Genomic DNA, 72089 nt, shown 5'->3' on the forward strand with positions numbered 1-72089 from the left:
TATTTTATTGAGGTCAGTGAAGGCTGTATCCAACCCCTTCCCATGTTAGTTTTAGATATTTTATTGAGGTCAGTGAAGGCTGTATCCAGCCCCTTCCCATGTTAGTTTTTGTTGCTGCATTCCTTTCAGAGGCGCTTCCCTGTTCTTTCCTTAGTTTACGATTGCTTGCTTTTATGGTAATTTCCTCCTCTTAGCGATTTCCCATACCTTGTTTTATTGTATCTTTTCTAACTTTGGTGCCATGTGGTCTTTGCTGCCAGGCACTAGATTTTAAGTATTCCTATTCCATATTGTAATAGGCTGGATTATAGTTGTGATAAATGTCCTGATGAAGTGAATGCCCTGTTTAGAATATAAAAATCCTGACTGTATCATGTGGTCTGGTTAATGATGCCACCTAACCCTACCATTTGCAGTGTTTGAATAAAAGCTTCGTAGTAACAGTAGTACGTAAAATGACTTGTGGGTTTAGCACTTGTCACATGTATGCAAACCCATTCCAGTGTATTGTGAGATGTGGCCACAGTAGGAGTAAAGGTTAAGATTTTGAGTAGGTATGGAAGGCCACTCCCTTACCGGATGCAGCATCAGGAAGTTATTGGTGTAGAAGAGGGATGGAATGAACTGATGGTAACCCCTTGAGTACAGGAATAGTATCTCTAATTAATGCTATTACCTGATTCCCCACCCCCACCCCCCACCACCACCAAAAAAAAAAAAAAAATGGGTTAGATGCAGCCTTCATTAATACCAACACAGTGTAAGGTAATGACAGGAATATAAGGATACTGGTGTCAGTGGTTGTAAGTGTATTGGAACATTGACAGGTGATTGAAACATGGCCAGCATAATTAGCCTGTATGCTACAAAGCCCAGTGTATGCTTAATAAAATCCTGTGATGTTATTAGGAATAAAACAGTTGTGGTTTCTTTGCTTGTCATTTACCAGAGATTTTCCAACCCTTGAATGATGGGAGGCCACTCCCTAAGTAGATAAAATTGTATAAGTAGCAGACCCCTGGGGAGGGGGGGAAAGAATACTTCCCCAGTATCCCTGCTTGTCGTAAGAGGCGACTAAAAGGGGCCTTTTTGTCTCTAGTCTCTCCTTACTGTCCTCTTCTGCTCTTCTGTCCCACTTCTTTTCCTTTTATTTCCATGTTTCTTGGGGTCCTTATTATTCCTTTACTTCTGCATTGCCGTATAGCCAGTGGCTTGGTGCTAATTCATTATTCCTCCTTTGTATAGTAGTAAGGATAAAACCATCAGTTTGTTAACCCTTCATGGACAGAACAGCTTTGTATTTTAGTCCATTGCAGCTGAGAATATTTAGTGTAGTCATAATCTTGGTAGATAACATCTAGACCTATAAAGTAATTTGGCAGGGTTCTGTTCCTGATGTGGGCAGCTGGTGCCTCTTGACTTGGGTGTCCTTACACCCTGTTGGGGTTGTAGGGTACCCAGGGTAACACCAAGGGGGAGGTGATGGGTTAACTGGATGTTTAGTGTGGCCCCATATCCTAGGGTGGTGGCTGAACAACTTGGTACAGGCTTGGTGATAAGGTATTGATAGGAGTACTGCAGATAAAGACATCTCATGGTGGCCACCCCTCATTCCCTCTGTGTCATAAATTTACTCTGCTCGAAAGGGAAACCAGTCTGTGTGAGAGGCTGGAAACTGTGTCCAGGTGATAGCACTGATTAGAAATGCTGTATTATTGTTCTTAAGGATTTACCATCAGTTGAGTATATCCCTTACTATTATATTTCCTGATGCTGCATGATGTGAGGGATGGCCTTCCATGAAATGTATTGCCACCACCATATGATATTATTCAGTTTAGGAGAAGCCTTTCATGGTTAGGTCCAACAGCATAATGAGTGGCAGGTGAGCTGCCAGTTATGTTTTTGGTTAGTCAGTTACAATGTTAGAAAATGCCTCCATGACGCTTTTCAGTGGGATGTGTGGTGGTGTCATGATAGTGCCCCAATTGCAGTGACAGCTTTGCATTGGTGCACAAGAGGTGGCCGGATTTTTTCTGTAATGTAGTGCCCCAAGCAGAAGTAGGCTAGTCATCTGCTTATAATGCCCTGTCCACTTGAACGGCACTGAACGTGGTGTTGAGATATTTGCCCCACAACAGTGGTGGGGCGCGGGCAAACACGAGAGCCCGTCAGTGTGCAGAAAAATGCTCTCCAAATAGAGCAGAGGGGCAGGCAAAACAGCAGATGAAAGGCAGCAAGGGCAGGAGACGACTTGATAGCGGAAGAGAGAGGCCGGCTGCAGATGCCCGACGAGGGCAGGGCAGGATGGGTAGAGCAGGGTGGAAGTTGCAGTGCCGATGGAAGGGACGCCAACGACGAGCTGCAGGTCGAAACCGCCCCATCGCTGCCCTCAACCCCCTTGCCCTCGATGGAGTCAGGCTATGAAGGCTCACTCAGCTCCCCAGCAGCAGATGGAAGCCAAGGAGGGAAGGCCCGGTGGTGGCAGAGGGAGGGTCGTCGGCCGTGGTGGAAGGCGGAGGAGCCTCAACCTACAAGTCGAGAGGACCAGAGTCCTCAACCTCCAGGTGGAAGGGACAGACCAGACCCCTTGGCCGCTGTGGACTGGGGTAATGTCGACATGGCGAGAGGTGGGCTGTGAGTGCAATGCCCGCTGAACGTATATCCCATTCTTCTACAGCAGTGTTACCAGATTGAGCAGTTCGAGGTGGGCTTTGGCCACCACAGGGCACACCTGCTTTGTCATCCACACGGCAGACCAGGCAGTGGAAGTCAGGCAGCGGCCAGAGCAGGTGCCTGGCAGAACTGAGTGCAGTACGGCAATATGGGTTACAGTAAGAACCGTCGCAGGACACTGAAAGATAAAAGTACAGCATTGTGTGGAACGTGATTCGATAATGTTTGCCCATCGGACGCTGCCCGCTCGTATGGACGGGACTTAAATGTACTGCACCATAATAGCCCAGCCTCTGTGCTGTATACCTTGAAGGGGTTGTATGGCATTTTTTTTTTTTATGGATTGTCTTGCTACTGCCAAATTTTCAGTCACAGAATACTGTCAGGGGAAGTAGTGTTCATCTGTGTATAAATGCACTGCACTGTTGTAACCCAGCCTTGGTCCTATACATCTTTGAGGGTATAAGGCTGATTTTTTTTTTTTTTTTTTCCTGCCAGATAATTGTATTTAGCTTGGGAGAGACCACTCAAAGTAAAGGGGCCAAACACCACTGTGATGATGCCTTTTCATGTGTTTTAACTGCTGTGGCAGACAGTGTGATGAGCTTAGGGCAAGACTTTTTGGTGAAGGATTAAGACTATTTTAATCTGGGCAGTTAAGTGTCTTATAAGATGGATAAATAATTCTTGGTAATGTCAAGCAGTTACAAGGAGCTTTAAATGAAGGATGTATCAGACCACTCTTGTACAAAAGTCTCCTAAGTTGAATAAAACCCATCTGACTACTCTATGCCCAGCTTACAAGACACCTCCCCCTCTCATACTGAAGCTTTGAATTAAAAAATCAAACCCTTCTCATTCAAAAGGTCTCTCCTGAGCTGAATACAATAGTGTGTGGTTTGGCTGCATCTCAGTTACAGTATTAAATAGGATGTATATGAATATTTTTAGGGTCAAACAATTGTACCTGAACTTTACCTGAAGTACGTAAGGTTGGAAATGGATGGTCAGTCTTCGTATGATTTTGCTGATGCATTAACACTTTCCCGTTCCATCTCGTTGCACCTCCTATCCAGCTCACCACCCAATTCCATATTTGTCTAGATTCTGAAGAGCTTTTTGGATTCAGAGTATCTTCCATAGTCGCAGCGGTATTGATTTTTTTTGAGAGAATAACTTAAATGATGAAGTCGAACACACCCAGGGGCATCCAAAAGAACATCTGTGCATTTAAATCTTTGTCGCTCCAGGGTGTCCAAGGAACAGGAAAGTGCTAACATCTTTATCCTCACTTAACGTTGCTTGTGAGTCTGTACGAAGTTGGTTTGAAGTCAGAAGTAAGTGTTTTTTGTGCTCTCAACCCTCTTAGTCATGAAGTAGATCCAGAAATATGTCTAACTTAACCCTTCAACTTAGTGACATGTTATAGTGATATTCTTGCTGCCTTTAGATACTTTTGTTCGGCTTTTGGACAAGTGCTTGTAGTAAATGAAGGCTTCTGATCTGATCTAGTTTGAAGAGTGTGTCCAAGCTGAAATAGTCTGGAGATAGCAAGAAGAAAACCAAGTACTATATGCTATATGATTGAACGGGTTAAGAAGAAAATCAAGTACTGTACGTTATCTGATTTAGTGGGTATGTACTTGTAAGGTATACTCTTTTTACTCTGACTTGGCCAAAGTTTACCATCTCCATCTTAAATGCTGACCTGTAACAATACACTAACACTAGAATGCTATTAGTCTAGTGCTATGAGAAGCATGTAGAGCTGTGGTATTGTTTCATTCAGCCATCGAGCTATCTGAAGTAAGCCACAAAAGTATAAAAGTCTGGGCCAGGGTAAGGTAAAGGGACTATACCATTTTGACTTTGTGTGGTTTGGTTCAGCTTGACTTGGAACTATTGTAAGTTTTCCAGATGAACTGTAATTACCATGGTGTATGTGTGCTGATTATTCTCTCAACTCCGGTGATGCATTTTCATTATTATGGTTATCTTCAGATGGTTTTATACTGAGATAGACTTAAAGGACTGGAGGGGTTAGACACAGCAGCCCTCAGTCACCCCTTTGCTACAGAACTCTCATTGCCTAAGCTGAATAAAATCATCTCATGGAAGCCCGATTATAATGAAAGATATGATTGGATTGAAGGAGTTATCAGGTACATACACTCTTTTTACTCTAACTTGGCCTAAAATTGTTGTCCTGATCAAGAATACTGCATTGTAACACTAAATCAACACCAGAATATCATGCTACGTACAAGGAAGTTTTGTAGAGAGATGTAGAGCTGTTGTATTGTGTTTGGCTGGACACTAGAATATGATGCTAGTAAAGTAAGCTACAAAAGGATGAAAATTTGGGCCAGGCTAATGTGAAGAGAGTATAGTTGCTCTGCTAAAGCTTGTCATGTGTATATATAATTTTCATAGTCGTCGTAATCCCCATTGTAACTAATTTCCTTAAAAATGAAATAGCATACATAACATTTTCTTTTCTTTCCTATACATGTTTTTGTATGTCATTCAGTATGGTATTTAATCCAGTTGTTAACTAAGGTAATTGGTTTATGCTACCTGTCTCCTCTTCCCCTCTCCTTGTCTCCTCTTCTCCTCTCCTCCCCTCCCTCTCTCCTGTCTCTTCTCCTCCCCTCCCTCTCTCCTGTCTCTTCTCCTCCCCTCCCTCCCTCCTCTCTTCTCCTCCCCTTCCTTCCCCCTCTCCTCTCCTTTCCTCCCCTTCTCCTCTCCTTTCCTCCCCTTCTCCTCTCCTTCCTTCCCCCTCTCCTCTCCTTTCCTCCCCTTCCTTCCTCCCTTCCTGTTCCTTCCTTCCTCCTCCTCTCCTCCCCTCCCTTCCTTCCTTCCTCTCCTTTCCTCTCCTTCCTTCCTCCTCCTCTCCTTCCTTCTTTCTCTCTTCCTCCCCTTCTCCTCCCCTTCCTTCCCCCTCTCCTCCCCTTCCTTCCCCCTCTCCTCCCCTTCCTTCCCCCTCTCCTCCCCTTCCTTCCCCCTCTCCTCTCCTTCCTTCCTTCCTCCTCTCCTCCCTCCCTCCCTTCCTTCCTCCTCCTCTCCTCCCTTTCCTTCCCCCTCTCTCTTTCCCCCTCACCTCTCCTCCCCCTTTTCCCCCCCTCACCTCTCCTCCCCCTTTTGCCCCCCTCACCTCTCCTTCCTCCTTTTCCCCCCTCACCTCTCCTTCCTCCTTTTCCCCCCCTCACCTCTCCTTCCTCCTTTTCCCCCCCTCACCTCTCCTCCCCCTTTCCCCCCCCTCACCTCTCCTCCCCCTTTTCCCCCCCTCACCTCTCCTCCCCCTTTTCCCCCCTCACCTCTCCTCCCCTACCTTCCCCCCCTCACCTCTCCTCCCTTCCTCCTCCTCCCCTCCCCTTCCTTCCTCCTCACCTCTCCTCCCTACCTTCCCCCTCACCTCTCCTCCCCTCCCCTTCCCCCTCACCTCCCCCTCCCCTACCTTCCTCCTCCTCTCCTCCCCTCCCTACCTTCCCCCTCCTCTCCTCCCCTCCCCTACCTTCCCCTCCTCACCTCTCCTCCCCTTCCTTCCTCCTCCTCTCCTCCCCTCCCCTTCCTTCCTCCTCCTCTCCTCCCTTGCCCCCTCTACGTTCCTTCCCCTCCTCTACCTTCCTTCTCCCCTGCTCTACCATCCTTCTCCCCTGCTCTACCATCCTTCTCCCCTCCTCTACCTTCCTTCTCCCCTCACCTCTCCTCCCCTACCTTCCCCCCCTCACCTCTCCTCCCCTCCCTTCCCCCCTCACCTCTCCTCCCCTACCTTCCCCCCTCACCTCTCCTCCCCTACCTTCCCCCCTCACCTCTCCTCCCCTACCTTCCCCCCTCACCTCTCCTCCCCTACCTTCCCCCCTCACCTCTCCTCCCCTACCTTCCCCCCTCACCTCTCCTCCCCTACCTTCCCCCCCTACCTTCCCCCCTCACCTCTCCTCCCCCCCCTTCCCCCCTCACCTCTCCTCCCCTACCTTCCCCCCTCACCTCTCCTCCCTCACCTCCTCCCTACCTTCCCCCTCACCTCTCCTCCCCTCCCCTACCTTCCCCCTCACCTCTCCTCCCTCCCCTACCTTCCCCCTCACCTCTCCTCCTCCCCTACCTTCCCCCTCACCTCTCCTCCCCGACCTTCCCCCCTCACCTCTCCTCCCCTCCCCTACCTTCCCCCCTCACCTCTCCTCCCCTCCCCTACCTTCCCCCCTCACCTCTCCTCCCCTCCCCTACCTTCCCCCCCTCACCTCTCCTCCCCTCCCCTACCTTCCCCCCCTCACCTCTCCTCCCCTACCTTCCCCCCCTCACCTCTCCTCCCCTTCCCCCTCACCTCTCCTCTCCTACCTTCCCCCCTCACCTCTCCTCCCTCCCTACCTTCCCCCTCACCTCTCCTCCCCCACCTTCACCCCTCACCTCTCCTCCCCTACCTTCCCCCTTCACCTCTCCTCCCCTACCTTCCCCCCTCCTCCCCTACCTTCCCCCCTCCTCCCCTACCTTCCCCCCTCACCTCTCCTCCCCTCTCTCTCAGCCCTGACTATATGGGAAGTAAAAGTCTCTGGTACAAAGGTATAATTTTACTGTACACAGGTTTATAGACATGTACAAATAATATATGTGCTCCCATATTTGAAAGAAATGACATAGAGGTGTAACAGATATAAGAAAATATTTACCTGTTGTGAAGTCCATTGTGTGTAGAATCTGAAATAAAAGAGAACCCTGTAAAAAAAGATATATTAGTGACCTGTAATAAAAGAGAAAATATATTATTAGCAGAAAGGAAGAAGAGACTCATTCACACTGATGTGCAGGGGTGGGGTGGCCTGACCAGCTCCAGCTGCACCTCCACCAGGGTGTCTGGCACAGTCACTCACCCCAGGCATCAGGGTGGACCCAGTGAGTGGAGGGTGTGGTGGCTGGTAGTAGCAGCCACCACACCCTCCACTCACTGGGTCCACCACAGCACTGATGGTGGTGGTGGTGGTATAGGTGTGTGTGTGGTGGGTAAGCCCACACACACACCCACACCACCACCACCACCATCAGCCCTTCTATTGATGGTGGTGGTGGTGCTGGTGGTGGGAGTGTGCTGTGCTGTGTGTGTGTGGAAGGACCTAAGTCTCCACACACACACCCAGGACACACTCCCACCACCAGCACCACCACCACCATCTTGGCTGGGGTGAGTGACTGAGTCAGATCACTCTGATGGAGGTACTGGGTGGGGGGGGAAACCCACTGGAGCTGGCCAGGTGGGGGAAGGGAAAGGCTTTAAGCTGGGAGGAGAAGAGAGAAACGATGGGTTGGGGCCGAGATGGGGAGACAGATTGCCCCGCCGGCAAGGCCAACCCCGAAAATCCCATCCGGGATGGTAATCTGGTCCCTATCTAAACCCCTGCCCACCTTTCCCTCCCCTCCTCCCAGCCCTTCCCCTTCCCCCACCACCCCTGCACATCACTGGCTTGTATTGCCATTGGGTAAGGACACACCCTACCACCTGCCCCTTGCCAGAGTATTATTTATACATATTAGCACCTAAGTATTTATAGGTGTAATAGGCAAAATAATTCACTAGGGAAGAGGTGGTAGTGAGCCCCTATACCAGTGACAATACAAGCTACAGACACACAAACACACACAGACAGAAGGAGAGAAAGACAGAGGATAGAGGGAAGGTGGGTGATTCCTGGGATGCTGCGTCGACCCACAGAGAGGGAGAGATGGAGGGAAGAAGAGAGGTAAGGATAAAGGATGGGGATGGAGGGAAGGACTCAGGGAGAGGATGAAGTCTGCAGCCACCTGAAAAGAAAAGAGAAACTGTCAGTACAAATGCTGAGAAAATGGAGGTGATTCTAAAACTAGCAACAATAAAGTGCTGACTCTAGTTAACCCTTTGGCCTGAGTTACGATCTTGATACCAAGTTGTGATTGCATGACTGAGTAATAAGCCAAGTCTCCTTGGTTACTAGTCAACCCTTCACTATGATTACACTTGGCAATCAACTGGGCTGAAAGGAGTTAGGGGATCTTTGTCAAGTGAAAACCAAGTGACTACAGATAAGCTATGGCCTTCATTAACCCCTTCACTGTCAGAAGTATCCCTAATGCTGAATCAAATCACCTAGTGGTACCAAGAGTAGTAAATGTTTTACGATATGTTGGTAAGTTAATGGAGTGAAGAAGATAACATATGGACTTATATGATGGTCTTACAATGTTCGTAACCCAGTACCACGAGTATATGGGACGGAAAGATGAAACACAGTATTCTCGCCATACAAACTAACCTGCAGACCTATAATTAGACTTGTGACATGACTCAAAGGAAACCCAAGAGTGCTATGGAGATGGAAGAAGAGAGTGTATGAGAGCTGAACGACAAAGGGAAGCTGCCTGGTGATCTAACAAAGCTCTTGGGTCAGAATAGAGCTGTGGTTTACATGATACGATCCTTATCCCACATGTGACTGGAGCTTCTATAATATGAAATGCTACCAGGGGCATAGGTCAGTCTCCTACCCTTAAATATTCTCATTACAGTACCCTCGTCTAAGGTCCTATGCAGTAAAAACAGCAGCTTGGGACTGGCAGTTCTTTATACAGGTGACTTGCACTTTACCAACCCAGCTCAACCTGGCCTAAAACTGCCATCACTCCATCTTGAAGGCTGAGTTATATCAACACATTACCACTCTAAAATGATGCTAGTCACGAAAAAGTGCTATGGAAAGAACACAGAGGTGCAGCATTATATGATTCTGCCACAGAGCTATGTAATATAAGCCAAGAAAGACCTAAAATCTGGGCCAAGTTAAGGTGAAAGAACTACACCCACCATCATCCTATTCCATCCCAAACTCTCCTCTCTACTGACACACACACAGTGTTTACGCCTTCCTCACTTCTCAACCTGCAACTTATTGTCCTACTCATAACACAACACACCTTTATACTGCCCTACAAACACCACTCATCTCCACAGCATGTACTCATTTCCACTCCATATACTTTCCCTCGTCCAGTGCACCGTCCACAGCCTAGCCTCTGTCTCCTACACTCTCAACGGGGCAGTAATGGGATGGATGATGGATGGGTGGCAGCAAGAATAAAACCAAAGCTAAGGCCCCGTTCTAAATAATCCTATTCTGCATAAAACACAATATGTATGGATATGAATGCATGGATGTACAGTATGTATAAATGTATAAATATATGCAGGTACCCTCGATAAAAACAAGTATGGGCACTCTTGGGTCAGATAAGATGTGAAATGCTTCGTCTTTGGTTCACTGGGTAGTGTTGACATGCCTGTTTAATTCACCAAAATAGTTAATTGGCCAAGTAGTACAATGTTACTATGATGAATCCAGCTTATATAACCGTAAAATGTAAGATAACAACACAAATGCAGGATGCAAAGCAACATAACCGTGTCACTTCCCATAAATCATAGTACCGTGTCACTTCCCATAAATCATAGTACCGTGTCACTTCCCATAAATCATAGTACCGTGTCACTTCCCATAAATCATAGTACTGCGTCACTTCCCATAAATCATAGTACCGTGTCACTTCCCATAAATCATAGTACTGCGTCACTTCCCATAAATCATAGTACTGCGTCACTTCCCATAAATCATAGTACTGCGTCACTTCCCATAAATCATAGTACCGTGTCACTTCCCATAAATCATAGTACTGCGTCACTTCCCATAAATCATAGTACTGTGACACTTCCCATAAATCATAGTACTGCGTCACTTCCCATAAATCATAGTACTGTGTCACTTCCCATAAATCATAGTACCATGTCACTTCCCATAAATCATAGTACTGCGTCACTTCCCATAAATCATAGTACCGTGTCACTTCCCATAAATCATAGTACTGCGTCACTTCCCATAAATCATAGTACCGTGTCACTTCCCATAAATCATAGTACTGCGTCACTTCCCATAAATCATAGTACCGTGTCACTTCCCATAAATCATAGTACCGTGTCACTTCCCATAAATCATAGTACCGTGTCACTTCCCATAAATCATAGTACTGCGTCACTTCCCATAAATCATAGTACTGCGTCACTTCCCATAAATCATAGTACCGTGTCACTTCCCATAAATCATAGTACTGCGTCACTTCCCATAAATCATAGTACCGTGTCACTTCCCATAAATCATAGTACCGTGTCACTTCCCATAAATCATAGTACTGCGTCACTTCCCATAAATCATAGTCAATCTATCACAATGTCACACTGAAAGATTGCCAATACTTTTTTTTATCACTGGTACACTAATCAACTGTGAAAGCCCTGAAGTGTTTAATTCAGGTGATGTCCTCTTCATTGTATTGTTGCTGCTGAGACACAATTATATTCAGCACAGTAAAGGCATTGTTTACTGAAGGAGTCTAATACTACTGTGGTTCAGGTGTGGGATGCCTTCATGTGGTGGCATATGGCTGGACAACTGCTGACTGGTTATATAAAACATTAGCAAGGTCTTTGGCATGAGTCCCTGGGGAGGTGGTGAAGTGGGCAATAAGAAAGCTCGGGATTGAGGACTGGCTGGATAGGGTGGTTATGGCCATGTATGTGGGTGCTCACACCCAGGTGAGAGTGATTGGTGATTTCAGTGATGAGTTTTCCATTAATGTTGGTGTGCATCAGGGGTCAGTCTTGAGCCCCTTATTGCCTGTCATGGTACTTGAAGCTCTCTCACAAGACTTCAGAAATGGATTCCCATGGAAGATGTTGTATGTTGATGAGTTGGTGCTGACTGCAGAGAATGAAACGGAGACCGGGGAAAAACTTAGGAAGAGGAGACGGAATGGGGCACAAGGGTTGGTGGCAGTAGTCAAAGCAGAGAGAGTGAGAGAGAGGCCATGTGCAATTTGCCACAAGGGCGTGGGAAGTAACTCCATCTTGTGCAGTGTTTGTGATAAGTGGGTGCATAAGAGATATAGTGGTATTAAAGGTAGACTGCAAGATAATGATGATTTCATTTGTGTGGTGTGTCGGGGAGAGCAGGTGGAGATTGTCAGGCATGAAAGGACTGAACTTGCTGGTGAGTCTCTTGAGTGTGTGGAAGAGTTTTGTTATTTGGGAGACATGTTATGTGCTGGAGGTGGGGCTGGAGCTCTGAGCTAGGGTAAGGAGTGGTTGGAAGAAGTTCAGGGAGCTGTTGCCTCTCCTGACAGTGAGAGGGCTTTGCTATGGGATCTTTGTATGCGGCATGTGTTAGGAGTGTAATGCTGTTTGATAGTGAGACCTGGGCAGTAATGGAGGAAGATGTTTGTAGGGTCAAATGTACAAAAACAACAATGATTAGATGGATGTGTAGTGCATCCTTGAATGCGAGGCCTGGGGGGGCTAGGTTTACGATGGAAGAGTTGAAAGGAAGGACAGAACTGGAATGTATTGGTGTTACGATGAGGAGGGGTAGACTGAGATGGTTTGGGCCTGTGGGGGATCATAACTGGCTGTGGAAGGTGTGAAGTGTAAATGTGAGAGGTAGAACTGCAAGAGGCAGGCTGAAAACGACGTGCAACGAGGTCATAGAGCGTGACCTCAGGGATAAGGGACTGAATAGGGAGGCTGTCGGAGATTAAGCACTTTGGAGAGCTGCCATTAGGTGACCATGGCTGACTCAATGCATGCTGGAGCCTTTATAAACAATACAATACAACTCTTAAGACACTACAGTAGAGTGTATGTAACTCCTTCAGTGTAAATACTCTCTGCCTCAATGCATGCTGGAGCCTTTATAAACAATACAATACAACTCTTAAGACACTACAGTAGAGTGTATGTAACCCCTTCAGTGTAAATACTCTCTGCCTCAATGCATGCTGGAGCCTTTATAAACAATACAATACAACTCTTAATACAGTAGAGTGTATGTAACCCCTTCAGTGTAAATACTCTCTGCCTCAATGCATGCTGGAGCCTTTATAAACAATACAATACAACTCTTAATACAGTAGAGTGTATGTAACCCCTTCAGTGTAAATACTCTCTGCCTCAATGCATGCTGGAGCCTTTATAAACAATACAATACAACTCTTAATACAGTAGAGTGTATGTAACCCCTTCAGTGTAAATACTCTCTGCCTCAATGCATGCTGGAGCCTTTATAAACAATACAATACAACTCTTAATACAGTAGAGTGTATGTAACCCCTTCAGTGTAAATACTCTCTGCCAGGCGAATACAATCATACAACGTCAACAAGTATATAATGAAAAAAGCCTCACCAGAACCAACAGCGTTTTCTTACACACCAAACAAAAGCAACAGAATCTTACCTCATATGTCATTTCAGATGCTGCAAATATGGCAGCACATATTACATTACCCTAACACATCATGAAGAAATAAATAATAATAATAATAATAATAATAATAATAATAATAATAATCCAGATTTTATGTACCAATTAATTTTTTGTCCATGGCAGTGTTTCTACGTTAACTGAATGGCAAAAATTACTGATCAATATATGCTTTATAAAGAGGACTTAGTGTTCTGCTGCAGGCTATGTTAAATTAATTACTGGCGATTGCCTGCCTGTGGTTGATGGGTATGCTCAGCTAGACAGACCAGGGTTACTGAAATGAATAATAATAATAATAATAATAATAATAATAATAATAATCAGGGTTTTATGTACCAATTAATTTGTTTTCCATGGCAGTGTTTCTATGTTAATTTAATGGCAAAAATCACTGATCATTATATGCTTTATAAAGAGGACTTAGTGTGCTGCTGCAGGCTATGTTAAATACTGGTGATTGCTTGCCTGTGGTTGATGGGTATGCTCACCAAGACAGACCAAGGTTACTGAATAATAATACTAATACTAATAATAATAATAGCAGCATATCTTGGAGTGTATGAGGGAGGGGAAGCCTTCAAGTAGTGGCACTGATTTACACAGTCAGCTCTACTGCCCTGGTTATACAAACGTCCCCCAGCTCCCTCTCTATCCCTAAAAGGAGGACGGTGGACTGCAGAAGAAGGAAACTTCAGCCTGCAGTCCACTGGGTCAAGTCCAATAATCCACAGGCAAAAATGAGCAAACTATAATAATAATAATAATAATAGTAATAATAATAATAATAATAATAGTAATAATATTAATAATTGCAAAAGAAGTCATCTATGGAGAGCAGATGTGATAAAAACTTGCTGAGGTGATGCTTGAAGTGACGTGCAGCGGCAGAGATGAAGTTTGTAGATGTTGTGGCTGTGTTGCTGATGCTGACGCTGACCAGATGCTGTACTGCCTGAAAAGACGAAAGACAAACTGTTACTTATATACAAACATTACAATACATCCAGTACACATAAGAATCCATCCTGTACACATTAAAACCCATCCATTCAGTACATACAGGAAGGCCAGATATATTCCTTCATCGTCATGTTCCTTAACCCCTTCATGCCGTGGTTTTTCCCATGTTGCACGCTCCTCCCTACGGGGGATATCCGTGACAGAAAAAAATACCCTTACTTCAAACCCTAATATCTGCCCAACTATAACAGCTAAAGAAATAATTAAAGATATGTAGGACTCAGCAACTCTTCCTCTTTCAAATGAATGTATCCCCACATCTGCAGGCGGTCCCGTTGATGAGTAAGGATAAGTTAAAGTACCGGTACAATGGGTGGCGGGAAGATGCTTGTGTCTATACACATCAACCAGCATTGCTCTGCGCCCGACATCGTGACAGCTATACACATCAACCAGCATTGCTCTGTGCCCGACATCGTGACAGCTATACACATCAACCAGCATTGCTCTGTGCCCGACATCGTGACAGCTATACACATCAACCAGCATTGCTCTGCGCCCGACATCGTGACAGCTATACACATCAACCAGCATTGCTCTGCGCCCGACATCGTGACAGCTATACACATCAACCAGCATTGCTCTGCGCCCGACATCGTGACAGCTATACACATCAACCAGCATTGCTCTGCGCCCGACATCCTGACGGCTAGACACGTCAGCCGGAGGTTAGGGGTTAAAGGCACAAACATCTTTATATTTCCCTACACCTCACCACACACAAGGACTTAGGTCTGTCTGTCCCTACTGAGCTGCTGTCTACCACAAGGGACGCTGCTTCCCTACAGGATTCCTTTTTCTTTTTTTGTTTTGTTTTTAATGCAAAGAAGTAAGCAAGGTCTAGAAGCCCACAAATTGTTCCCTCCAAGAAAAAACAAGACAACAAAAAGCCAAATTCAAGATCCGTTCATTTCGATGTGCCTGGACACACTGCGTATGAAAGACTGGAGATCATAGGCAGTAGGAAATACAGAGGAAGACAGTTCCAGAGTTGACCTGTTGCATACATGAAGGACTTTACTGTAACTATATGACGGCCCCACTGAACCACCGGCTTACATGTGGTTGATGGGTCTGCTTGGCTAAACAGACCAGGGATAAGGAACAAAAATAACAAATGCTAAGGTGTTGAGGCAGTTCTTTTGTGCAAAGGGTATTGTATTGAACACATGTAACAAGCATTAGGCCAGACAGACATACAGTACAAAATGGACTTCAATATACTGTACGGTACTGGAATTCACTTTTATCGGAGTCGAGGAGCTACCGGACTAAATTCTTATATATCAGAAAAAGTCCGATAAAGCCAGAAGCAGTCCGGACTGCCTGACCACTTCAGCAATGTTCACCACAATAAGGTAAATAAAAGACATGTTTATCAGTGTACAGTACAGATTATATAAACAGTATTATACCATTTGATTATTGTCGTCATTTAAATCCTGTTGGTGCCATCCGGACTAATGTCTGATATACTGGAAAAAGTCTGGCTCAGCAGGGGGAAGTCCCTACGTCGCTGTTATCAGAATCTCGCTTTTCTCGGAATGGCTTGGGCCCCAATTAGTCTGTTATAGTGAGGTTTTACTATAGTACAAGTGTCATCCATCTGTTATAACCTGATGCCATAATCCCATAAGGGCTGGCCACCAACAAATCCCTTCCATGTCACCCTGTCCCCTGCCATTTCACTGGCCTGCCCCAAACTTACAAGTATTATAGCATACAAAACTGATACAAGGTTATGGCATACAGCAATAACAATGCTTTTCTGTACATAGAAAGAAGTAACCAAAGCCCAGAAGTCCACCAACTGTTCCCTCCAAGAAAACACAAAAACAAAATAACTGAGAGCCAAATTTAAGATCCATTCATATCAAGATGCCAGGACACAATATGTTTAAAAGACTGGAGGTCATAGGCAGTGGGAAATACAGACAGAGGGAGACAGTAGCATAAATGAGGAGGATAGAGGCAGACACACAGCTATGATAATGTTGGGACACAGTAGTGGGGGATTAATGAGTGAGAGAACTGAGAATAGGTGGCTGGGAGAGAGATTTGACAGATTACTGGTGTGAATATTTGCTGGTTTTAAAAGAGAGAGACAAATATATCAGATTATGAGTATTTGTAGGTTTTAAAATATATAGTAAGTTTATTATCAAAATCTTGGGTTTTAAAAATTGCATAAAAGTGTAATAAGTAGTTAATTATACACCAAATCAATTATACACATAAATACAAGGCTAATGACACCCAACCTGACCTCATTATGAAAGGAATGACCTTTGGACCAAACATTACTATTATTTATATTGTTTATCATGATTTGAGAGGTTACAAGTGATTTAAAATGATGAAAGTTAAATCCTGATGCTGTAATATAATCCCTGATGCTGTAATATAATCCCTGATGCTGTAATATAATCCCTGATGCTGTAATATAATCCCTGATGCTGTAATATAATCCCTGATGCTGTAATATAATCCCTGATGCTGTAATATAATCCCTGATGCTGTAATATAATCCCTGATGCTGTAATATAATCCCTGATGCTGTAATATAATCCCTGATGCTGTAATATAATCCCTGATGCTGTAATATAATCCCTGATGCTGTAATATAATCCCTGATGCTGTAATATAATCCCTGATGCTGTAATATAATCCCTGATGCTGTAATATAATCCCTGATGCTGTAATATAATCCCTGATGCTGTAATATAATCCCTGATGCTGTAATATAATCCCTGATGCTGTAATATAATCCCTGATGCTGTAATATAATCCCTGATGCTGTAATATAATCCCTCAAATATAAAAATCACCAAAAATCACCTGGAATATATGGAATAATTTTCGTGAGCCTGACAGGGAAGAAATGTCTCTCAAAATACTAAATACATAAGTGGAATACACAACTTCCTGCCTCAGTCATTTAACATCACGTAACTTTATATTCCTGGCATTTTCAGCCCTCATCCCTACCTCATTATCCTCCCCGTCATCCATTTTGTTTAATTATATAACGTAAAGGCCTCTAATGGGTCTATAAATCACCAAAATAACGATAAAATAATGAACTTACCCCAGCATGGCGTCCCTCCCTCACGCGTCCTATCTGGCTAAATATCCACTTACTGAATTATGCGTAATTTCCTGGCTATTGATGCTTAATTATGTACAATAAATTAGTGTCTGTACTCTGAATATGTTTTGTTAATTAAATTAGCCGTGGTTTATTATATATTTGAAATTAATGTATATGACGAAAGGCAGAAAACGTTTCTACTAATACCAGCTTATGAGACCAATATTTCTCGCTAAGACAAGTATAAAGTGCACTATTTAGACAAATCTCTCCAAAATATGTAAAGTATTTCTACCTTTATTATCGCAATAACCAGAACTCTCACCCACATTATTTAACTATACAAATAATGTTCCAAAACTATTCTTTCTACTCTCTAGCCCGGAGGCAGGTGTTTCTGGCTTACGTTGCCGGCCTTTTTAAAATCTAAACCAGCTTCAATAATGATGTTTCTTTTGCCTGGTTGGATTGGTATAAATTTAAAATGGCTTAAGCGTTTACCAATATTGTTTTTCTTAATTTACGTAATTGTTAAGCACTGGTTTGGGGAAAAGCTTACCCACAAATCCTTTCAGATGACTGAGGGAGGAATAACACGGCATTGTGTGTTTTCTGTGATCTGCCCTGCTTACTTACCAACTCTCTTTCCTTCTCTTACATCCTCTCTTCGTCTCTCTCTCCGTTCTTATGTCCTGGCTCCTCCATTCCCTTACACCATCTCTTCCTTCTCTTTTCCTCTCTCTTCCCTCGTTCCCTCATCTTCTTTCCCCTCCACCTACTCCCCCCCCCCATCACTCACCATCTTACCTCTCCCTTTTCTTATTTGCTCACTTCTCCTTCCTTGCCCTCTTTATCTCCCCCTTTCATCTCTCCTTATCTCCCCCTTCTCTTCCTCTTCCCTCCACTCCCTTCCTCTTTGCTACTCAACATACTGCAAGTCACCATTAAAAGATTCATTTCACCATATTTAAAGCACCTTGAGATGTTTTGGCCATGTCGAGAGAATGGAGAATGAGAGACTGACAAGGAGTGTATGTGAGGTGGTGGGAGAGATCAAGTGTATGAGATAGAGGGATGGGTGAGAGGTATACGAGGAAGGGTGGTGAGATGGAGAGAGGGCAGTGTGATGGAGGACAGGGTGACATGGATGCGATTTGTTTGTGGCCACCCCTTCCGTGATTAAGACATGTGATTATAGATATACAGACTAAGGGTCCTATACCCCACTCAGCTGACTAAAACCCTCTGGCATTACCTGGAACACAAGACTAAATGGAATGCAAGACTAAATGATGAGAGACTGACAAGGAGAGAATGTGGCGTGGCAAAGAGATCAAGTAGGCTATATGAGAGAAGGATGGGATTGAGAGACTAACTAGGAGAGTATGTGGAGTGGAAAAAGGGAACAAGTATATGAGAGAAGGATGTGGTTGAGAGACTAACTAGGAGAGTATGTGGAGTGGAAAAAGAGAACAAGTATATGAGAGAAGGATGGGGTTGAGAGACTAACTAGGAGAGTATGTGGAGTGGAAAAAGGGAACAAGTATATGAGAGAAGGATGGGGTTGAGAGACTAACTAGGAGAGTATGTGGAGTGGAAAAAGGGAACAAGTATATGAGAGAAGGATGGGGTTGAGAGACTAACTAGGAGAGTATGTGGAGTGGAAAAAGGGAAACAAGTATATAAGAGAAGGATGGGGTTGAGAGACTAACTAGGAGAGTATGTGGAGTGGAAAAAGGGAACAAGTATATGAGAGAAGGATGGGGTTGAGAGACTAACTAGGAGAGTATGTGGAGTGGAAAAAGGGAACAAGTATATGAGAGAAGGATGGGGTTGAGAGACTAACTAGGAGAGTATGTGGAGTGGAAAAAGGGAAACAAGTATATAAGAGAAGGATGGGGTTGAGAGGTATACGAGGGAGGCTGTGACACTTAGGCTCCTTCACACTGTCTCAGCTGACGTAAATATTTTGGGGTTGGCAGGAACATAATGCTAGAGTTGTTCTGACCATGAAGGTAGCAATGGGTCTCCTTGGTTACTAATCAAACTGACCCTCTGACTACACTCTGCCACTGAGATGAAAAGGGTCAGAGATTTTGTCAGTTGAAAACCTAACTACACTGATGCAAAGTTAATTTTAAATTGTATAAATTACATACAAAACAATGATTGGGTGGAATATACAAAATAAATAGCTAATGAAAAGGTGTTATGCAGCCTCTTAGTCCACCTGGATTGCATAATAGGGTGAAATAAGCAAAATAAATCACCAAGGAAGAGGTGTTAGGCTCAGAGTTTAAGATGTAATCCAACTGACATCCTCCATCCTCTCCACATACCCAAACCATCTCAGTCTACCCCTCCTCATCACAACACCAATACACTCCAGTCCCATCCTTCCTCCCAAACCATCTCAGTCTACCCCTCCTCATCACAACACCAATACACTCCAGTCCCATCCTTCCTCCCAAACCATCTCAATATACCCCTCCTCATCACAACACCAATACACTCCAGTCCCATCCTTCCTCCCAAACCATCTCAGTCTACCCCTCCTCATCACAACACCAATACACTTCAGTCCCATCCTTCCTCCCATACCATCTCACAATCACAATCTTCCTTTCGTAGTTTCTGTTTGAGAGTTCTGGGATTAATCTTGTTCCACGTCTTTGTGCACTCAATTTCTTCCTAGTACCGTCTGAAGAAAATTTAAACCTGACGAAATCCAGTGAAAGCCCCATCTCAACTAGTGCCTGTTTCAGATGGTTAATTTTTCCGCTATATATTCGTTCAAACTGGGACGCTAACTTTATTTCTCTAAGTTTTCTCTCATTGACTCTGGATGAAAGAAAACAGTTGCCATTTTACAGAAGACTTAGCTAATTTGTTTGGCACAGGACTAACTGGGTAAATAAATTGGAAAGATATACCATTTGGCACTTTAATATTTGTATGGGTTATGGCGTCGAGTGGGGTGAAGTGACAGGTGACGGGGGTTTGAGTCAATATTATAACGTTCACTACTTCATCCTTCTTTTTCTGTTATGCTCACAAGGTACCTCAGGGCTTCCACTACAAATCATGTTAATACAACTTTTCAGAGGGAAAATGTTAAATGCGTGTAACACCCATTTTGGTGAGTGTAGGAAATTGCACCTCAGTAACATTTCGTGGTGAACATCAAAGTTGTTGGTAATTTTGCTCTACAGTATTGAAGTTATTTATGGTGGAAAACACATGAACTGTTGCAGGTGAACTATTCAAAGGATTAGGTTTTATTTGATTCAATAAATTAAATACCTCTTTTAGTATTCCTATTTAAAGTCCCAATTCCTTTTTTTTTTTTCCCTTGGGTTAATCGAGACACATTTAATTCACTACTTCAAGTACACACAGCTTATTCTAACTGCTTCTAGTCTTTTTATTAACTGCTTGTCATTTATATGCTACCTATGCTTCTCTTAATGTACTTTTTTCCTATAAAGACTGCGTGTGGAAGAGAAGTACTATGTTGAAAAGTACAAGTATACACTGGGAGAGTTCTGAAGGGAGGGAAAAACAGTGTGACAAATGCTTAGAAGGATGAACACTGGGTATGACTGGCCCAAACGTAATACTGAGGCGGCTCAAATAATAAGCAAAGGACCAGCGGTATTGTTAGGCACACCTTTTATAATTAGGGAGATGCAGAAGCAAGAGCAATGAACATAGTGCCAAAATCCAGCTTATTTATTCACTTTTGATGCGTGGCGTGATCAGCGTCCCACGAAAGATGAGACAAAATTTGAAGTAAACGAAGACCATTTTTTCTTATTCAGATTCTTGCTAACCTACTTCATCATTCCTTCAGTGACACCTTACTTACTTATTATTATCATTATTTTCTTATTTGAAGCGTGGCGTGATCAGCTGCCACGAAAGACGAGACAAAGTTTATAGTAAGACCATTTTTTTTCTTTTTCCAGATTTGTACTAACATACTTGATCATTCCTTCAGTGACACCTTACCTGGCCATTCAGGTGGGCTCTTCAGTTTCTACAGACTTAAAAGAGCATATAAAAGACAGTATAACGTTGCCAGGGAGAAGAAGCACAGTAACGAGCATGTAAAAGACTGTATAATCTTGCTAGGGAGTGGCAGCACAGGTACGAGTACATAAAACACATCCACTGCCAATAAGTAGCAATAGGTCTTTTTTTATATATATCACTAATTAATATTCCCCCCCAAAAAAAAAAAATCAAAAGGAAAATATTACAACAGGTATTATTTTGTTTAAGCTGATCCTGTCTTGCTTCAGATATCAAGATTATTAAACAAATACAATGATGTTCTCTTCGTTGTCATTATTATTACTATAGCAACTTTAAGCCCGTCTCAAGTCACCCCAAGACGTCTCAATTCACCCCAGTTTTCTTAGAGTGAGTCCAAGTGTGTGTGTGTGTGTGTTTACTATACAGAAATGAGGGGTGTGTAAGCTGGGAGCAGGACAGTGAAATGGCGGGGGACAGGGCGACATGGAGCCGATTTATCTGTGGCCACCCCTTACAGGATTAAGGCGTCTGACAACAGACAAAAAAGACACTAATATAAATCCTTGTACACTTCCACACCAACTGGGGTTTCATCTGACCATACTCACCTTGACTATAAACTGTCAGCCTCTTATGGTTTGAAGCCAAATGTCATTACCTGTCTCACTTCACTTGGAATAAATATGTCTAGTCTGTGTGGTCACCATACAAGATGAAAGACACAAATGGTGGAACATGTCCTCTGAACAGCCCAGAAGTTGATGCCGGGAAGGAAATCTCACAGTTACCCAGAACGATTAAAAACATTGCCTTCTGTGGCTTATCAACGTGTAAGGGGGGACATGATTGAAGAATATATAGGATAATGTGTGGTATATATGTATGTATGACCCCGAAGTGAATACTCTACTAAGAAATGAAGGGCCAACCCCGTGGTAACAGCAAGAAACTTGAGAAAGGTGTAGGGCAAAACCAGTTACGTTTGAAAAATGCCAAGATACGGCTCAAAAAATGCCAAGGTTAGATCCAAAAATGCCATTAGGATCCAAAAATGCCAGTTTAGCATCCAAAAAATGCCAAGGTTAGATCCAAAAACGCCAGTTTAGCATCCAAAAAATGCCAAGGGTTATATAGAAATGTTGCCTGGGTTTTGGTGGGGTCCAAAAAGGTCAAAAAGTTGGTTATCAAAAGGCCAAATATTTAGGACCCCAGTTTGAGCACCTAAAAATGCCAAAGGAAAAACCAAAAGATGATGAAATGCCAAAGTTATGACCGAAGGATATTAAAAAGACCAAAGAAATGCCAGAAAAATAAAACAATGCCAAAGTAAAAACCAAAAGATGCTAAAACTCGAAATGCCAAAAAATGAATAACTGGGGAATTTGAATGAGGTGCTCAGTAACGAATGGAAAAGCTTTTGGGCAGGAAGGGCAATTTGAGGGCAATAATCTCTGGAAATTCAGCCACCAGATCCATCACATTGTGCACCAGAGCAACTTCATCGTAGGAGCGTGGATCGTTCAGGTACGCCTGGCTGATGTCGCTACCTGGCCAGCCCACTCTGCTACATATATAGATGGCCAGGTGAAGGCTATGGAATAAACAGGTGCCGTAGCGGTTGCCTTGCAGCTAAACGGGCTTATAAATCACCTGGTGTGGGGGGCAGGAGTACCTGGTTTGGAGATACTGCGTAATTGGTTCAGGAATTGGATTTGCCAGGCTGTCGAAATAGTAGTACCCGTCACACGCGTCCCGGTACAGAACCACGGCGTGACGCATCTTGTTCTGCACGTTGATAATCACGATAAACCCGGTACACCGGTCCAGGGCCCACTCCTGCAGCTCCGCCACGTCCACCAACGAGAACCGACCGTCAAAGCGAGTGGAGTTACTTAACATCCACGTCACTTCCTCCTGACACAGACACCGCACCTCATCAAGCTGTGGTATACGGCTGTTTAAGTCCCTCACCGACCCTCCTGGCACCAACACCGACATTTTGCACTCTTAGATTGGAGTAAGGTATAAATTCACTGATAACACTGGAATAAATACCTAAAGAAAGTCGAGGCGAATCGGGGAGAACTCAGCCGCGAGCACCCTTCCCCTCTGACGATTCCTCAACGACTGAAGACGCTCTGAACGGGCAGCTTTTTTATAGGCAATTCCAACATTATTTTCACTTCCTGTATTATATTCACCGTCCGCCATACCTATACGCTTTCTTCATTAAAATTTCCCTTTGCTTCATTATATTTCTATACTAAGCTGAAGCCAGAAAAATTGAATAGGAATTTAGTTAATATGGACGATTTATATAACCGACATTCTTTCAATCCAATTAAATCAAACTGGTGAGGAAATTTATTTTTGAAAATTTAAATATTCATCACTGTTATTATAACCCACATTCTATTTTTACCAATAATACATAATTGGTAGATGAAAACATGAAAAGTAGATATATATTACTACTACTATTACTACTACTACTAATAATAATAATTGTGCAGTTCACTCGTTCTACACATATTCACTACTTCCATCCACAACCTACTGTCTCAATCCATGTGTGATGTGCAGGACACTTGATCAAAAGAATGTAGCCAATAGTTTCATGGATTACAGCATATAATTTAGCTTGACAATGTAGACTCACACAATGGCAACACTACAGCCACTGAGTCTTTTCTGCCTTTTAAATATTCAAATCTTTCAGGGCAGGCACTCGTCTCGAACATCTCACCTATTTTTTTGCACTTTTTCCATGTAATGAGATTTAAATGTACAAAAATGTAACTAACGGTGGTATATCTGCCTAGTATGTGAGGTATGTGACAGATTTAACATACATAAGGTAAGGAGGATATCAGAATGTGTTAAGGGACGAATGAGATGGCTTTAGGACTGGTAGGGGATGTGTAGATAAAAAAAAATGTGATAGTGAAGATGTGATATGGACTGTGAGGTATTTTGGGCATTCATGGAGCTCCCTAACACCTCTTCCTTACCGATTAATTCTTGGATATGGCTGGCTAATATCGTTTTGTATGTTATTTATGCAAAGTATGGTGATATTAGAATTAACAAAGAGAGTAAGGTATATGAAGCAAAATAAATCGCTTAGGAACAGGGCTAGGAATAAGCAAAATAAATCACTTAGGAACACAAGCGGACGGTAAAGTATAATAAGCAAAATAAATCGCTTAGAAAGAGGTGTTAGGGAAGGTGCAATACGCAAAATAAATCACTTAGGAACACAGAGGAGGAGGCTAAGATGTAATAAGCAAAATAAATCGCTTAGGAAGGTGTAATAAGCAAAATAAATCACTTAGGAACACAGGAGGCTAAGGTGTAACAAGCAAAATAAATCCCTTAGGAAGAGGTGTTAGGGAAGGTGCAATACGCAAAATAAATCCCTTAGGAAGAGGTGTTAGGGAAGGTGTAATACGCAAAATAAATCGCTTAGGAAGAGGTGTTAGGGAAGGTGTAATAAGCAAAATAAATCCCTTAGGAAGAGGTGTTAGGGAAGGTGTAATACGCAATATAAATCACTTAGGAACATGTGTTAGGGAAGGTGTAATACGCAAATCACTTAGGAACACAGAAGAGGAGGCTAAGATGTAATAAGGATGTAATAAGGAAAGTAAATCGCTCAGGAAGAGGTGTTAGGGAGAATAACGGGCCTTAATCCCTGCAGGTCAATCATATAAACTTTTTCTTTACCGTTTAATTCATCTTAAGACAATTTATTTCATCTTAAGGAGGATTTCTGGGAAGGGTTGGGTCTGTCCATCTTACGAAAATCCTCACTAGACTTAAGATTTATTGTAAGACATATTAAGATTATAAAAGGTACTGAAAGATAAGACAAACAGGATGGAGGCAGGGCAGCTTGATGGCAAACGGGTCACAATGGTATATGAGCAGACCCATCGACCACAGGTAAGCAAGACCTGTGGGGCCGTGCTATAGGTACATAGCCTGTGTAGGGATCTGGCGCCCCCCTTGTGGTACACACCGCCCCCACCAGGGTCACACCTGTGTCCTTCCCACGGCGAGGTGCAGGGAACTATGTGGTGGTTTGGTTCCTGGGTGGACGCCGCAACTGCTCCTGCCAGATACAGTGCCACCACGTGAAAGCTGCCCATTACCATCCTACTTCCTTGGTAATATGTATGAAGTGTTTACATGACTTGGCACAATGAATAACGGCCTTAACATCATCATTATTATTATTATTATTATTATCATCACTACCACGACTACCATTACTATCATCATCATCATCACTACCACCACAATGGGATAACTGCCTTGACATCATCACTATTATTATCATTATCACCACAACGACTGAATGAAATGTTGCAGTACTTCGTTTTGTTTATAAAGGATCCAACATGCTTGCTTGCGTCAGCCTGGGTCACCTAATGGCGGCTCTCCATGCTGCTCAATCTCTGGCAGCCTCCCTATTCACTCCCTTATCCCTCGTCCCAGGTCTTTTTCGGTCTGCCTCTCGCAACCCTATCCCCGACGTTCACACTTCTCACTTTCCACACCTAATTGTCATCCTCCATCCTCTCCACATGCCCAAACCATCTCAATCTACCCCTCCTCATCACAACACCAATATACTCCAGTCCCATCCTTCCTCCTAAACCATCTCAATCTACCCCTCCTCATCACAACACCAATACACTCCAGTCCCATCCTTCCTCCCAAACCATCTCAATCTACCCCTCCTCATCACAACACCAATACACTCCAGTCCCATCCTTCCTCCCAAACCATCTCAATCTACCCCTCCTCATCACAACACCAATACACTCCAGTCCCATCCTTCCTCCCAAACCATCTCAATCTACCCCTCCTCATCACAACACCAATACACTCCAGTCCCATCCTTCCTCCCAAACCATCTCAATCTACCCCTCCTCATCACAACACCAATACACTCCAGTCCCATCCTTCCTCCCAAACCATCTCAATCTACCCCTCCTCATCACAACACCAATACACTCCAGTCCCATCCTTCCTCCCAAACCATCTCAATCTACCCCTCCTCATCACAACACCAATACACTCCAGTCCCATCCTTCCTCCCAAACCATCTCAATCTACCCCTCCTCATCACAACACCAATACACTCCATTCCCATCCTTCCTCCCAAACCATCTCAATCTACCCCTCCTCATCACAACACCAATACACTCCATTCCCATCCTTCCTCTCAAATCTTCCATCGTAATCCTAGCCTCCCCAGGCCTCACATTCAAAGACGCACTGCACATCCATCTAATCATCATTTCTGTACATTTAAGCCTGTGAATATCCTCTTCCTTTACTGCCCAGGTCTCACTACCATACAGCATTACACTCCCAACACATGCCGCATACAAAGATCCCTTAGCATGGAGGGAAAGCAATATTTTTTTTTTTTATTAGTTAGGCCTATGTTGCAGAGGGACTCCTTCACATGGTGGCACTGATATAGCTGGGTGACTCCACTGTCTGGTTCACATATATCCCTCAACTCCCTGCCTGTCATCCCAAATTAGGATGGTGGACTGGAGGAGCAAACTTCCAATGCAGTAAAGTGTTTATTAAATGAGTAATGCAGGTGGTGGAGAGGGGTGCCTCCACGTGGTGGCACTGATATAACCAGCTGATCCTGTGGTGGAGGGTGACGCCTTCACGTGGTGGCACTGATATAACCAGCTGATCCTGCCATCTGTTGTACAAATGTCCTCAATATCCTGACCATCCCCAAGGAAGATGGTGGACTGCAGAAGGCCAACTTCAGCCACCTGTGCACCAGCTGTACGTCCACCTGAGCCAGGGACAACAACAACAACAACAATAACAATGGCTGTGTCAGTGGGCGGGGCAGCAGTGACCCTGGTGATGCCACACAGTCACTGCCCCTCATGAACTGTGACCTCTTGATGCCAGACAGGTCACACCCATATCAGGTCAATGAAGCCAGGTCGGGCTGGGTCATATTCATCTCCTATCACCAGACGGGATGGATGGAGTGGAGAGGTATATGAGAGGGGGGTGTGAGCTGGGAGCAGGGCAGTGAAATGGCGGGGGACAGGGCGACGTGGAGACAGTTTGTTTGTGGCCACCCCTTACGAGATTAAGGCGTCTGGCAATAGATAGATAGATAGATAGATAGACAAACAAAACCGTGCAATGCCAGGTCTTTGCCTGGACTGCACTGCCTTGCCACAGTACAGTCCACCACCCCTGGGGGTTCGCGTAAGGAATTTTCATCGAAGTGAGGTTTTTGTTTAGCCAGGGATGGACCACTTCCTCACTCTCCCACTCCTTACAACCCGATGGTTTGCAGCAGATAAAACAACAGAACAAATAGCCAGACCGAAAGTACCAGTAAAAAGAAAAGAGAATATCCGTCACGAAAATACAAGCAGTAAAATAATATCCTTAGTAAGAGAATATCCATCACGAAGATACAAGCAGTAAAATAATATCCTTAGTAAGAGAATTTCCATCACGAAGATACAAGCAGTAAAATAATATCCTTAGTAAGAGAATTTCCATCACGAAGATACAAGCAGTAAAAGAGATCCTTAGTAAGAGAAGCACCATTAAAACTAAGGGCTAAAGACCAGAAATAGTAACAAAACAATCACACCACCTGCCATGGTGCTTCCTCGTTGTTAAATTTGTCCTTGATGGTGTTGGTGTATTCCAGCAACGCTGCCACCACTTTTGCCATGACCTGTGCGGGCACCTCTCGGCTCAGTGCCTCTAGGGTCTCTATTAGGTCCCTCGGCCAGGCCTCACGCAGCGCCTCCAGGGACTGGGGCGGCACTCGGGAAAGGTAAACGTATTTTTGGCCCAACATCGCCTGTACCACCGGGCAGAGCAGCAACAGTGACATGGCAAAGTAAAATATCAGGATAAACAAAAACAAAATCTCATAGATATAATTATTTTTGAAGGAACAGCCGTAATTTTCAGTATTTAATACGGCCAAGCCTTTTTTGGGATCAATTTTACACAAACCATACGTTGGGTAGGAAGCCTCTATATGCTTTGTATTGTGGCCCCACAACATGTACGGTAAAATACTGAAAAAGGTATTGTCTGACACAAACTGAAACAAATATACATTTGCCAGTGTAGTGAGTATTACGTAGCCAAACATCTTCCACCTCAGACCAACCAGGGTACGAAGGACGGCCGCGTAATCTATCACAAACTGAACAATTTCTTTTTCTGTTAGTTCTGAGGCGCAAGAAAAAAAGGTGTCCAGCCTTTTATCAGTCCATGGGGCCATAACGAGTTTGACGGAGTACAAAATACAAGCAGCAATAATAATGAATATTGGTATATAGCGATATTTTGTATTGTACACATTCCGGCCGGAATCACTGTTAGTGCTATATGAGTAAGATAAACACAAATCATATTTGACCGGGTCTGTTAATTCCTGTAAATTACCTCCCAAGGAGTTACAGGTCACGTCATTTTGGTCTGGCACAAAAACATTTAATGCACAATACATAAAAATAAACACAAAAAAGGCCAACTGGCCGTGAAGCCAAATCAGCCAAGAGTTGGAGGGGGTTTTGGGGCAAGAGAGACATTTTAGCAGTTCTTTGACAACTTCAAAAATCATTTTGCTCGAGAGACGATCGAATTCAGCGATACAACAAACTACGTAGACTACTTTTGGCTCTGGCAACACGAATTAGGCTGCCAAAATTCCGAGGAACCTGGACGCACGAACGCTACCAAATCTGACCACGGAATGAGTAGGTCAGCTGTGCCTCCCCTTTATATAACCCCGACTGTGAAAATACCTACTACATATCCTCACAGGCTTCTGGTGAAAATAATTCCAATGAACTACGACCGAAAAACGATTAGAACAAAAGATCTACGACAGAAAATGACTCCACAGCCTCCCTCCCCTGTGTGTGAGCTCGACTGTTTGTTTACATTAGCTACAGCATCACTTTACACTTTCAGTTTATTATTAATCTATTCTGATAATTTTACTATATATATTAATCTATTTATATTAATTTTTGTAAGTTAGATATCTCTTAAAATTAATACTTATATATATCCACATCCTCTCCTTACGTACACCGATTTAAATATTCATACAAAACAATACTTTTTAATTCTTGCACATTATACTGATTGCTTAATAATGAAGCACTAAATTAACATTATACGGAAGAATATCTAAAATTGTTTGGGCCAAAAAATTAACACTCTACAGCTTACAACAATAAATATTTCAATTCAATTCAAATCTCACTACCATGGCCACAAAATTCAGCCTAAAATAGTGAGGATAATAGTATAGATCAGTCTTCTTACAGGATCGCCATTATGCCTTTATAAATGGTAATAATAACTCCATAATTACGTATATCCACAAATTATTAAACATTTTAGTATGACAATTAAGTTTATAAAAGAAAACGATATCATATGCACTGGAACTCTCCCATATAGCATAACTTTAGCATATTTTGATTTCTCGTCCTTTTGTTGCTTAATTCACGTAGCTCATTGGCAGAATATGACAATACTTCCACTCGACACCCTTTCCATGGCACTTCTTCGTGACTAGCACCCGTGTCTATAGTGAACAGAGTATAGATTTTCAGCCAAATATATTTCATAGTTTATATACGGATATATTAGTTGTCATAGTAACCATCCACTGTTGTAATAGTAACCATTCATAGCACCATCTCATAGCATCATTATATAGCATCTTCATCTCATAGCATTTCTCTCTCTCTCTCTCTCTCAGGGGAGGAATGATGTGACAAATGGGGCAAAGAGAGAGAGAGAGAAAGAAAGAGAGAGAGAGAGAGAGAGAGAGAGAGAGAGAGAGAGAGAGAGAGAGAGAGAGAGAGCAGGTGAAGAGCACAAGTGTGAGAAACACCTGTATACACACACACACACACACTCACACACACACACACACACACACACACACACACACACACACACACACACTCACACACACATTCAGTTTTATCTATACGGTTGTTAAGTCTACACCTCTCTCTCTCACTCTCTTTCACCACTACACGTCCCCCTCCCTCACTACCACTACAACCTACCAACTATCTACCACTATTCTATCTATCAACCACTACCAACAATCAATCCACCTACCACAACTACCACAATTACCACACCAACCACAAAAATTCCACCACACACATACCGCTACAGAAAAGGTTGCTGGAGATCACTACCACAACTACTACCACAACAACCGCGACCTACAACTACTTCAACCACCACCACAACTACAACCACAACCACCACCACTACAACTAACGCCTCTTCGGTAAGTATTTCTCGTTGGTACAGCGTTATTTCATGAATTACTATAAGGTCTTTGAATCTAGTGTTCCCTCTGCCTCACTTACTATACAGCATTCAGGTTTTTTTTTTTAATCGAGGCGAAGATGAACTTGAAAGATTGGTGATTATTGGGAGAATGCAAAGTTCATTCGTAATCTAGCACTACTAACTGACAATAAATATCTTGAGGGGGATATTTGGGTTAGTAAGTATTTTTTGAACATGTTGCACTCGGCCAATCACAGTCAATTTTTCTTGGAGGGAACTGTTATTGCGGGCTCATGGCCTTGGGTTCCTTCTTCCTCGCATGAAAATAAAAAACTCAAGTACATCTTCGCCTCAATAGAAAAAAAAAAATGAGTATAGTAGATTAGTTTAGGGATGTGATGGGGTCAGTCTGGGATCTGGGATATTTTCGTGTTAAAGGCCTTTGGAGTACACTGGAGCCTAGGAAATCTAACATGTAACTTTTCCCATATATATCTTCCATACTAAAAATTATTTCCAATGACATGTGCTTCTCTCTCGTCTTAAAAATACATTGGTCATTGGTCTACAGCAGGCTATCTATCTATTGCCAGACGCCTCAATCCCGTTCGGGGTGGCCACAAACAAATCGCCTCCACGTCGCCCTGTCCCCCGCCATTTCACAGCCCCGCTCCCAACTCACACACCCCTCTCTCATATACCTCTCCACCCCATCCCTCCATCTCATCCTCGGCCTCCCCCTCCCTCTTCCCCCCTCCACCTCACTCACATACACACTCTCTTCGTCAGTCTTTCACCCTCCATCCTCTCCACTAATTTCAGTTGGTATAAAATTTGTCTATGTTTTTCATTTCAATTTTCCTAACAATATTTCGTCACTTGTACTTTCATATATTTGCACCAAAGTCAAGGAAAAGGGCTACGGAAATTGTGTACAGGTGGTTGTTTAAATAAAGGTGTTGTAGGTATTTCTGGTGATTTTATAAGGACTGGGTTACCTTACAAGGGTTAAAGAAGCTCCCTAACACCTCTTCCTTACTGATTTATTTTTGGATATGGCTGGTTAATATCCATCTGTTCAGTTAAATGGCGGGGGACAAGGCGACATGGAGGCGATTTGTTTGTGGCCACCCCTTACGGGATTAAGGCGTCTGGCAATTATAGACAGACAGACGTTATTTGTGCAGAGTATATTGGACGGATTTCTGCTCCCTAACACCTCTTCCTTAGCTATTTATTTTTGGATGTGTGTGCAGAGTATGGCGATATTGGAAGGATTTATGTAACACAGAAGAGGACAGTAAGGAGTAGTAAGCAAAATAAATCGCTTAGGAAAAAGTGTTAGGGAGCTTTATGCATATGGCGATATTGGAAGGATTTATGTAACACAGAGGAGGACTGTAAGGAGTAATAAGCAAAATAAATCGCTTTGGAAAAGGTGTTAGGGAGCTTTATGCAGAGTATGGCGATATTGGAAGGATTTATGTAACACAGAAGAGGACAGTAAGGTGTAACAAGCAAAATAAATCGCTTAGGAAAAGGTGTTAGGGAGCTTTATGCAGAGTATGGCGATATTGGAAGGATTTATGTAACACAGAAGAGGACAGTAGGGTGTAATAAGCAAAATAAATCGCTTAGGAAAAGGTGTTAGGGAGCTTTATGCAGAGTATGGCGATATTGGAAGGATTTATGTAACACAGAAGAGGACAGTAAGGTGTAATAAGCAAAATAAATCGCTTAGGAAAAGGTGTTAGGAAGCTTTATGCAGAGTATGGCGATATTGGAAGGATTTATGTAACACAGAAGAGGACAGTAAGGTGTAATATGCAAAATAAATCGCTTAGGAAAAGGTGTTAGGGAGCTTTATGCAGAGTATGGCGATATTGGAAGGATTTATGTAACACAGAAGAGGACAGTAAGGTGTAATAAGCAAAATAAATCGCTTAGGAAAAGGTGTTAGGGAGCTTTATGCAGAGTATGGCGATATTGGAAGGATTTATGTAACACAGAAGAGGACAGTAAGGTGTAATAAGCAAAGTAAATCGCTTAGGAAAAGGTGTTAGGGAGCTTCCTTGAACATTATTGATTTTACATTTACAGGTTTTAATCTCTCTCTCTCTCTCTCTCTAATACGCTTAATATTAACTCTCTCTCTCTCTCTCTCTCTCTCTCTAATACGCTTAATATTAACTCTCTCTCTCTCTCTCTCTCTCTAACACGCTTAATATTAACTCTCTCTCTCTCTCTCTAACACGCTTAATATTAACTCTCTCTCTCTCTCTCTAACACGCTTAATATTAACTCTCTCTCTCTCTCTCTAACACGCTTAATATTAACTCTCTCTCTCTCTCTCTAACACGCTTAATATTAACTCTCTCTCTCTCTCTCTAACACGCTTAATATTAACTCTCTCTCTCTCTCTCTAATACGCTTAATATTAACTCTCTCTCTCTCTCTCTCTCTCTCTCTAACACGCTTAATATTAACTCTCTCTCTCTCTCTCTCTCTCTCTCTCTCTCTCTCTCTCTCTAACACGCTTAATATTAACTCTCTCTCTCTCTCTCTAATACGCTTAATATTAACTCTCTCTCTCTCTCTCTCTAATACGCTTAATATTAACTCTCTCTCTCTCTCTCTCTCTCTCTCTAATACGCTTAATATTAACTCTCTCTCTCTCTCTAACACGCTTAATATTAACTCTCTCTCTCTCTCTCTCTCTCTCTCTCTCTCTCTAATACGCTTAATATTAACTCTCTCTCTCTCTCTCTCTCTAATACGCTTAATATTAACTCTCTCTCTCTCTCTCTCTCTCTCTAATACGCTTAATATTAACTCTCTCTCTCTCTCTCTCTAATACGCTTAATATTAACTCTCTCTCTCTCTCTAACACGCTTAATATTAACTCTCTCTCTCTCTCTCTCTCTCTAATACGCTTAATATTAACTCTCTCTCTCTCTCTCTCTAATACGCTTAATATTAACTCTCTCTCTCTCTCTCTCTAATACGCTTAATATTAACTCTCTCTCTCTCTCTCTAATACGCTTAATATTAACTCTCTCTCTCTCTCTCTCTCTCTCTCTCTAATACGCTTAATATTAACTCTCTCTCTCTCTCTCTCTCTCTCTCTAACACGCTTAATATTAACTCTCTCTCTCTCTCTCTCTCTCTCTCTCTAACACGCTTAATATTAACTCTCTCTCTCTCTCTCTCTCTCTCTAACACGCTTAATATTAACTCTCTCTCTCTCTCTCTCTCTCTCTCTCTCTCTCTCTCTAACACGCTTAATATTAACTCTCTCTCTCTCTCTCTCTCTAACACGCTTAATATTAACTCTCTCTCTCTCTCTCTCTAACACGCTTAATATTAACTCTCTCTCTCTCTCTCTCTCTCTCTCTCTCTCTCTAATACGCTTAATATTAACTCTCTCTCTCTCTCTCTCTCTCTCTAATACGCTTAATATTAACTCTCTCTCTCTCTCTCTAATACGCTTAATATTAACTCTCTCTCTCTCTCTCTCTCTCTAATACGCTTAATATTAACTCTCTCTCTCTCTCTCTCTCTCTCTCTAATACGCTTAATATTAACTCTCTCTCTCTCTCTCTCTCTCTCTAACACGCTTAATATTAACTCTCTCTCTCTCTCTCTCTCTCTAACACGCTTAATATTAACTCTCTCTCTCTCTCTCTCTCTCTCTCTCTCTCTCTAACACGCTTAATATTAACTCTCTCTCTCTCTCTAACACGCTTAATATTAACTCTCTCTCTCTCTCTCTCTCTAACACGCTTAATATTAACTCTCTCTCTCTCTCTCTAACACGCTTAATATTAACTCTCTCTCTCTCTCTCTCTCTCTCTCTCTCTAACACGCTTAATATTAACTCTCTCTCTCTCTCTCTAACACGCTTAATATTAACTCTCTCTCTCTCTCTCTCTCTCTTTAACACGCTTAATATTAACTCTCTCTCTCTCTCTCTCTCTCTCTCTCTCTCTCTCTAACACGCTTAATATTAACTCTCTCTCTCTCTCTCTCTCTCTCTCTCTCTCTAACACGCTTAATATTAACTCTCTCTCTCTCTCTAACACGCTTAATATTAACTCTCTCTCTCTCTCTAACACGCTTAATATTAACTCTCTCTCTCTCTCTCTCTCTCTCTCTAACACGCTTAATATTAACTCTCTCTCTCTCTCTCTAACACGCTTAATATTAACTCTCTCTCTCTCTCTCTCTCTCTCTCTCTCTCTCTCTCTCTCTCTCTAATACTCTTAATATTAACTCTCTCTCTCTCTCTCTCTCTCTAACACGCTTAATATTAACTCTCTCTCTCTCTCTAACACGCTTAATATTAACTCTCTCTCTCTCTCTCTCTAACACGCTTAATATTAACTCTCTCTCTCTCTCTCTCTAACACGCTTAATATTAACTCTCTCTCTCTCTCTCTCTCTCTCTCTCTCTAACACGCTTAATATTAACTCTCTCTCTCTCTCTCTCTCTCTCTCTCTCTCTCTAACACGCTTAATATTAACTCTCTCTCTCTCTCTCTCTCTCTCTCTCTCTAATACGCTTAATATTAACTCTCTCTCTCTCTCTCTAACACGCTTAATATTAACTCTCTCTCTCTCTCTCTCTCTCTCTAACACGCTTAATATTAACTCTCTCTCTCTCTCTCTAACACGCTTAATATTAACTCTCTCTCTCTCTCTCTCTCTCTCTAACACGCTTAATATTAACTCACTCTCTCTCTCTCTCTCTCCGGGATAACCATACAGGAAAACGCACGCAAAATTCGCGAGTTGAGTGAGCGCGCTAGTCACGAAGAAGTGCAAGTAATAATTCTAACTTTATTCACCTGAGTCAAAGAAGCCGAGAGAGAGAGAGAGAGAGAGAGAGAGAGAGAGAGAGAGAGAGAGAGAGAGAGAGAGAGCATAGGAATTGCTACCCGGCATATACATCACACACACACACACACACACACAAAAGGCAAAACACTTGTGTCCTTGTTTCCCATTGAGTCATGTGCGTGTGTGTGTGTGTGTGTGTGTGTGTGTGTGTGTGTACATCTATACTACTTTCACCTTAATTTGGCCCAGATTTTCGTCCTTTTGCAGCTTATTTCACGTAGCTCAGTGGCAGAAAGACAATAGCACTTCTTCGTGACTAGCATCATACTCTACATCCTTTCCATTGCACTTCTTCGTGACTAGCATCATATTCTACATTCTTTCCATAGCACTTCTTCTTGACTAGCATTATATTCGACACCCTCCCCATAACACTTCTTCGTGACTAGCATCATATTCTACATCCTTCCCATAGCACTTCTTCGTGACTAGCATCATATTCTACATCCTTCCCATAGCACTTCTTCGTGACTAGCATCATATTCTGCATCCTTTCCACAGCACTTCTTCGTGACTAGCATCATATTCTACATCCTTTCCATAGCACTTCTTCGTGACTAGCATCATATTCTACATCCTTCCCATAGCACTTCTTCGTGACTAGCATCATATTCTGCATCCTTTCCATAGCACTTCTTCGTGACTAGCATCATATTCAGCATCCTTTCCATAGCACTTCTTCGTGACTAGCAGCATATTCTACATCCTTTCCATAGCACTTCTTCGTGACTAACATGTGCAACTCTATGTGCACCTGTCCACATGTACACCCGTGTGTACGTATTATGCTGTATGAGGATGTGCACCTGTACGTTTTATGTGTTGTTATGCTGACCCGGAACTAGAATGTACACACACACACACACACACACACACACACACACACACACACACACACACACACACACACAGAGGGAGAGAGAGAGAGAGAAAATTACCAGATAATACACACACACACACACACACACACACACACACGCACACACATTTTAATGACTACTGATCCACACCTAACCTACCTCACTACAGAAACCACTGCACCTAACGCCAGCCTGCCTACCCCCACAGAAGCAGGAGAACCAAGGACCTGAGGAAGACGTGTAGGCGTGTGAAGGGGCGTGAAGAAACGTTTGGGCGTGTGGAGAGGCCTGGAGAAACGTTTGAGCGTGTTGGAAGACAAGGAGAAACGTTTGGACGTGTGGAGAGGCGTAGAAAAACGTTAGGACGTGTGGAGAAGCCTGGAGAAACGTTTGGGCGTGTGGAGAAGCCTGGAGAACCGTTTGGACGTGTGGAGAAGCCTGGAGAAACGTTTGGACGTGTGGAGAAGCCTGGAGAAACGTTTGGGCGTGTCGGAAGACGCGGGGAAACGTTTGGGCAATTTGGAAGATCTAGGACGACGTGTGGGTGTTTTGGGAGCCTGCAGGGGGACGTGTGGGCGTGTGAGCGGCGTGGGAAGGAGTGGAAAGAGGCGTGAAGGTTCGAGGAAGATCTGGAAGGCGTGGAAGAAGGCGTGAAGGCGAGAGGAAGATCTGGAAGGCGTGGGAGAAGGCGTGGAGGCGCGAGGAAGATTGGGAAGACGTGGAAAGATACAAGACGTCAAGCTGGAGGGGAGTATGAACGCAGCCATGTTGGGGGGCCTGGTGGTGGGGGCGTCTGTCGCTGCTGCCACGCTTATTTGCACCGCCCTCTGCCTCGCCCTGTGGTGTAGGTGAGTCTGGGTGTGGTGTGTGGTGTGGGTGAGGTGTGGTGGGTGTGATGTGGTAAGGTGTGTGTGTGTGTGTGGTGTGGGTCGGAGGATGGGTTGGTTTATGTGGGTGTGGTTGTGGATGAGTGGCTGAGTTTGTGTGTGTGTGTGTGTGTGTGTGTGTGTGTGTGTGTGTGTGTGTGTGTGTGTGTGTGTGTACTCAAACATTAAGATCACCAACTTCACTTTCAACATCAATATAACCTCACACCATTCCCCAATCACAAGACCAATACCGTTCCGCCTCAGCCACCAAATAGCCACATCTACCTTCTACTTCCTCTCTACTAGGCGTCTACGGGGGGAAGGGGGGGAGCCGAGCCCAGCCACGTTCCTAGTCAGCAAGAGAAAATCACCCTACTCGTCACCTGAGCACCCTATGGCGTTCGTCTTACCCACTGTAAGTCTAAAAATATCCCCTATCTATCGTGTTTATCTATCCAGGATCTATCTACCCACAGTATCTATCTATCTACAATCAGTATCTACTATCTACTCTTTATCAGGACAGGGATAAGTTGATCTTAAAAATGTCTTACGTCTGTCTATCTTGTCTTTCGTCTTCCTATTATTTTCAATGTCTTACCTCTTCCTATCATCTTAACTATGTCTTATCGTCTTCTCAGATAAGCCATAGTGAAGCAGGGAGTGAGCCAATGACCCCTACCCCCACCCCCACCCCCACGCCCACCTGCACCGCCCTCACGCCCACGGGGGGCGAAAGGCCCAGGTGGGGGGAAGCAAGGCCCATCCTGTCCCCCAACACGCATCATACAGGTACGTGTGTGTGTGTGTGTGTGTGTGTGTGTGTGTGTGTGTGTGTGTGTGTGTGTGTGTGTGTGTGTGTGTGTGTGTGTGTGTGTGTGTGTGGGTCAGAGGAAGGGTTGGTGTGTGGGTATGGGTGTGGTTGTGGATGAGTAAGTTGTGTGTGTGTGTGTGTGTGTGTGTGTGTGTGTGTGTGTGTGTGTGTGTGTGTGTGTGTGTGTGTGTGTGTGTGCTTTAATAATCACGTGTCGTCGATACTCATTCATTTTTTCTTTCCACAGGTCGAGAGATGATGGCTGGAGGTCGAATGGTCAGCAGTGTTACCTCCCCTCCCAGCTACTCCCCAACTCACTCCCTTTCCTCCCCAACCCCCTCCTTCCCCTCCCCAACATACCCCATCTCCCCACCCCTAACCTCTCGCCCCAGGTCAGCCTCCCCACGTACCCTTCTCCCCAAAACAAACCCCAAGGCCTCTCCACGTACTCCCCCTCTCCTCCACTCCCCTCTCACCCCTCCTCCTCCCCTCTCCCTACCCTTGGGGGGGAGGGGGTGGACTACGGGGACACAGACAGCACCCATCACCCCAGCCACCCCACCTGGTCTTCTCCCCAGATCAATATTCCTGAGAAAGTGGGTATTTCTCTTCAAAGTTACTCTCTAAGATGTATGAACTGCATGGGTGTACTACTACTATTATTATTATTATTATTATTATTATTATCATAGTTGTTGTTGTCAGTCATCGTTATCGTTATTATTATTATCATTATCATCATATAATAGTAGTAGCTGTAGTAATAGTAGTAACCATCATCATCATCATCATCATCATCATCATCATCATCATCATCATCACCACCACCACCACCACCACCACCACACTTACCCCTCCTGCTTCTCTCAGGGGGATGCAAGGTCTAGAGGAGTTACGGGCAGCCTTGCAACACAGCTTCTTGACCCCTGACCCCTGCAGCCCTGACCCCGCCGAGGTGACCACCCCTGACTCCGTGGACAGCTGGACACCTGTATGGACACCTGCCTCTAGTGTTGGCTCAGGTGTGTTATTATTATTATTATTATTATTATTATTACATGGTAGGTGGGGTCGCTCACCATCCACTCACTCGATGTAGTGCTGCTCTCGGGTGTCTGCCCTTTCCTCTCCTCCATCCTTCTTTCCTTCCTTCCCCTTCTCTTTCTTTCCTTCATTCATTCTAATTCCTTCTGCCTGTGGGTGACTCTACACTGAGTGACAAGCCAAATGGTTTCCTGTACACCAGGAAACCATTTACTACGCTGGGTGGCAACCATACAACCAAATTATGGCGCCTGGTGGTTTAGTGGGTAATTACGGCGCTCCAATCAGATTGAGCCGGTGAAGGTTTATATCCAAGGGGTGGTTGGGGTTTACTGTTCATGTAATGCCACTCAGGGATGAGTGAGGCTGGTCACTCTCATCTTATATGTCAGAACCAACTTGCCTAGCCCCGGGCTCCTACGCTCCTCCTGGGACAACGTAGGATTAATGATGATGATGATGATTACTGATATTATTATTTTTGTTATCATTATTGTTATAATTATGATTGTTATTATTCTCTCTCTCTCTCTCTCTGAACCACTTCCAATGTTTCCCCAAAGCTAGGCAACCATCAATGAACAGTCAAGGTGCCCAAATCAATCCAACGTCCCAACAGACCGAAATAAGACCGTAAGTTAATCCAGGTATCATCTCACCTGTTCACGGGGGGGGCTCGGGGGGGCGGTATCCCCTTGTAAAGCCCCCCCTTCTCCATTTATCAGCATGAGTTATATGCTGACACACACACTTGCGTCCTCGTGGTGGAATTCGCATTACCTCCTTAACTCCTTTCCCTCTGCGATTTAGTCTGTATTTCTTTCACTTTAACTTGGTACAGATTTTCGTCTCTCTGTCCGTCTGTCTGTCTGTCTTTCGTTCCTTCATCTTAACTTGGCCCAGAGGACGACATGGACGAGGAGCAAGAGGAGAAACAGACGAAGAAGGATGATGATGATGATGATATTGATGGTAGTGATGATGATGAAGGCAGTGGTGGTATGATGATGATGATGACAATGTTGATTGCAATGATGATGATGATGATGATGATGATGATGACCAACACCCAATCCTTGTTGCAGGGGGTGGGTGCGGTCTGGGTGAGGTGCGGCTGCGGGTGCGGTACGCGGTAAGGGCGCGGCAACTATCACTACACCTGCACTCCGCACACCACCTACCTCTGCGCCTTGGACCACACCCGGTACACACGTATACCAAGGTAAGACGGAGCAGGAGGAGGAGGAGGAGGAGGAGGAGGAGGAGTGTGATGATGGTGATATTGATGATAAGAAGGAGGAAGAAGATGAGGAAGAGGTAGAGGAGGAGGAGGAGGAGGAGGAGGAGGAGGAGGAGGAGGATGGGTGAGGGAAGAATTACATACACTCTTCCTCCTTCAGGCAGTGCTGTTGCCAGAGAAGAGAATTCGCTTCACCACCAACTACGTGGCTGCCACTGACCTTGCTCTCTTCCACGCCACCTTCAACCACCACGCCCGCCCTGCACGCCTCTCCCACGCCACACTCAGGCTCTCCGTGTGTCAGGTGAGGCAGGAGAGAGGGGGTGGAGGAAGGTGCACATGGTGAGGAAGGGGGAAAGTGATTAACAGTGGGGAAGAATTGAGTCGTTGTATGTATGGTAAAGATGGTTTGATCTGACTGGGAAGATGTCTCTCTCTCTCTCTCTCTCCCCCCTTCTTTCCTTCCCTCCCCAACCCCCTCTGTTCCTCTTCCCTACCCCTACCCTCACCTCTCCGCCTCTCTTCCTTCCCTCATCCCTTACCCTCCTCTCCTCCTCTCTCCTCCCTTACCCTCCTCCTCTCTTTTTCTCTCCCCCTCCTCCTTTCTTCTCCCTCCCCTTCCTCGCCCCCCTCCCCCTCTCTCCCCTCTCCCTCTCCCCTTTCCCCTCCCCTCCTCCCTCCTCTCTCACCCTCTCTAACACCCCACCATCCACTCAGGTAACAGAGTGCGGGAAGAGGGTGGTGGTGGGATACGCCTCTCTCTCTCTGGCAGACCTGGGGATCAAACCCGGGATTGTACAGGACTTGGATACCGGACTGCTTAATCTACACCTTCAAGAGAGCGCCCCGGACCAGCAGGTGTGTGTGTGTGTGTGTGTGTGTGTGTGTGTGTGTGTGTGTGTGTGTGTGTGTGTGTGTGTGTGTGTGTGTGTGTACGTACTATTCTTATATCTATCTCAAAACTACCTATCTATCTATCTATCATCTCTTCAATAATTTTCACCATGCCTACCCTTGGATATAAACCCTACTTGATCGCCTAATCCTCTGACCACCCGGCTCCCTCATCTAATTAATCCATTCTTACAGGTGGGGACAGGTGGGCAATTAGAAGTGGGCCTGGCGTGGGACCGGACAACAAGCGATTTATCCATCAAGGTGTGTCGACTTTCGGACCTTCACATTCCACCACTTGCCCCCCAACTCAGCCAGACAGGTGAGAGAGAGAAAAAGAGAGAGAGAGAGAGAGAGGGAGAGAGAGAGTGTTTGTTTGTGTGTGTATGAGAGAGAGAGAGAGAGAGAGAGAGAGAGAGAGAGAGAGAGAGAGTTAATAATCAATTGGTCAATTAATCATGCAATCTATCTATCTATCTATCTATCAGTGCAACATGTAGCAATCAGTTAATCATTCAACATTCATTCAATCTATCTATCTTCATCCCATCAATCCGTCTCTCTATATATCTATCTACCTGTCTATCCACCTATCTGTCTATCGATCTATCTGTCCGTCCACCTGTCTATCTGTCTGTCTATCCATCTATCTATCTATATGTGTCTGCACCTATCTATCTATCTATCTATCTGTCTGTCCATCTATCTATCTATCTATCTATCTGTCCACCTATCTATCTATCTATCTATCAACAGCTCAAGTGTACGTGAAGGTAACAGTGTATCTCAACAACTCTATCCTCTGTTGGAGAAGGACCTCGCCAAAGGACCTAGACGAAGGAGCAACAGGAAGAGAAGGAGGAGAAGGAAGAGGAGGAGGAGAGGAAGAAGGAAAAGGAGGAGAAGAGGAAGAGGGAAGAGTGGAGGAAAAACAAGAAGAAGAAGAGGGAGAAGGTGATCGAGGACGAGAAAGAGTTGGAGGAGGACTTGAAGTGGAGGAAACGCTCAACCTCCATGTCCCCGAGTTGGACCTTGAGGCTACCCACCTCGTCCTCAGTGCCAGGCTTCGTACGAGACCGGGTGAGTAGGGAAAATGATCTTACGCAAATTCTTCCTGGATAAAATTGCGTAAGTGGTAGATGTTCGCAAGGAGTAAAAGTTCGCAAGGAGTATATTTTAGGATGGATGGGACTCACTTTGCGGGAAGTTACGTATTTTTTCCGTCTCTCTCTCTCTCTCTCTCTCTCTCTCTCTCTCTCTCTCACACACACACACACACACACACACACACACACACACACACACACACACACACACTTCCCCCTCTCTCCCTCTCTCTAACATGAACTTCTAGTGGTAGACCTCTAACCAGACTAGATTTTAGGCAAGGTGATGGTGATGATGATGACCGTGCTGGTGAAGATGATGATGGTGACGATGATGATGATGATAGTGATGAAAAGTTTGCAAGATGAAGGTAAAGTGTGGTGGGGTCTTGACTGTGATGATGATGATGATGATGATGATGATGCTAACCACTTTGCAGGGTGTGGTCGTCGTGTGGTGGGGTCGTGTGTGGTGGGTAGTGGTGGTTGTGTCGGTAGAGATGGACGTCAACATTGGCAGGATATGATAAGAGTTGCACCGGAAATGATCAAAAGGTAAAATACTTATCACCACCATCCACTCACCTGATGTAGTGTTGCCTGCTTCTTCCTTCACCTTTATCATTCTTTTTCTGTGTTTGTCCTCCACCCTTCCTATTTCTTACCATCATCCACTCACTTGATGTAGTGTTGCCTGTTTCTTCCTTCACCTTTATCATTCTTTTTCTGTGTTTGTCCTCCACCCTTCCTATTTCTTACCATCATCCACTCACTTGATATAGCGCAGCCTACTTCTTCCTTCACCTTCATCATTCTTTTTCTGTGTCTGCCCTCCTCTCTTCCTATTTCTCCCATCATCCACTCACCTGATATAGTTCTGTCTACTTCTTCCTTCACCTTTATCATTCATTTTCTGTCTGTCCTCGTCTCTTCCTATTTCTCCCATCTTTCCTGTCACTTTTTATTACTCTTCTTTCCTTTTCGGGAGGTTTTACATTGAGTGACAAGCCTAATGGTTTCCTGTAAGCCAAGAAACCATTTATAACGCTGGGTGGTAACCATATAACCAACACACACATGCTGCCTACGTGTCAACAAGTGGGTTGGCGGAGGGTTAGTGCCCCTCCCCGTCAAACAACTAACTCAAAGACAAACGGCCACCCCATACCGGATTATGGCGTCTGGCTATAGACAGATATACAGATTAGTTAGACATGGATTGTGGAAAGTATTAAGAATATTATGGAGTAGATGGGAAGCTGTTGAAGGCCATGAAGAGTATGTATGAGGGTGCCAAGGCTGCTGTGCGTTTGGATAGTGAACCGAGTGAATTTTTCTATCTTAATGTTGGATTGAAACAGGGATGTGTCATGCCCCCATGGTTGTTTAATCTGTACATGGATGGGGTTATAGACGAGATACAAGGTAGGGCAGTGGATGTTGGAGTGGCCCTAATGAGAGAGGGCAGTGTTTGGAAACTCCATGTACTGTTGTTTGTAGATGATACTGTGTTGTTGAGTGAAGACGAAGGGGAGCTGCAAGGCTTGGTGGATGAGCCTGGGAGAGTGTGTAAGAAACGGAATCTGAAGGTGAATGTAGGGAAGAGTAAAGTTATGGTCTTCGAGAGAAATGAAGTCAGTGAATGTACAGTGAGGCTGGATGGGGAGGAAATGGAAAATGTGAGTACGTTTAAGTACTTGGGTAGTGTGATGAGTATGGATGGAAGTTTACAAGGTGAAGTGCTTGAAAGGGTACAACAAGGAAGAAAGGTTGCTGGTTCCTTGAAAGCAGTGATAAGAAACAGGGAGGTGAGCATGGAAGTGAAAAAGTTACTACATGACAGTATTGTGATACCAACTCAAACGTATGGACGTGAAGCTTGGACGTTGTTGGAGGGACAGAAGTCAAGAGTGAGGGCAGTGGAAATGAGTTATCTGAAAGGAGCCTGTGGAGTCACATGGAGAGACAGACTGACAAATAAGGATGTAAAGGAATGTTGTGGTGTGGATGTGGATGTGATAGGAAGAGTTAAGAGAAATACAATGAGGTGGTTTGGCCAAGTGAAGAGGATGGAGAGCGAGAGACTGACAAGGAGAGAGTATGTAAGTGAGGTGGAAGGGGGAGAGGGAGGGGGAGACCGAAGATAAGATGGAGGAATGGAGCAGAGAGGTATATGAGAGAGGGAAGTTTAAGTTGATGGGAGGGCAGCGAAATGGCGGGGGACAGGGTGACATGGAGGCGATTTTTGTGGCCACCCCTTACGGGATTAAGGCCTCTGGCAATAGATAGATAGACAAGCAGATAGATAGACAGATAGATAGATAGAAGAAGAAAGTTAATATCCTCGTTTACTTATTGACTTACTTATTTTTCACAGGACGCACACCCTCTCAGCGCATCAACATTCAAATATTACTGACCCGCAAGCACACCCACCCATCCTGCAAGACTCCTACGACCTCTCGCCTTCCTACGACCACGATGGGGGTCGCCAGGGGTCGTTTGAACATCGGAGTCGTAACAGGAGCCCATACCACTCCCGTAACGACCATCCGGACGCTCCTGAACCGTACGAAAAACCGCCAGCATACGAATTCGTTGCGCGGAGCTCCAACGGTCACCCGCCAATGTATAGCGAGTACTTCCTGAACCGTCTCTGCTCAACCGGGATATCCACAGACCAACCATCCGGAATTAGGGACCTGCCTGACCAACCATCCGGAATCAGGGACCTGTCTAGCCCTCCATCCATCCATCCTGAGCCAACTGACCATCCAGGGGGGGATCTCAACCGTCCAAGTTCAAATTTAAACTATCCAACCGACTATTCGCCCAGCTCAGACCATCCCGACCATCCGACCCTCCCTTCATCACTTCCCCTCCATCGCCGTGAACAGCCGCCCTCATCACTACCGCTACCACAGCTACCACAACCACCACCACAACTACCACAGCCACCTCCACCATCACCACAGCTGCCGCCACAGCCCTCGCGACCCCCACCAGCTTTACCATCAAAATCACCACAAATGCAGCCACCACAAACACCACAATCACCACCACACACACCACAATCACCACCACATACACCACAGTCATCACCACAGCCACAGTCACCACCACACACACCATCACCATCACCACCACCACCACACACACCATCACCACCACAAAGCACCACCACCACCACAAACACGTCAACAGAGCCTTCGTAAATAGATTCAAATTTCCCGCCAAAACGAACTCCAACCCCCCAAAAAAAAATATATATATATATTGTACTTTTAAGGCCTTATTTATTGGTTACATATTTATTTTGAGTGAATAAATGAAATAATATATGAAAAATGAATATGTGAGATTTATTCCTATACGTAATCTAGACTTTTTTTTTTCTTGACTCCGTTTTCTATGACGTGGCGTAAAATTGCCATCTCTCCATCTTGAATGATAAGAACAACACACGAGCATCAGAATAAGCTGCTAGTCACGAAGAAGTGCCATGGAAAGGACGTAGAGCCTTTGTATTGTCTAATTCGGCCACTGAGCTACGTGAAATAAGCTGCAAAAGACGAAAATCGGTGACAAAGTGAAATGAGCATCAGAACAGGGCGCTAGTCACGAAGAAGTGCCATGGAGAGGACGTAGAGCCTTAGTATTGCCTTAGGCGGCCATTGAGCAACGTGAATTAAGCTGCAAAAGGACGAAAGCATTTGGCAAGTGACTGAAACAAACAGAGAAGGAGTTAGGTGAGCAAAATACAAATACACACACAACCACTTCATCCACTGATCTATCTAATGCCAGACGCCTTAATCCCGTACGGGGTGGCCACAAACAAATCGCCTCCACGTCGCCCTGTCCCCCGCCATTTCACTGCCCTGCTCCCAACTCACACCCCCCTCCCTCATATACCTCTATTCATCGTATTTTCATTATTTACAAGTGTCTATTTACCCCATCCTTGCTTTACTAGTCGCCTTCACGTGGTGGCACTGAAACTACTGGGCGGTGGAGCTGCCTGGTTATACACACGTCCCTCAACTCCCTCCTTATCCCCTAAAAGGACGATGGTGGACTGCAGGAGAGGAACTTCAGCCTGCAGTCCACTGGGTTCACGTTCACATGAGCCTATTGCTATTACTACTACTACTACTACTACTACTACGGCAATTTCTACTATTACCACTACTACTACTGCTGCTACAAATGATGATGATGATGATGAAGACGAAGAAATAGGGGGAAGAGGAGGGTACTGATGATGATGGTGAAGATGGAGGAGGAGGAGGAGGAGGAGGAGGAGGAATATTATTGTTGTTGTTAATGATGATGATAAGAATGAAACAGATGATAATAATAATAATAATAATAATAATAATAATAATAAATACGGTAATAATAATAATAATAATAATAATAATAAATACGGTAATAATAATAATAATAATAATAATAATAATAATAATAATAAATACGGTAATAATAATAATAATAATAATAATAATAATAAATACGGTAATAATAATAATAATAATAATAATAATAATAAACCCGCCACTGTCGTCCTTCCTTCATATTTTCTTAAACGGCTTCCTTAAGACACTGACATCCTTGAAAGACGTACACACAGGATCTTGTAGGACTAGCGTGTACACATAGACGTACATACATACATACATACATACATGCTTTCATTTATATACTATCTATCTATCTATTGCCAGACGCCTTCATCCCTTATACGGGGTGGCCAGAAACAAATCGCCTCCACGTCACCCTGTCCCCCGCCATTTCACTGCCCACACATACATCTATACATACATACACGCGTCTACTTATACACGCATACATACATACACGCGTCCGCTCATACACACATACACATATACACGCGTTCACTTATACACACACACATACACATGCATACATACACGCGTTCACTTATACACACATACACATACATACATACACGCGTTCACTTATACACACATACACATACATACATATACGCGTTCACTTATACACACATACACATACATACATACACGCGTTTATTTATACACACATACATACACGCGTTTATTTATACACACATACATACATACACGCGTTTATTTATACACACATACATACATACACGCGTTTATTTATACACACACACATACACATACATACATACACGCGTTCACTTATACACACATACATAGACATACATACATACACGCGTTTACTTTTACACACATACATATACACATAAACATACATGCATACACAATCATCATCATTATTATTATTATTATTATTATTATTATTATTATTATTATCATTCGTCTTTCTCCCTCGTTTTTTGTTGCTTCTCCGTCTTCTCTTCCTCCTCCTCCTCCTCTGATGATGATGATGATGATGATGAAGGTAAGAGGAAAAAATGGAGGTAGGAGGGAGAGAAGACGGAAGTGGAGGTAAGGAGGAGGAAGAGGAAAGAAGCAGGAAGAAGGAAGGAAAAGAGGAAATGAAGGAGATAGGAAGGAAGGAAGGAAGGATGAAACGAGGGGAGGAAGGAAGGAAGGAAGGGAGAAAGGGAGGAAGGAGGGGGAATGATGAGCGTACCTTAACACCTTTTCCATAGCGATTTATTTTGAGTAGATGTGTGTGTGTGTGTGTGAGAGAGAGAGAGAGAGAGAGAGAGAGAGAGAGAGAGAGTCATGGCCGACTGTCCGTCCTCTATACCAGGAAATGTAAACAAACCATATTCTCTCTCTCTCTCTCTCTCTTTCAAAATATTCACATACTTTGACCAAATCATCCACCTCTCCCTCTCTCTCTCTCTCTCTCTCTCTCTCTCTCTCTGTTAAATCATTTGTTTACTTATGATACATACACAAACAAACAAACATACATACACAGTAAGAAACATGCATAAACATACATACATACAGACACACATACATACATACACAGCAACAAACATACATGAATACATACATACATACATAGACACACACATACATAGCTAAAGACGTACATAAATACATACACGCACACAAACATACATACACAGCTAAAACGTACATACATACATACACACATGACTGTAAGCTATTATAACATTGAGAAAAAGGCAAGTTTACAAAATTAACTAAAATAATATGACAAGGATAGCATGTGTGTGTGTGTGTGTGTGTGTGTGTGTGTGTGTGTGTGTGAGAGAGAGAGAGAGAGAGAGAGAGAGAGAGAGAGGAGGAAAAAGGGAGAGGGAGGAGGATGAAGGGAGGGGGGAAGGGAGGAGGAAGAAGGGAAGAAGAAGGAGGAGGAGGAGGAGGAGGAGGAAATTTTGGTGGTGAGAATGGCAAGGGTGAGGGAAGGGGGGGAGGGAGAAATGGAGGTAGAGAGGGAGGAGGAAGAGGAAGAGAGATGGAGGGAGGGAGGGAGAGATGGAGGAAGGGAGGAGAAAGAGGGAGGGAGGGAGGGAAGGGGGAGGAAGATGGAGGGAGGGAGGAATGAGGAAGAGGGAGGAAGGGAGACAGGGAGGAAGAAGAGGGAGGGAGAAATGGGGGGAGGGAGGAGGGGGAGAGAGACATGGCTAGACAGATAGATAGATGGGTGGATAGATAGACTGACAGAAGGGTAGGTAGGTAGGTAGGTAGGCAGACTGATGAATAGAGAGAGAGAGAGAGAGAGAGAGAGAGAGGTCACTGTCATATACCACCTAGCCTTTTACCCCTTCCCTTCCCTCCCCCCTCCCCCCCTCCACTCCTAACCCTCTCTTCCTTCTTCCCCCTCCCTTCCCTCCCTCCCCCTCCTTCTCATCTCTCCCCTCCCCTCCCCCTCCCCTCCCCTCCCTCCCTCCTCCCCATAATCCCGAACACATGATTTCTTCCTTAACTTGTCCCCCCCCTCTCTCTCTCTCTCTCTCTCTCTCTCTCTCTCTCTCTCTCGTGTGTGTGTGTGTGTGTGTGTGTGTGTGTGTAAAGGGCTGATCGATTGGCACAGATAGATATAAATAGATAAATAGAGAAAATACATATATAGATAGATAGATAGATAGACAGATAGATAGATAGATAGATAGACAGACAGACACAGATAGATGCATTGATAGACTGATAAAGACGGATTGATAAATAGATAGATAGATAGATAGATATATAGATAGACTGAACGACAGACAGATAGATAGAAAGATAGATGGAGAGACAGACAGACAGACAGGTAGATAGAAAAATATGCAACCTTCATCATTAGGAAGACAGAGATGCATCTATCGATCTCGAACGATAGATATATTGAAAGACTGAAACAACTAGATAGATAGATAGATAGATAGATTTACTGTCGCCTCTCTCTTCCTCCTCCTCTCTCCCTTCCTCTCCTCCCCTCCCTCTTCCCTATCCTCCTCCTCCTCTCTCCCTTCTCCTCCCTCTCTCCCTTTCCATGCTCCCTCCCTTCCCTCTCCTCTCTCCCTCTCCCCCCCTCCCTCTCTCCAATCTCTTTCCCTCCCCTCCATCCCTCCCCTCCCCTCCCTCGCTTACACCCGCGCACACACAATCGGTCTGGTCAGTGTGGTACGGGCGGCCGTGTGTGCTCGACGTGTGTGCGTGTGTGTGCATGTGGATGTGTGTGTACCTCTGACGTCCACACAGACACACACGCTGATCCACCTCGCTAGTCACCCTAATTAGTGTGTTTGGCGAGGCTAAATCGCTCTTTAGTGTGCGTTAAGTAAGTCATATTGCGTTCGTATGATATAATTCGTGGCTAAGTCGCTCATTGGATGGATATGAGTGCTTTTTCGTGTTTTCCTTCGTCAGATATATAATAACTCGTAGATAAGTCACTTACTGAAAGGAAATAAGTGCTTTTTCGTGCTTTCATTCGTAAGATGTAAAATAATTCGTGGCTAAGTGGCTTACAGGATGGAAATGAGTGATTATTTCGTAAGATATATAATAATTCGTGGCTAAGTCGCTTCTGGAATGGAAATGAGTTCTTTTTTTCGTTAATATCTATCTATCTATCTATCTATCTATATATATATATATATATATATATAATTCGTAGCTAAGTCGCTTACTGAGAGGAAATGAGTATATTTTCGTAATCTGTGTTCGGCTAGTGAGATCTGGGGAATAATAATAATAATAATAATAATAATAATAATAATAATAATTTTAATAATGATACTACTACTACTGCTACTACTACTAATAATAATAGTAATAATAATAATAATAATTTCTGGCCACTGAATAAAAATTATATAATTAATTTCGTTAAGATGCATTGACAAAAAAAAGTACAGATCCAAAAATTGAAGAAAGGTTAATAGATAAAGGAAAAGATTAATAGATCCAAAAAATGAAAAAAGTTAAGATCCAAAAAATGAAAAACAAGACTAACAGATCCAAAAAATGAAAAATAGATCCAAAAAATGAAAAATAGATCCAAAAATGAAAAATAGATCCAAAAATGAAAAATAGATCCAAAAATGAATAATAGATCAAAAAATGAATAATAGATCAAAAATGAAAAATAGATCAAAAAATGAAAAATAGATCCAAAAATGAAAAATAGATCCAAAAATGAATAATAGATCAAAAATGAAAAATAGATCAAAAAATGAAAAATAGATCCAAAAATGAAAAATAGATCCAAAAATGAATAATAGATCAAAAATGAAAAATAGATCAAAAATGAAAAATAGATCCAAAAATGAATAGATCCAAAAATGAAATAGATCCAAAAATGAAAAATAGATCAAAAAATGAAATAGATCCAAAAAATGAAAAATAGATCAAAAAAGAAAAATAGATCCAAAATGAATAGATCCAAAAATGAATAGATCCAAAAATGAAAAATAGATCCAAAAATGAAAAAATTAAAACAGATCCAAAAAATTAAAAATTAAGATCCAAAAAATGAAAAATATAATACATCCAAAAAATGAAAAAAATAATACATCCAAAAAATGAAAAAATAATACATCCAAAAAATGAAAAAAATAATACATCAAAAAATGAAAAAAATAATACATCAAAAAATGAAAAAAATAATACATCAAAAAATGAAAAAAATAATACATCAAAAAATGAAAAAAATAATACATCCAAAAAATGAAAAAAATAATACATCCAAAAAATGAAAAAAATAATACATCCAAAAAATGAAAAAAATAATACATCCAAAAAATGAAAAAATAATACATCCAAAAAATGAAAAAAATAATACATCCAAAAAATGAAAAAAATAATACATCAAAAAATGAAAAAAATAATACATCAAAAAATGAAAAAAATAATACATCCAAAAAATGAAAAAAATAATACATCCAAAAAATGAAAAAAATAATACATCCAAAAAATGAAAAAAATAATACATCCAAAAAATGAAAAAATAATACATCCAAAAAATGAAAAAAATAATACATCCAAAAAATGAAAAAAATAATACATCCAAAAAATGAAAAAAATAATACATCCAACAATGAGAAAAAATAACATTGAAAAAATTAAAAAATGGATCCAAAAAATGAAAAAAAAATAAGACAAGATCCAAAAAATGAAGAAAGAGATTCAAAAAATGAAAAAATAGATCTAAAAAATGAACAAAATAACATATACATCCAAAAAAAGATGAAAAAATAATATATACATCCAAAAAAATATGAAAAAATAATATATACATCCAAAAAAATATGAAAAAATAATTAATACAAATGTAAAACTTGATATAAATATAAAAAAACTGAAAAATGTTCATACAATTCCAAAAACTTTAAAATTTCATGTATTAACTGAAAGAGGGGGAGAGGTACGCTGGGGGGAGGGCAGCGAAATGGCGTTGGACAGAGTGACATGGAGGCGATTTGTTTGTGGCCACCCCTAACGGGATTAAGGCGTCTGGCAATAGATAGAAGGCATTGTAGACGAATTATTATTATTATTATTTTACTGAGGATATATTACAGGAAGGATGCAGACTCTGGAGAGAGAGAGAGAGAGAGAGAGAGAGAGAGAGAGACAGAGAGAGAGAGAGAGAGAGAGAGAGAGAGAGAGGCGTGACACGGAAGGGCTGGTCAACTTCCTCTTAAGTGAACTATATTAGGAAGAGACCTTGATGAACAGCGAGGCAGGGATGTAAGGAGGGAGGAAGAGATGGCGGGAGGGAGACACGCTCGCCTTGGAGGGAGGAGACAGACTGAGGGAGGGAGGGAGGGAGGAGATAGACGGAGGGAGGGAGGAGAGAGAGACACAGATAACCATAGATGTAGAGATAGACAGATAAAGAGGTATTTATATATATCTACCTATGAATCAATCTATCTATGGATAAACAGATATATATCCTGTATACACACACACACACACACACACACACACACACACACACACACACACACACACACACACACACACACACACACACACACACACACACACACACACACACACACACACATGTGACAGTCCGGTAGATATAATTATACAGTATACATATATTACTCAAAGTCAAATGGCCACCCCTTACGGGATTATGCGCCTGGCAATAGATAGATAGATAGACATATGTATATACATGGACAGAGAGAGAGAGAGAGAGAGAGAGAAAGAGAGGGGGGGAGGGAATCTGTTTGTAGCTAATGTTGGTGAATGAAAATAAACTAACTTGAATACTGGTGATCTCTGAAGGCGTCTACTACAACTACCACCATCGCTACAGGGACCAGAACCACCACAATCAGTCCTACTACCACAATCGGGCCACAACTACCACAATCGGCGCCTCTAGCACCACAACCACCACTATCGGACCCCCTACCACCACAACTACCATCATCCCGGCCCCTACTACCACCACACCCACCTCCCCAGCCCCCCAAGCAACCACAACCACCACCACAACTACCTCAACTACCACCATCACCACCAATCTATCACTATCACCAATGTAAACAAACCAAGATATAGAAAACGGAGAATTTATTGAAAGCGGGAAATTTTGGAGATTTTAAGGGAAACTAAAAGAGATTGTAAACTTGAGAGAGAGCGAGAGGAATTCTGAATATGCGCGTGTGGGTGGTGGTGATGGTGGTGGTGGTGGTGATGGCGGTGGTGGTGGGGATGGGGGAGGGGGAAGGGGGCAGGAGGAGGGGGGGAAGGAGAGGCAGCCCAAGCGATAAGCGAGCACACAGACGCAGACACAACAGGAAGAAATTTGTAAGTATTATCTCACCCTCTCTCTCTCTCTCTCTCTGGAAAAAATATGTAACTAACTTTTTTCATCTCTCTCTCTCTCTCAGGAAGAAATATGTACGGTAAGAACTCTCTCTCTCTCTCTCTCTCTCTCTCAGGAAGAAATATGTACGGTAAGAACTCTCTCTCTCTCTCTCTCTCTCTCTCTCTCTCTCTCAGGAAGAAATATGTACGGTAAGAACTTTCTCTCTCTCTCTCTCTCTCTCAGGAAGAAATGTGTATGGTAAGAACTTTCTCTCTCTCTCTCTCTCTCTCTCAGGAAGAAATGTGTATGGTAAGAACTTTCTCTCTCTCTCTCTCTCTCTCTCTCTCTCTCTCTCTCTCTCTCTTTCTCTCTCTCAGGAAGAAATGTGTATGGTAAGAACTTTCTCTCTCTCTCTCTCTCTCTCTCTCTCTCTCTTTCTCTCTCTCAGGAAGAAATGTGTATGGTAAGAACTCTCTCTCTCTCTCTCTCTCTCTCTCAGGAAGAAATGTGTATGGTAAGAACTTTCTCTCTCTCTCTCTCTCTCTCTCTCTCTCTTTCTCTCTCTCAGGAAGAAATGTGTATGGTAAGAACTCTCTCTCTCTCTCTCTCTCTCTCTCTCTCTCTCTCAGGAAGAAATGTGTATGGTAAGAACTTTCTCTCTCTCTCTCTCTCTCTCTCTCTCTCTCTCTCTCTCTCTCTCTCTCTCAGGAAGAAATCTGTATGGTAAGAACTTTCTCTCTCTCTCTCTCTCTCTCTCTCTCTCTCTCTCTCTCGAATGCTGTTATACCAATAGATTAACACTAGAATATGCTGCTAGTCACGAAGAAGTGCTATGGAAAGGATGTAGAATATGAAACTAGTCACGAAGAAGTGCTATGGAAAGGATGTAGAATATGATGCTAGTCACGAAGAAGTGCTATGGAAAGGATGTAGAATATGAAACTAGTCACGAAGAAGTGCTATGGAAAGGATGTAGAATATGATGCTAGTCACGAAGAAGTGCTATGGAAAGGATGTAGAATATGATGCTAGTCACGAAGAAGTGCTATGGAAAGGATGTAGAATATGATGCTAGTCACGAAGAAGTGCTATGGGAAGGATGTAGAATATGAAGCTAGTCACGAAGAGGTGCTATGGGAAGGATGTAGAATATGAAGCTAGTCACGAAGAAGTGCTATGGGAAGGATGTAGAATATGAAGCTAGTCACGAAGAGGTGCTATGGGAAGGATGTAGAGCCGTAGTATTGTCTTTTTCTGCCACTGAGCTACGTGAAATAAGCTGCAAAAGTACGAAAATCTGGACCAAGTTAAGGTGAAAGGAGTATAGGATATGATGTTATGGCCTCTCCCTAACACCTGTTCCTTAGCGATTTATTTTTGGATACGGCTGGTTAATAACCTTTTGTACGTTATTTATGCAGAGTATGGCGATATTGGAAGGATTTATGTAACACAAGAGGACAGTAAGGTGTAATGAGCAAAATCAGTCGCTTAGGAAAAGGTGTTAGGGAGCTTAATGCAGAGTGTGGTGATATTGGAAGGATTTATGTAACACAGAAAGGACAGTAAGGTGTAATAAGCAAAATAAATCGCTTAGGAAAAGGTGTTAGGGAGCTTTATGCAGAGTATGGTGATATTGGAAGGATTTATGTAACACAGAAGAGGACAGTAAGGTGTAATAAGCAAAATAAATCGCTTAGGAAAAGGTGTTAGGGAGCTTAATGCAGAGTGTGGTGATATTGGAAGGATTTATGTAACACAGAAAGGACAGTAAGGTGTAATAAGCAAAATAAATCGCTTAGGAAAAGGTGTTAGGGAGCTTAATGCAGAGTGTGGTGATATTGGAAGGATTTATGTAACACAGAAGAGGACAGTAAGGTGTAATAAGCAAAATAAATCGCTTAGGAAAAGGTGTTAGGGAGCTTTATGCAGAGTATGGCGATATTGGAAGGATTTATGTAACACTGAAGAGGACAGTAAGGTGTAATAAACAAATTAAATCGCTTAGGAAAAGGTGTTAGGGAGCTTTATGCAGAGTATGGCGATATTGGAAGGATTTGTAACACTGAAGAGGACAGTCAGGCGTAATAAACAAATTAAATCGCTTAGGAAAAGGTGTTAGGGAGCTTTATGCAGAGTATGGCGATATTGGAAGGATTTATGTAACACTGAAGAGGAAGGCAAGATGTGATAAGCAAAATAAATCGCTTAGGAAAAGGTGTTAGGGAGCTTAATTAGGTAACGTGTATTTCCTGCGTGTAAGGTAGGACAGGTGTGCGTGGGGTTACACACACGCACACGTGCACAGACGGGCACACATACACAGTACACATACATACACACACACATGCACAATTGCACATACACAATTACTCATTAACTCATTCACACACACACACACACACACGCACACACACACACACACACACACAAACACACACACAGAAATATGCAAACACATACACACACATACATGCACACTCAGTCTCATTCATCCACACACACACACACACACACACACACACACACACACACACTACGGCTCTACATCCTTTCCATAGCACTTCTTCGTGACTATGCTGATTTAACGATCGCTACAATAAGATGCAAGAGCTGTTTCGACCGTGAGAGGGTTAACGAAAGGAAGGCAGCGTGATGGTGTGTGGTTATTGAGAGTTGAGTGTGTGTGTGTGTGTGTGTGTGTGTGTGTGTGTGTGTGTGTTTTCGGGAAGCTATGTATGTGTGTGTCTGTGTACGGGAGAGACAAAATGTGTGTGTGTGTGTGTGTGTGTGTGTGTGTGTGTGTGTGTGTGTGTGTGAAGGGGTGTAAGTGTACCGGAGTGTGATTGTGTTCGGTGTAGAGGAGAAAGGGGGAGGGGAGGGGAGGGGAGGGGAAGAAGGAGGGAGGGAGGGAGGGAGAGAGAGAGAGAGAGAGAGAGAGAGAGAGAGAGAGAGAGAGAGAGAGAGAAGAGGAGGGGAAGGTAGAAGAAGAAATGGGAGAGAGAAAGAGGGGGTGAGGGGAGAGATGGAGGAGGGAAAAGAGGAGGAAGAGGACAGGATTCTCTGTCTCTCTCTCTTACTTACTTTTATACATATCTATCTCTGTACATAAACTGATAACCCGTTCCCTATGCCCGACAGTCCCCTTATACCACACGCCATCCCCTGTCACTACTTGGGCACTAGTACCCACCGTCCATATTGAATACCTGTAGAAATTAATAGGGTGGAAGACGGGCCGAAAATGTTAAAAAATACAAGGAAGAAATATCACTATGTGGTTAAAATCTCTCTCTCTCTCTCTCCATTCCTCTCCTCTTCCTCCTCCCTCACATTCCTCTTTCCTTTCTCTCCCCCTTCCCCTCCCTTCAAAATTCCTCCCCTCCTTCCCTCAACCCTCCCCTCCCCCATCCTCTCCCTCTCTCCCCCTCCCCTCCTCCTAACTCCTCCTCTTCCCTCTCCCTAACACCCCCTCCCTTTCCTCCCCCTACCTTTCCTCCCTCTCCCTCTCCTCTCTCTTCCTCCTCCCTCTCCCTCTCCCTCTCTTCCTCCTCCTCCTTCGCTTTTCTCTCTCCAGTCCCTACCACCCTTCCCCCCCTCTCTCCCTCCCTTCTCCAACACCCCCTCGTTCTCCCCTTTCTCTCCCCCCCTCCCCCCTCTCGTTCCTCCTCTTCCTCCATCTGTCTCCCCCATCTTTCCTCCCTCCCCCTCCCCCTCCCCCTCCCCCTCCCCACATCTTGACATCTACTTAAGGGGGGGAGGGGGGAGTTCTTGATCTGCCCACCATCACCACCACCACCATCATCATCATCATCATCATCATCACCACCATCATCATCATCATCACCATCATCATCATCACCATCATCATTACCACCATCATTATCATCACCATCACCATCATCATCATCACCACCTCCATCATTATCACCATAATTACCAGCACCACAAACACCACCATCATCATCACCATCATCATCATCATCATCATCATCATCACCACCACCATCATCATCATCATCATCATCATCATCATCATCACCACCATCATCATCATCATCATCACCATCATCATCACCACCACCATCATCATCATCATCATCACCATCATCATCATCACCACCATCATCATCATCATCATCACCACCATCATCATCATCATCATCATCATCATCATCATCACCACCATCATCATCACTATCATCATCATCATCATCACCACCTCCATCATTATCATCATCATTACCACCATAATTACCAGCACCACAAACACCACCATCATCATCACCATCATCATCATCACCATCACCATCATCACCACACAAACTGTACATTCATACATACACATAAATACATATTTTTGTATATAATTCTAATGAGAGAGAGAATGTGTGTGTGTGTGTGTGTGTGTGTGTGTGTGTGTGTGTGTGTGTGTGTGTGTGTGTGTGTGTGTGTGTGTGTGTGTGTGTATGTGAAAAATATTACCTTTTATACTAGTGGATTACCATATGTATTAGTATGTAAGTAGGAATGTAAGTAGGAATGTCAGTAGAATTGTAAGTAGGCATGTAAGTAGGCGTGTAAGTAGGCATGTAAGTAGGAATGTAGGTAGGAATGTAAGAATTGAAAGTAGGAACGTAAGTAGGAATGTAAGTAGGAATGTAAGTAGGCATGTAAGTAGGCATGTAAGTAGGTAGGCTGCTGTTTCGCCCATCTTCCTTATCTGTCCCTTAACCTCTTTCACTTTCTCCTTAGTCTTGTGATTCACTCTGTCCTTCTTTCATGTTAGTAGGTCGGTAGGTAGGTGGGTAAGTAGGTAGGTGGATTAGGTAAGTAGGTAGGCAATTAAGTAGGCAGAAAGGTAGGTAAGTAGGTAGGTAGGTAGGTAGGTGGGTCGGTAGGTAGGTGGGTAGGTGGGTAGGTAGATATGTAAGTAGGTAAGCGGGTATCTCTCTCTCTCTCTCTCTCTCACTCACTTCCTCATTCCTCACGTCGCTGTCTTAAAGAGAGAGAGAGAGAGAGAGAGAGAGAGAACAAGCCTCTTACCGCCATCATCATCAACCTCTCCCGTAACATATGCCCTCTTCCGCCTTATTTTATGACGTCATCCGTTAAAACCCATCCAGTGTCTTCAGGAATTTAAAGATGGCGCCACGCTGTCTGCTTGAGGCGTGGGTGGCAGGCAGAGAGACTGACGAGGAGAGTGTATAAGTGAGGTGGAGGGGGTGAGAGGGAGGGGGAGGCCAAGGATGAGATTGGGGGATGGAGTGGAAAAGATGGAGAGTGAGAGACTAACGAGGAGCGTATGTGAGTGAGGTGGAGGGGGGGGAAGTGGGAGGGGGAGGCCAAGGATGAGATGGAGGGATGGTGGAGAGGATGGAGAGTGAGAGACTGACGAGGAGAGTGTATGTGAGGTGGAGTGGGAGGGGGAGGCCAAGGATGAGATGAAGGGATGGAGTGGAGAGGTATATGAGAGAGGGGGGTGTGAGCTTGGAGCAGGGCAGTGAAATGGCGAGGGATAGGGCGACATGGAGGCGATTTGTTTGTGGCCACCCCTTACGGGATTAAGGCGTCTGGCAATAGATAGATAGATAGATTATTTTCCTCTTTTTACTGCAATTATCTTTATTAATTTCCATACTATTTTAAAGTTGATATTAAAATTTACTTATCTACCTGTCTACTTACTGGAGGCTTAATTTCATAAGGGAGGGCCACAAACAAATCGCCTCCATGTCGCCCTGTCCCCCGCCATTTGCAAGCCCTCCCCCCAACTCACACCCGCCTCTCTCATATATCTCTCCACTCCATCCCTCCATCTCATCCTTACTCTCCCCCTCCCTCTCCTCACATACTCTCTCCTAGTTAGTCTCTCATTCCCTCCAACTCACACCCCCTTAGGATAAATCGCCGAGGAGAAGGTGCTGCGAAGTCTCCAAACCAACGAGAAACCGGAGCCGAAAGCGAATATGTGTGTTTATGACGTGGCGGCGAAGTGAGCAAACTGTGTAGACGACATGTAAACACAGACACATGGCTGGGAAGGTGGATATGATGATGGTGATGATTGGGAGGGAGGAAGGGAGGGAGGGAATGAGGGAGGGAGGGAAGGAGGGAAAAAAGACAGGGAAGGAAGGAAGGATGAGAGGAAGAGAATGAATGAATGAAGGAGGGACGGAGGGAAGGAAAAAAGGAAAAGAATGAATGAATGAATGAATAAGGGAGGGAAGGAAGGGCGCAGGTAAGAGAACGATAGAAGAGAAGGAAGGAAGGAAGGAAGGAAGGAGGGTGTGAATGAGCTACACACAATGCAAACACGTCTCTCTCTCTCTCTCTCTCTCTCTCTCTGACACACACACCTACAAATTGTCAACACCCAGTACGACACATGATACACACACACACACACACACACACACACACACACACACACCACATTGCCTTCCTGTGTGTGTGTGTGTGTGTGTGTGTGTGTGTGTGTGTGTGTGTGTGTGTGTGTGTGTGAGAGAGAGAGAGAGAGAGAGAGAGAGAGAGAGAGAGAGAGGGCAGTGACCCACGTGAGATTCTGTGGTGTAATGGGTTCCTCAGATGCAAGGGTCATGAGTAGGGATAGAGAGAGAGAGAGAGAGAGAGAGAGAGAGAGAGAGAGAGAGAGAGAGAGAGAGAGAGAGAGAGAAGGACGAAGTGGGGAATAACAGACCAAAGAGAGGCAGAGGGAAGAGAGAGAGAAGGAGAAAGGGAGAAAAGAAAGAGGAGGTGGAAATGAGGAGAAGTAGAGGGAAGAAAGAGAGAGAGGAAGAAGGAAGGGAGAAGAGAAACGAGAGAGGACGAGGAAGAGAGGAGAGATAGAAGGAAGAAATGGGAGGGAGGAAGGAGAAAGGAAGAACAGAGAAGAGATAGATAGGAGAGGAGTGGTACAGGAAAGAGAAAGAAGAGAGGGGAGAGGTAGAAAATGTGTGTGTGTGTGTGTGTGTGTGTGTGTGTGTGTGTGTGTGTGTGAGGGGGGAGGGGAGTGAGGATGAGTAAGGAGAGGAATGAATGATAAAATTCCGGACTATCACTTTTCCTTACGTCTCTAAGCTTCCAACCATCTTCCTTTGCGGGATAAGGAGGGATTTAAGGAACTAAAATATAGGAAATAAAGTACATTTCATCTTTTCTACGTCCTCTCGCTCCCAAACATCCTCCTTTCGGGAAACAGGGAGGGAAATAAATGAGTAAAACAGGAATGTGTGAATCATAGGGAAGTCTGCGCGCCATCCAAATGTAAACAAAAATTACAGAAAACGTGTCTGGTTGGCGAATTTTCAAGGGTAACGCAAGAAATTCGTGGCTTTTTCTTCTATCCGTCCATCTATCTATCTCTGCCTATCTACCTATCTATCTCTAGCCATCTATCTATCTCTAAATAAACAACTATTAGAGAAAAAGTGTCTGGTTAGCTAGTTTTAAAGGATAACTCAAGAATTTCATGGCTACAATTAGGACTGCAGTTGCCCTCTCAAGTTTTTCCTTCCATATTCTAATTACTTGTTAAATACACACATATACAGTATCTATTTATATCTATCTGTTTATCTATGTATCTATATTTCTATCTATCTACCTAAGTATTTTTCTGTTTATCAATCTATCTACCAGTCTATCTACTTATTCGTATGTATATATATATATATATATATCTATCCAAACACACACACACACACACACACACACACACACACACACACACACACACACACAGTCACCCCTTCACCCACACACATACTCAGACACTCCCACACCCACACCCACACACACACACACGTAGGCACCTCTCCACACACACACAGAAGCTCACACACACACACACACTCACACACAAGGAAACGAGACGGGAGACATTACATAAAGATTTTAAAAGTTAATATTATGAAAAAAACGAAAAGGCATAAGAGAGAGAGAGAGAGAGAGAGAGAGAGAGAGGGGACAGTACCAGGAAGAAGACCTGCTATTGACAATCAAAACAAACTATACTCCGTCTCATACCCCGGCCGAGATTCGGGAGCCTGGAGGGAGGAGGGATGGAGGGAAGGAGGGAGGGGGATGGAGAAGGGGGAGGGGGTGGAGGAAGGAGGGGTGGAGAGAGGGGTGGAGGAAAAAAGAAATGAACAGAATAAGGATGGAGAGAAATGGGCAGAGAAGAGAGTGTAGGACGGAAAAAGAGAGAGGAGGAAAGAGAGAAGGAAGGAGGGGAGGGGGAGAGAAATGAATAGTAGATAGAGAGAAATGATGAGGGAAGAGAGTGAGAGAAAATAAGAGAGAGGGAGAGAGTGAAAAAGATGGAAGAGAGAAGAAAGAGAGGAGAGTGTGTATGGAAAACAAAGAAGAAGAAGAAGAGTGAACGGGATAGACACGTAAACAAACATGATGGGAGAGAGAGAGAGAGAGAGAGAGAGAGAGAGAGAGAGAGAGAGAGAGAGAGATTAGGGATTTGAGCTGGTGGTGACAAGTAGTGGTAGTCATGGGGGTCGTAAAAGGTGGTAGTAGTAGTAGCAGTTGTAGTAGTAGTAGTAGTAGTAGTAGCAGCAGCAGCAGCAGCAGTAGTAGTAGTAGTAGTCTTTTTACTCTAACTTGGCCTAAAATTGCCATCTCTCCATCTTGCATGCCGAGTATTAACAACAGATTAACACTAGAATATGATGCTAGTCACGAAGAAGTGCTATGCAAGGGATGTAGAGCTGTAGCATAGTCTTTTTCAGAGTTACAACAACAGATTAACAGTAGAATAAGCTGCCAGTCACGAAGAAGTGCTATGGAAAGGACGTAGAGCCGTAGTATTGTCTTTTTCTGCCACTGAGCTCCATGAAATAAGCTGCAAAAGGACGAAAATCTGGGCCAAGTTAAGGTGAAAGGAGTATAGGACCAAAGCATCCCCTTGAAAACAACCTAAACCATCCAATGTTCCAGGCAGGTCCCTAACTGTACTATCAGGTGATCAGGGAGAGTGGTGAATACAAATTGAGTCCGTCAGTCTAATCGGCGCCAGAATTAAACTAGCGGTCTTTCAGCTTTGATCTCAATACTCTAACCACTGCACCTCCTTCCCCAACAGGGTGTGGTGGAAGGGAGAAGGAGAAATAGTCACGAAGAAGTGCGGCGGTGGTGGGAGACGCAGGTAAGTTATGCTCCTAAAACTTGGCCTATGATGCTAGTCACGAAGAAGTGCCATGGAAAGGATGTAGAGTCGTGGCATTGTCTTTTTCCTGAGTTATAATAGTAGATTAACACTAGAATATCATGCTAGTCACGAAGAAGTGCTATGGAATGGATATAGAGCCATAGTCTTGTCTTTTACTGAGTTATAACAATAGATTAACACTAGAATATCATGCTAGTCACGAAGAGGTGCTACTGAATGGATGTAGAGCCATAGCATTGTCTTACTGAGTTATGACAATAGATTAACACTAGAATATCATGCTAGTCACGAAGAAGTGCTATGGAATGGATGTAGAGCCATAGTCTTGTCTTTTATTGAGTTATAACAATAGATTAACACTAGAATATGATGCTAGTCACGAAGAAGTGCTATGGAATGGATATGGAGCCGTAGTATTGTCTTTTTCTGCCACTGAGCTACGCGAAATAAGCTGCAAAAGGACGAAAATCTGGGCCAAGTTAAGGTGAATGAATTGGACTAGTAACCAAGGAGACTCATTTCCTACATCAAATTCCAGGGTGATATTGACTACCTCGGTCGGTCTCGCTACTACCCCCGGCAACCACACCACTACCACAACTACCACAACGACTCCTACCACCACTACCACAACTACCACCACAGCCGCCCACCTCTACACTCACCACAGAGAGGTATGTAAGCCTTCAAAAATTTCTTAGATCTTTCGACTCAAAATTGATATATTGAGATTTAATTGAAGCACAGATGGAGACTTCAAAAATACACACACACACACACACACACACACACACACACACACACACACACACACACACATATATATATACAGTATATCTACAGTTAAAATACACATACACACACACGTCTACAGTTAAAACACACATATACACACACACATCTACAGTTAAAACACACACACACACACACACACACACACGACCAAAAAAACTGCATTCGTATATAAATTCAAATCTTTTTCTTCTCCTTCACTTCTCACCTACCTCCATGTTCAGGTGTTGCATCCCAGCTCTCCACCTCTTCCTCTTACTTCCTCCTCCTCCTCTTCTTCTTCCTCTTTCTCCCTCTTCTTCCTCCTGCTCCTCCTTCTTCTTCTTCTACCTCTTCCTCCTGCTCGTCCTCTCACTCACCTCTTTCTTCAGGTGTCTCCCAGCTCTCCTCCTCTTCCTCTTCTTTCCTCCTCCTTTTCTTCCTCCTTCTTCTCCCTCTACCTCTTCTTTCTTCCAATACCTCCTTTTCCTCCACCACCTCCTCCTCTCCTCTTCCTCCTGCTCCTCCTCTCACTCACCTCTTTCCTCAGGTGTCTCCCAGCTGTCCTCTCCTGCCACCTGGGTTGGCCCTCTCAGCCACCTAGGACCACACCACCTGGCAGACCTCGGGGGAGACCTGTACACGGGTTGGTCTACGTGGTCTCGATGCTCCAGACGATGTAAGCAGCGACGGAGAAGGTCTTGCCAAGCACCAGCTGTGTGTGGAAAGGCGGTGCTGAAGGTGAGTTGGGTATTATTATTATTATTATTATTATTATTATATTATTATTATTACTACTACTACTACTACTACTACTACTACAGCTGTGTGTGGAAAGGCGGTGCTGAAAGTAAGTTGGGTATTATTATTAATATTATTATTATTATTATTATTAATACTGCCACTACTACTACTACTGCTACTACTACAACTACTACTGTCTGCATCATCATCATCGTTGTCATCTTCATTACCATCATCATCACCTTCTTCCTCCTCCTCCTCCTCATCATCATCATCATCATCAACATTAACATCATCATCTTTCTCCTCCCCCTCACTACCACCTCCACCACCACCACCACCATCCTCCTCCTCCTCCTTCTCCTCCCTCTACCTTCCTCTCTCTCGCCAGGAGGAGCGAGGGTGTGTTGGGGGAAGGTGTTCCGGACGTCAACCCTTCCATATAATTCGCCAAGAAGAATTTTCCAGTCAGCCTCAGCGGAATGACATGCGAGTGCTCCTTAACTTTAACTCTATGTTCTATACGAGATGGTCAAGATGGTCCCCTTGCAGTCGCTCTTGCCTTACGAGGCGGTACAGGTGGGTTTATGACAAGCACACACACGCACACACACACACACACACACACACACACACACACACACACACACACACACACACGCAAGCATACACACACACACGGTCCCCTTGTCGCTCTTGCCTTACGAGACGTTACAGGTAGGTTTGAGACACGCACACACAAGCACACACACACACAGACACGTACACACACACACACACACACACACACAGACACGTACACACACACACACACACACACACACACACACACACACACACACATGGCCCCCTTGAAGTCCATCTCTCTCCCTGCCCCCCCCCTCTCTCTCTCTCTCTCTCTCTCTTCTGCTACACGAAGGAAAGCGTGTTTGAGACTGTTAATATTCTAGGCGACGATTTGGCTTGGAAATACATATACCCCCAATCCTCCTCCTCCCCCTCTTCCTCGCCCTCCTCCTCCCCCTCCTTCAGATCTTGCTTCGTGTTCGGGTGCGTTTTTATTCTAGGAGAAAAGTTGGACCCGGAAAACTCTAATAATTCTTCTTCCCTCCTCCTCCTCCTCTCCTCCTCCTCCTCATTCTTCGCCTCCTCCTCCTCCTGCTTCTTCTTCTTCCTCTTCTCCTCCTCCTCTTCCTCCTCCTTCTTCTTCTTTTTCTTCGTCCCTTTCTCCTCCTCCTTTTCTTCTTCTTTCCTCATCTTCTCCTCCTCCTCCTCCTCCTCCTGCCTTTTCTTCTTGTTCTCCTCTCCTCCTCCTCCTCCTCCTCTTCCTCCAGGTCCTGCAAGTACCCCCTCTTCTGTGGTGGTAGTGTGGTGCATGAGGAGGCCTACTGTTACGTGGAAGGGTCAATGTGTGAGACGTGGTACCGCCGCGGCAACCATCCTACCAGACACCACCACCAGGACAGGCATGGTAGGTGGTGTGGTAGGACGCGAGATAGATCCAACATTCATTCATTCATTCATTCATTGCCAGACGCCATGTATCCCAAACGGGGTGACCAAGGGCTTAGAGTTAATTGTTTTACAGGGAGGGGCACTAATCCTCCACCAACCCCACCTGACACATTCGAAATTATTATTATTATTATTTTTATTATTATTATTATTATTATTATTATTGGTACCGTAACACCACCACCAGGACAGGCATGGTAGGTGATGCGGCAGGACACGTGATAGATCCAACATTCGAAATTATTATCATTATTATTATTATTATTATTATTATTATTATTACTGGTACCGTACTGTTACTGTTGTTATTATTATTATTATTGTTGTTGCTGTTGTTGTTATTATTATTATTATTATTATTACGTTGCACTAGGATAGGGTAACACTGTAGTTGGTTAGGTTAGGGTAGTGCAGGGAAGAAAGGAATATGAAGGAATGCACACAGCAAAACACACACACACACACACACACACACACACACACACACACACACACACAGGATAGAAAGGCAGGAAGGGGGGGGAAGGAGAGGCCATGGTAGGTCAGGGGTGGGTCATCATCCCTACTCATTAACAACCCTACCTCTCCCACCCACACCAGACCCCACCCACACACCCTCGTCCCCGCCCACCACCACGGCTATATGGCCCTCGCCCCACGTCTCGCCCCACGCCACGCCCCCCACGGCCACGCCCCCTCCCGAGTGCGGCGTCAGTCAAGTAACAACTCCACCCTGGTCCTTGAAAATTATTGGAGGGCGACCTGCACAGCCTGGAGAGTGGCCGTGGCAGGTGGTCATACTCAACAGGTACCACGTAAGTATGCGACGAAAATAGGGACCTTGATTGCACATTGGATGGGTGTGTGCTTCTATGTATGTTTCTGTGTATGTATGTGCGTATGCTTCTATGTACGTTTAGAGGTGAAATAGGGAGGTAGATTTCACATTGGATGGTTGGATGTTTTTATGTTTAGAGGTGAAATAGGGAGCTTGATTTCACACTGGATGGTTGGGGTGGAGTTTTGTGGGGGGGGAGGGGAAGTGAAAGTGAGCGAGTAAAGGTGCCCAAGAGATAGTGAGAGAGTAAGAAAGTAGGGGAGAGAGAGTGGGCGAGAGAAAGTGAGAAAGTATCCTCTCTTTACAGGAAATACAGTGAGGGAGTGAGCGAGGCAAAGAGTGACCGTGGGTAAGAAAGTAAGTGAGAGAATGTGAGTGAGCGACAGTGAGAAAGTCTGCTCTCTTTACAGGCAATACAGTGAGAGAGTGAGAGAAAGTGAGAAAGCATCCTCTCTTTACAGGAAATACAGTGAGAGAGTGAGAGAAAGTGATAAAGCCTGCTCTCTTTACAGGAAGCGTTTTGTGGGGGTACGCTGGTTGGATCGAGGTGGGTGCTGACTGCCGCCCACTGTGTCAGGAAGAAGCTGTATGTCCGCCTGTCTGAGCACGACCTGGCCATACGGGAGGGACCAGAGATTGAATACAAGGTGAGAGAGAGAGAGAGAGAGAGAGAGAGGGGGAGAGAGAGAGGGAAAGTGGGAAAGGGGTCGCATTTGTCTGGGATTTGGTTTGCGGATCCTGGTGTGGTGTTGTGTGGTGGTGGTGGTGATGATGATGAAAATGATGATGATGACACTAAATAATAATAATAATAATAATAATGAAATACTACCAATTCCCACTACAACACTAGACAATAACGTATCCTAGTCCGTTACCTGTGCCCCAATTAACCTGACACCTTTCCATTAATTGCAGGTGTGGCGAAGCATCACGCATCCCCACTACGACGCGACAACCGTAGACAACGATGTGGCGCTGTTGGAGCTACCCGAGGCGGTAGTGGGCGTGGGTGGAAGGAGTAGTGGTGTGGGTGGAAGGAATGTTGTGGGCGTGGATGGGTGGAGTGGTGGAATGAGTGGAAGGAATGGTGTGGATGTGGGTGCAAGGAGTGGGGTGGTTCCTGCATGCCTACCGAAGCAAGGAGCATCTCTACCAGTCGGCGAGATGTGTACCATCATCGGCTGGGGGAAGGAACGCAACACACACATCTTCGGTACTGATGTTCTGCATGAGGCGGAGGTAGGAGGCGTGCACCGATGAAAGAGTAAAGATAACGATGACAGATAAAGACTGGTAACTGATAGGATGAAGAGAGTGCACAGAGATGAAGATAGATGTGAGAGATTAGACTGCATGAGGCGGAGGTTGAAGGCGTGCACCGATGAAAGAGTAAAGATAAAGATGACAGATAAAGAATGGTAACTGATAGGATGAAGAGAGGGCATTAAGAGATGATGATTGAGATGGGAGATAAGAAATGGTGACTGATAGAATGAAGACAAGGGGTAGACACCTGAAGATAATGATGATACCTGATGGGATGAAGACAGGGGGTAGACAGCTGAAGATAAAGATGATAACTGACAGGATGAGGAGAGGGGGTGGACAGCTGCAAGAATAAAGGGGTGAAATAATGATAAATAATAAGTGACAGAATCAGAAGAGGAGGCAGACAGTTGCAAGAATAAAGGGGTGAAAAAAAGACAAATAATAAGTAACAGGATCAGGACAGGGGTAAACAGAGGTGAGAAAAAAGGGGGAGAAATAAATAAAACTATGGGCAGTGGGAGGGGCGAGGGGCGGGGCTTGGGGGAGGGGGCGGGGCTTAAAAGACAACTTGCATGGTGCGCATTATAGCAGTTTTATCGTTTTTATCGTTACAGGTGCCCATCATCGCCAACTCCTTGTGCGAATCGGTGTATCGTGACTACTACATCACTGACAACATGTTCTGCGCCGGGTATAGTCGTGGCAGGGTGGACTCTTGTGCGGGGGACTCAGGTGGACCCCTCCTCTGTAAACGCCAGGGGAAGTGGTGGGTATAATTAAGCCTGCACTCTACTGGGTTTAAGTTTGAGATGAACCCAGGGAGAAAATTACTACTACCTAAACCAAATCATCATCATCATTATCATCATTACCATTATTATCACCATTTTCGGTCTTTCCTTACATCATGTGAGTATGCTTTTTGTTAAACCCTGTCTTCTAGATGTGTGCATGTGAGAGAGAGAGAGAGAGAGAGAGAGAGAGAGAGAGAGAGAGAGAGAGAGAGAGAGAGAGAGAGAGAGAAAAACACTTCACCAAACACAGAAACATCTCATCCCATCATTGTTGCTGTTGTTGCTGTTATTGTTTTTGTCCAAGGCTCATTTCAACGTGAACCCAGTGGACTGCAGGCTGAAGTTCCCCTCATTCTGCAGTCCACCATCCTCCTTTCGGGGGATAGGGAGGATAGAGGATAATAGTACACCATTTCTACTATTCCTATCTCTCATCACAACACTTCTTCGTGACTATTCCTATCTCTCATCACAACACTTCTTCGTGACTAGCATCTGTCCTTATTTTCTCATCACGTCTACTAACACCTTCCCTTCTTCTTTCCCCCCCCCCTTCACACTTCTTCGTGACTAGCATCTACCTATATCAATTCCTCCCCCTTCCCTCCCCACCAGGTGGATTTATAACACTTCTTCGTGACTAGCATCCAATTTATCATCTATCTATCTATCTATTGCCAGACGCCTTAATCCCGTAAGGGGTGACCACAAACAAATCGCCTCCATGTCGCCCTGTTCCCCGCCATTTCACTGCCCTGCTCCCAGCTCACACACCCCTCTCTCATATACCTCTCCACTCCATCCCTCCATCTCATCCTTGGCCTCCCCTTCCCTCACATCCCCTCTCTCGCATATCTCTCCACTCCATCCCTCCATCTCATCCTTGGCCGCCTCATCACACCTATTAATCAACACCCCCCTCTTTCTCTCCCCCTTCAGGTACATCTTTGGCATCACGTCTTTCGGCGACGGGTGCGGGAAGAGAGGCAAATTCGGCATCTACGCTAGAGTGTCCAATTACCGCCACTGGATCCACTCTGTCATGGCGGAGTGACGGTTGAATTTCGTTAACTTCGAATTCAAATTTTTATGTTTTATATTTTTGTAACCGTCTGTCCTGTGTAAATATTAGCAACCTGTGGATTTTGTATTTATCTACTTGTATCTGTCTATCTATCAAGTATATTTCTTATCTATTTCAAGTGTAAATATATCTACGTATGTATTTTCTGAAATCTATCGTATCTATCCACCTCTCTATATATCTATCTGTCTACCTATCTTAAGACGCCTTTAAGACTGGAGGGATGACCAAAATGACCAAAAACAAATCGCCTCCACGTCACCCTGTCCACCATCAGACAGCCCTCCCTCCTACTCACACCCCTTTCATTCATAATTCACTCCACCCCTCGAGCTCATCCTCGGCCTCCCCCTCCAACCCTCCACCACACACGCACACACACACACACTCTCTCCTAGTCAGTCTCTCCAGCCACCTCAAGGCAGCACACAGCACCTTTACCTCTACAAAATAATGGAAATGCTAATATAAAGGCTTTTTTCTTTTCTATTCAATACGTCTTTCTTACACTGAATACATAAAACTACCACAACCACTACTACCACACCACCTTACCTCTACCACACTACCCCTACAACCACAACTGTCACTACTATAACCACCATCATCCCTACCACCACCACTACCACCACCACCACCTTACCTCTACCACAGTACCCCTACAACCACAACTGTCACTACTATTACTACCACCATCCCCACCACCACCACTACCACAACTACCACTACCACCACCACCACAACGACCAAAACCACTGCTACCACCACATCCACCACCACTGCCACAACCACCATGACAACTACAACCACCACCACCACCACAACCACTACCACCACCACCACCACTACCACAACTGCCACCACTCCTACTACCACCACCACCACCACAACCACCACACCACTACCACAAGCCTAATAACTTTCTCCTATTTCCTCTTCTAACAAGGCATATTTAGATCAAACTTCTAACTACGATATAACCAAACTGTGTGTATAACGAAAAATATATATTCGTATTTATTATCCTCTATATTTGCACTTTTTGGTAATAAAATTCGTAAAAAAAAAATAATTCGTCTTTATAACGTATCCAAAGAAAAGACAATTGTTCTTACCTAATTGTATCTTTACAGGAGTGAGTCCAGCTCGTACTGTCCCGTGTCTTAAACCATATTTATCGTACATATCCTTAAAGTTGTGAATTGTTTTGGCGCACACTATTTCATTCGGTAGTGCATTCCACTGATCAATTGTGTGTGTGTGTGTGTGTGTGTGTGTGTGTGTGTGTGTGTGTGTGTGTGTGTGTGTGTGTGTGTGTGACCCTTAAATCACATGGTACGGGATCATATCTAGTGTATTCCCAGAAATATTTATAACCAAGTCTCAATCTCAGCACAACAGCGTCATAAGTGCACCTCACTGTATGTTACCTGAGTATTCTGAGACACAGTTATGTAGTGAAGGGAGCTGGTACTGCCACTTGCTATGCTAACCTGAATCTGTCCAGTAATAACATGACTAACACGTGAGAAGATCGTACTTTTGACAGAAGTATAGCTTTAAGAACATAAGAAGAGAGGATAACTGCAATAGATCGGTTCCCCCACGCCATGCAGCACCTAGAAGAGTAACTGAACTACTAGAATGAGATAAGGATAGCAAAGAAGAGGTCAGCATTGATATCAGCAGAGTCCAAAGGCATTTATGAGGTAACTGGTCAGCCTTTTCATTGATGGGTGTGGCGATATGGGATGGAATCTATGTGAAGTGGTCTTGATGAACTGTGCTTTCAATACACGGGATGGTTGATGGAAAGCTACTGCCTATAATGACAATGTGTGGTAGTAGTGGACAGTAATTCATATAGAGCTGCCTGACTGTCAACAAATACCCTTAGGTAAAGATACTACACAACAAATCCCCCTTCTACACTATATTTCTGCCCTCGTAGAAGAAAGACAGGTAGGGAGCCAGGGATTATGGTGTCCACGTAGGGCAGTGTGTGGGAGACGCCAAATGAATATCCCACACCCACACCTGGAGTCATCAACACACCCGTCACAGTACATGATTCCTCTAAACACTGATCACCATTATTACTAGTAGTAGTAGTAGTAGTATTTCTCCTCATCCACTTCATCATCTATTATTATATTCCTCCTCCTCTTCCTCCTCCTGCCTTTCTCTCCCCTTTCCAACGCAGTTCATAATTTCCGTCCTATTTCCACCTTCCCCCTCTATTCCCTCCCCTCCCCTTCCCTCCCTCTCTTCTCTTCCCTCACCTCCCTTCCTTCCTTCCCCTTCCGCCCTCCTCCATCCTAACCACTCACTGTCTCCAACTTCTCCATGCAAAGGGCTTTCAGTTCACAAGGCAGCTGGTACTCCTAGGCCCTGGGGAGTTGTTCTATGTCCAGTCACTCTACATGGACCCCA

The 72089-nt window shown here is 43.9% G+C and overlaps 2 protein-coding genes across 2 annotated transcripts; both read left to right on the plus strand.

The window, feature by feature from the left end:
* The first annotated feature begins 25053 nt into the window (after positions 1–25053).
* On the plus strand, positions 25054–56672 carry LOC145399338 (uncharacterized). The gene is made up of 18 exons (XM_080271994.1): positions 25054–25100; positions 26998–27144; positions 27877–28005; positions 36482–36751; positions 36930–37121; positions 37449–37557; positions 37784–37887; positions 38469–38552; positions 38827–38978; positions 40086–40222; positions 40401–40544; positions 40958–41098; positions 41330–41456; positions 41891–41969; positions 42114–42214; positions 42681–42795; positions 44618–45039; positions 56599–56672. Exons 1-18 carry the CDS (start codon positions 25054–25056, stop codon positions 56670–56672), a joined length of 2574 nt encoding a protein of 857 aa, XP_080128120.1.
* A 1930-nt stretch (positions 56673–58602) lies between these two features.
* Positions 58603–69626, plus strand: LOC145399339 (coagulation factor X-like). Its single transcript, XM_080271995.1, has 11 exons — positions 58603–58662; positions 62552–62614; positions 63971–64150; positions 64545–64732; positions 65488–65624; positions 66269–66483; positions 67019–67153; positions 67425–67515; positions 67615–67748; positions 68393–68544; positions 69512–69626. Exons 1-11 carry the CDS (start codon positions 58603–58605, stop codon positions 69624–69626), a joined length of 1470 nt encoding a protein of 489 aa, XP_080128121.1.
* Positions 69627–72089: the final 2463 nt, after the last annotated feature.

This window comes from Coenobita brevimanus, chromosome 48, assembly GCF_032717465.1.
Source record: "Coenobita brevimanus isolate Jiangsu-jjx chromosome 48, ASM3271746v2, whole genome shotgun sequence".
NCBI lineage: Eukaryota > Metazoa > Arthropoda > Malacostraca > Decapoda > Coenobitidae > Coenobita > Coenobita brevimanus.

Excerpts from the sequence above, each read along its gene's own strand:
- LOC145399338 (XM_080271994.1), top strand. The coding sequence starts at position 25,054 with ATGGCAAACGGGTCACAATGGTATATGAGCAGACCCATCGACCACAG. Across the intron at positions 42,215-42,680 it reads CAGGCTTCGTACGAGACCGG|GGTGTGGTCGTCGTGTGGTG; the intron begins GTGAGTAGGGAA and ends ACCACTTTGCAG. Across the intron at positions 42,796-44,617 it reads GCACCGGAAATGATCAAAAG|GACGCACACCCTCTCAGCGC; the intron begins GTAAAATACTTA and ends TATTTTTCACAG.
- LOC145399339 (XM_080271995.1), top strand. The coding sequence starts at position 58,603 with ATGGCGCCACGCTGTCTGCTTGAGGCGTGGGTGGCAGGCAGAGAGACT. Across the intron at positions 64,151-64,544 it reads GTGGAAAGGCGGTGCTGAAG|GAGGAGCGAGGGTGTGTTGG; the intron begins GTGAGTTGGGTA and ends CTCTCTCGCCAG. Across the intron at positions 67,154-67,424 it reads GACCAGAGATTGAATACAAG|GTGTGGCGAAGCATCACGCA; the intron begins GTGAGAGAGAGA and ends CATTAATTGCAG.